Here is a 71610-nt window from a genome sequence, read left to right as displayed (position 1 = left end):
TGTCATGCACCAAAAAAATAAAACCCCACCTTGCAAAAGCTGACCTCGTTGCATGGAATTAAAAGAGAAGGAAAAACACAAGGATGAAGTCCTTCTGGATTCATTCTTGTGGGAACTGGCCTTCGGAGCCAGCCAGCACTTTGGGCAAATGCAAACAACAATGAGTGCTTGAGATAAAAGAAAGTGTGACGTCATGGTCACTGGTACTCAGGCACTTCACAGTTTACTTGAAAGAGGCTTTGGAAAATAGATAAAGTGAAAGAAGAATAAATACATATTTTTAATAATGTAATTTTAAAAATCCTTTATAATCAGGACTCAGTCTTGGTTTGCAGAAGCTGTCATTTACCCTGAAACACAGTATCAAAAGGGAAACTTAAAACATACTGTTTGATTTTTTTAGTCCCTCTTACAGTCCATGTTTTCAGATAGAATTATGACTTTCCCCCCACTGTTACACATTTCTTTACAAAGGAGACCTGTAGCAATCGGACATGATCATGAGTTAGTCAAATTATGAGGCCATGCCTATTGTCCATTACACACCGAATGTTAATTTAAGAACCAGAGGCAGAAGTTCTGGCTTCCTGTTTGAAACCCAATTCCTATATGAAATTTTTTAAAAGCAGAAACCTAGCAGCCCAGCTGCTTTTTCTCTTTCGTCGGTGTATTTGGTACCCCTCCAATGCTGGTCTTTTTGTAGAAACTCAGTAGAGAAAGTCTAGCTAAGCAGTGTTGAAAAGCCTGCAAGATTTCAGTTTACATATCGACAGCATATTCACTGATTTCTAAATGGGCTGGTCCCATCATCTGAAGATTCTGTATAGAATTATTAAAAAAAAAAAATCCATCTTTCTTTATTTTCTTCACATGCGACAATTTCTTAAGCACTTTGACATTTTGGTAGTTCCACACTATTGAGAGAATAATATATTTATTTTGTGACATTGCAGATGCCAAATACTGTAACCTTCTCGTGATAACAATACTTAGGTTCAACATCACTGTTCAAACCCTGTCATGCTTTCAAACTGATGCGAGATGATTTTGTTTTTTGCATAATCAATACTTAAGGGTGCAATCAACTGTTAGTAATTGTGCAGTAAAGTAAAGCCCTGTGGTGTATCAACTACTAGTTAAGAGTCTCAGTTGATTTCTGTAATGTTTGACCTAATATTAACCCATTTTGTCTCTGACCTAACAGAGGAAACACAGATCAAATCACCTTGGAGTGGTCACCGGGGGGACAGGGAGCCCCGACCAATGTATCAATGGGTGATTTATGATGCCTTCTGCCCTTTGGCGAGTGAATGGGTTTCCCATAGGGGAAGGTGGCCCTCCTCCGTGAGCTTTGGAAGTGTTTTCTAATAGACACAGGGAGGCCGGCTTTGTTTCAGAGCAATTCTCTTCCCAAATTCTCTGTTCTGGTGTTGGGACTGTGTGCCCTGGTTTCTGTTTTCCTTTCTACTGCTGTAATTCTCTGTCTCATCATCCTCCTTTTTGTTTCCATAGCCTTTTATAATGCATATATGATGCTGTGAACAGAAATAAATTATTTATATGATCAAACGACTGGGGAGATTTTCTGTGGTGGTTTTTTTTTTTTTTTTTTTTTTTTTTTTTTTTTTTTTTTTGACGTTGCTGGTGTTCATTCTCTAGACCTCTGCTGAGTGAGGGGATGGATCACAAGATGGTGTCTGGAGTTCTAATCGGTTCTAGGGCTGTATCAGTCATCTCTGGATTTTTGGTATCAGGGTCTAGGTCTGCCGTGAATGGTGGATCTGGACGCTAAGATGCAGGAGTCTCTATGCATTTGAGACTCGTTCACTTGTGCCTGCCCTTCGGCTGGGTGCCTTCCACTGAGTCATCCCAAATCCTTTAGGAAAATGGCCTCAATGTCTAGCCCTTCCTCAGCACCCTCATTTACTAAAAAGGTCATTCATTAGTAATTACTTCAAAAATGTAATTTTATAAAATTGGAAATAGCTACGTGCTAATATAAGAACGCTGGAAGTTACAAAGCTACTCTATCTTGGCTGTGTCTCTCTGCTCAGTACCTGGGCTGAGTCCGTGATTTTTGAGTCCAAGGCTTGAGCTCTCTTAAATAGCAGGTGTAGTAAGACCCTCACACTCTGTAGACTCTGCAGAGAAAAGGTCCACTTTCTAGAGAAAAATGCGACTGGGCCAGAACCAGTAGAACCTTGAATGGGTGCAATGGGTAGCACATGGAGGCACCTGGCAGCTGTTAAGCGACAGGCTTAATTGTTACTAAGTGATGGTTAAGACCCCAGTGGGGTGTGGGGTCTCTTAAGCAGGGAGCCCAAAAGAGCCAGTTCCAAATTCTGGCTCAAGTGCCTAGAGCCCTGTGATTTTGCTCAAGTCATTTCCCTCTGAACCTCAGTTTCTCATGTGTAAAATGGGATCATAATTGTGCCTCAAAGCATTGTTGGGAGGATGCAGCAGGATAATACAGGTGAAGCGCTCGGCCCCATGCCTGGCACACAGCAAGTGCTCAATAGCTTTCGATTTGTTGTTATTGGCTGCCAACAACATGTGGAACGTGCAATAACCTAACCTTCCTGCAGGCCTTTAAATCAGGTCCTTGCACTCTCCCTTTCAGCCATACTTCTTGGTATCCTCATCCCACTAAAACCTAGACTGCTGACTCTGGGCTCGGGCCGGAATGGAGTGAAAAACAAGCAGCTGGAGACTCTCTGATCAACCCAGGTGGTCTTCTCCTCCAAAGGTGTGAGAGGCTGAATTAGGTGTCAAACTTAGGTTGCCAGATTCTTAAATTCATTACTTTTCATACATCCCATATCACTAGGCTGTGATCCCCTCAAAGCAGGGAGGAGATCTTTAATTGCTGGTGCCTAGCATAGTACTGAGGATATAGCAGTTGCTCAGTAAATATTGGCTGAATGACTTAATTCCTGTCAATTAGTTTTAGTCACAAACTTTAAGCATTAAATAAAATTACTATCTCCTATTAAATATTTAAATGAAAATAGACAAAATGTTATTCTTCCAGATCAGTATTGTGAGATGAATCATTGCTCCAACCAAGCGTGTTGAAACTTACACATTGGTGAACACATTTGTGGGTTTAGAGGTTTTTCTTTAAAAATGAGCATGGCTTGACTTTAGTCATTCACATTGCTGCAGGAACTAATTATTGGGACCTAGATTACATCAAAAGGGCATGGATGCTGTTTCTGAAACCTAAAAAACAGCTGAAAAACCAGTTAGGAACTATTGTGGCTCCCTAGGAGTAAAAATATTGAGAATCAAAAGAAGCAAAGAGCAAAACCCTTGCTTTATGGGGCGACCTTAATTTAACCTTGATTCAACAAATACATTCTTGGGGAGCTGAGTGACATCTGATACTTAGACAACATCAATCATTTTTTATTTTCTAGAAAATTAACTGCAAGTGACCCCATCCCTGACCACTAGTAACCAAGGAGGTTGATGTTAATCCAAAGCCACTGTCCTATTTCCCCCAGTCTGAACTTTTCCTTCACGGTTTTGATCCTTTATTTGTAAGGTTTTTTTGGTAGACCAGGGACGCCTGGCCTTACTGTTTTGTGTCTTTATGCTTGTCTCCAGAGCTTGGGTTCTTGGAACGATCCTGTTACCAGCGTTAACTGTTAGACTGTTTTGATGTCACAATCATGTGGTAGCAAGGAAGGACAAAATTATGTGCATACAACTGATGTGAAGATTAAAGGTTTGACATGAAAAAAGTAAGAAGAGAACAAATGCAGAACTTGACAGTCGTTGATTTAGCAGTTCTCTGGCTGCCCAGCTGAATAACCTCTCTTCTGCTTTGCGTCCTGATGTAGGTCTGATGCCCACAGCTTGGCATTTGCCTGCCAGGAAGGAATCCGCCATCTCAGTTGATACGCAGGCATTTCTCTTCTCTCCTCATTCGGCTGTCTCGTACATGTTCACTTATCCTTAAAACAGCCCTCTCCTTCTGGCTCTCCCTGGCTCAGCTGAAACTCGTTTAAAATAGACTTTGCACAAGACGTTGGAGGATTTTATACATTTGTTTTGCACCAGTTCTGAACTTAAGCGTGGGGCTGCGTCAGTTTCAGAGAGGAACTTGCAATGTGAGGGTTTCTGAGAAAGTAGCCTGTTGTTTCTTCCCCAGGATTAGAAGTGAGAATGAAAGATCTGTGTTACTTACTCCACCTAAGTTCTCAGAATATGCAGTGGCTTTCTTTGAATGGTACCACCTGACGTGCAACTCTGGGCGTGAACTGCTCCTAATGCAGAATGTAACTGTGACTGCATTCGGTACGGAGCATGGCAGCATGGCACGAAAGATGTAACCAAAACAAGTAATTTTTAAAGTTGTTTTTATAGCATGCCTTTTAGAAGGCAAGCATCTCATTTGCATTTGTTAATTAAAATTACTCTAGCGTAGTACCATTAAGCACAGCCCGGTTTATAGTCCCTGTTAGTCCTAGATGATCATAGTAATAGTCATGGCAGCCTTTACTGAGTGCTTAGTATATGCTAGGCACCATGCTAAGTGCTTCACATGCTTGATAACTTTTCCTCCCAAAGGCCCCAAGATACCAACTCATTTTATTTGCACTTACAGATGAGGAAACCGAGGTTAAGAGGAGATGAGCTAATGTTCTGCAAGGGTGGAACTAGTTTAAGCCCCAGGTCCCTTCAACCCAAGGGCTGGGCTCTTGGAGGCTCCACTAACCTGCTGCTCTTAGATCAGGAAGGTTCTGCAGTTTAAAAAATATGGAACTCTGGGCCAGCCGCGGTGGCTCACTCCTGTAATCCCAGCACTTTGGGAGGCCAAGGCAAGTGGATCACCTGAGGTCAGGAGTTTGAGACCAGCCTGGCCAACATGGTGAAACCCTGTCTCTACTAAAACTACAAAAAATTAGCGGGGCATTGTGGCAGGCACCTGTAATCCTAACTACTTGGGAGGCTGAAGCATGAGAATCTCTTGAACCTGGTAGACGGAGTTTACAGTGAGCCGAGATCATACCACTGAACTCCAGCCTGGGCGACAGAGCAGGATTCCGTCTAAAAAAATAATAATAAATAAATCTGGTGCTCTGGATCTAGGAAGACGAGGCTGGAGGGTTTGTGTTGCCAGCCTGTATCACCACCCTCATGCTGATAACAGAAAGGGTGACCTCCTTCCCCTCCCCCTTCCCCCACCGCCAGGTCTCTGCCGACGTCCTAGCACTGCACCTTGCCTTCTCTCCTTGGCACATCCCAGTGTCTAGAAGACAATCCGTCTTGTTTCAGATTCTGTCCCTGAATAATTTTGTTTTCAGTTTTCCTTTCAGGAGTGTTTGTCAGGGACAATGCCTACCCCACACAGGGTGGACAGGGAGGAGTGTCAGGTGTCACTGGGTCTGCATTTGGGGATGTGATCTTGAATGAATCACCTGTCTAACTCCTCTCAACCTCAGACCCCTCAACTACAGGACGAGGCTGAGAATCCCTGCCCTGCTTACCTCTCAGGATTGTTTTAAAGGTAAAATGAAACACTAGATGGAAAAGCACCATGCAAGCTGCAAGGCAAGTCATACACACGGCAGGGATCCATATGATGCTTCGGCTGTGACCCCTTCTCCCCGCTGATGGCAGGATGCCCACTCCTGCTTGTAGGGGAATTCTGCTGGTCTGTTTTTCACAGACAGGCCAAACAGCCCTAGTGCTTGCTCTGTCTTCATTTTCACTGATAAGACTTCCAGCTCATGGAGAGTAAACCAAAGGAGACTTCCTAAGGGAAAACATCTCTCCTTGCGAGATTCTGGGCTTAGAATCTTTAGTGGAAGTTTCCAGTAAGTGACTGTGGGGAAAACAAGCCTCCTCTATCTGTGGTTTGCAGAATTCTGATTCTTCTAATGGCTACTCCTGAATGTTTCCATTTCCTTAAACGCTAACTCACTGTGCAGTTAATTTCAACTGCGTATGCCTCATAACAACTAAAAAAAACTACACTTGTGACATTTAAAAGGCATCATGGTAAGTAATGATGATTGCAACAGTTTATTTCATAAATATGTGTTTGAATCCATTACATGAATGAAAATTTGCATTGCTATGTAATTTGAAGTGTGCTGGGATGCTGTGTTTATTGAATAAAAAAGGCTTCCAAAAACAGTATGGACAGCCAATTGTGACACCCACAATATTAGGGAGACTGTGATATAGGCGAAGTGCTTGTCCTCAGAGGGCTGATACTCTGGTAGGTGAGTCAGGCCTAAATGCTCAAGTGAGGTGCTTGACTCCAGTGCAAAGCATCCATCGTTTTACCAAAGAGAAAGTCACACATTTAACCAAACCCACCATTGCAAGCCACACCAGCCTTGGAGTAGAGCCGGAAGCAATGAATGTTCCCAAAGCGTATTACTCTGTGGTCCTGGTACCTGCAATGTGAAGAATTCTGCCCCCCTCAAAATCCTTCTCCAACTCTTTCGGAGATTTCCTGGGGCAGGGAGGGATGTTCACTGTACATGTGTCCTCAGCCTCCTCCACTTCCTTTCCTGCCCTGACTCCTGGTGGGAGCTTTACAGGTTTTTGAGAAGCTGATCATCATGGTCAGCATGATGGCCCAAACTGCTGGTCCCAAACACTGGTGACCCCACCTGGGTCCGCCCCATTCTCAATGTCCAGCAGGTATTTCTGGGGCCTGGCTCCTCAGTGTCTGCTCTTGCACATGAGGAACACAGGAATCAAAGAGCCCAGGGATGATCTGAGTGTCTAATGCTGTGCCATCCCAGAATCCCCCTTTTATCTGGCACTGGCTCTCTCTCCTGGAGCCCTTCTTGGGTGTATCAGCCCACTAGTCCCCTCCATGGAGTTCTTCCCAACAGATGCCTTAGCTGATTAGAAATCCTGGGATGGGTGGGAATCCTGGTGTGGGCCCAGCTCAGGGTTCTAAACCAGGGCTCCATCAACCTCAAGGGAGATGTGTGGTCTGCCTGCAATCTGGTTGCTGTCATAGAGTTAAGAATTTCCTGCGGAAGTATTGAGAATGACCACTTCCCCCTGAAATCCAGGCTGTGTCTTAATTCTGCTCTTCCTGCATTTGGTTGTATAGATAATTGGATGCTGGAATCAGAGATTAAAGGATCTGATGTGGGGTGAAGGCCTCAGAAGGAGATACTGCAGGTAATCTATACAGATCAATATCTTATCGTCTTGCTGGCAGGACCCTGATTTTGCTTGGATGGCACCTTCTGTCTCATGGTTATGTATTCAGAAAAGGCTACCCTATCTCCAGCTTTAAGAGAAATTAGTATCAACCATAAAATCAATCATTGCTGTTGCCTGCAATTTGCTTAGGATAGGCCATGTTGCCATTCTGACCAATGAGGATGAAAGGAAAGGCTTTCAAGAGAGAGTGGGTGGGCTTTGGAAAAAAAAATTTATTTTGGAAAATGAGACATAGAGACCATATGGCTCTCCTTTGCTGCCTCTGAATTTCAGTGAATGAAGATGTGATGCCTGGAGTGACTGCAGCCATCCTGATACCACGAGGAGAGCCAACCCAGACACTAAGGATGGCAGAAAGGAAATATGAAAGGAACGTGGGTCTTAGAAAATGTCATCGAACTGCTGAAATAACCAACCCAGGACTGCCTGAACTCAGGGCTTGGGATTTCAGCTATCCTTCAGACACCATCACCAACCCTGACGTTGCAAAAACAATGAGAGCTCCCCACAAGAGCTGCCACGTGAGAGAAGCCTCTCCACCCCCTCTGTGTGTGACAACAGGTCACAAGCAGACGGAAACCTGCCTTGCTTGGCCCAGTCTGGGGGAGTGGAAGGACTGACTGCTCCCATCCTGGTTTGACAATTACTGCCAAGGAGCCAAGGATGTTCTGGCCACAAGAGTGTAATTCAGAGTAAACAGCTGAGAACGTCATTCATTGTTAAGCCCTTTACCACCGCTCATTTTCTCAAAAGAAATTATTCTGATAATATTAATTACCGCCATTCATGGAGTGTTTGTTTTATACTAGACGCTGAATTGAGCACTTGACAGTCATCTCAGAGACATTTAATCCTCTCTGAAGCACTATGAGGTAGGCATATACTTCCTGTCTGCACCAGCTGCCTCCTTTGGATAGACAGACAGACAGACAGATAATCTTGAAAACAAAGGCCAACCACTTTTGGAGTGTCAAACACTGAACCAAACACATTAGATGGGCTGTTCTTCTTACCCCCGACAATAAACATCATGGAATCAGGACTAGTTTTATCATTAGCCTCACTACAGAGATACAGAAACAGGCTTTGAGGTGCTGGGTGCCTTGCCAGGGTCACAGTACTACTATGCAGAGAGGATTTGAACGCAGGCAGTTTGACCTCAGAACCTGTGCACCTGCTGTGAGGCAGCTCTACAAGGCCCTGAGCTGGAAACTGGCACATGGCAGGTACCCCAGGATATCTGTCTCATGAATGGACTCCTAATTGGTGCAGCGTCCGCCACCACTGCAGCTGAGAAGGGCCGCACAGGGATCTCTGAACCAGCACCTTTCAAATCTGATGGGCATACTTACTGCCTGCCTGGGGATTCTGTTGCATCCCGCATCCTGAGTTGGTGGGGCTGGGGTGTGTCATAAGATTCTGTTTTTCTAGTAAGTTCCCAGTGAGCCTGCTGCTGCTGTTCCCTGAATGCAAGCATCAGAGCATTCATTCATTCCTCGGGAGTTGCCAGACCTTGGCCTTGTATCATGCCAACACCTCAGATTTCGTGCCTCAGCCTTGTTTCTCTGGTTCCTTTAAAGTAGTGGCTGTCAACCATGGGTGACTTTTGTCCTCCAGGTGCAATGGCAGTATCCTGAGACATGCTTGGGTGTCACCACTAAGGGGAGAGGGCTACAGGCATTAGGTGGTAGAGGCCAGGATGCCACTGAACATCTTACAGTGCCTGGGACAGCCCCCCAATGATCTGGCCCAGAATGTCAATAGCACTAAGGTCGAGGAACCCTGCAGGAAGTCTTTGCACTGGCAGTTCCCTCTCCCTAGGACACTTGTCCCCCAAGAGGCTGCCTGACTCTATCCTTCCTTTCCTTTGGATCTTTTCTCCAACTTCCCCTTCCAGGCACGGCCTTCCCCAGCCTCATTTTAAATTGTAACTCCCATCTCTCACTGTATCTCCCCTCCCTGCATCATTTTTCTCCATGGAACATAATTCCACTGACATATAATGCATTTTCCTCAATTATTTGTTCATTGCCTGTCTCTCCTATGTGTTACTTTCCCACTGCTCCTGTAAAAAAATGGCCACAAACTTAGTGGCCCCAAATAACACAAATGCATTCTCGTACAGTTCTAGGAATCAGAAGGCCTCAAATCCAGGTGTCAGCAGAGGTTGTTCCTTCTGCAGCCCCAGGGGAGAGTGTTCCTCGCCTTCTCCAGCTTCTAAAGGCTGCCCACGTTCCTTGACTCATGGCCTCCCTTTTATTACTGGAGTTATTACATGGAGTTACTAATGGTAAAAAATGCAATTACTTTTGCACCAACCTAATATCTTCAAAGCCAGCCACAGATCTCTTCTGCACCTTCAAATCTCTCTCTGACTCTGGACTTTCTCTTATAAGAACGCTTATGAAGACATTGGGCCCACCCAAATAACCCAGGACAAACTCCCCACCTCAAGGTCCTCAGCTTAATCACATCCAGTGTTCTTTTCACCATGTGGGGTAACATATTCACAGGTTTCAGCAATTAGGACATGAGCATTTGGGGGACCATTATTCTGCCCACCACCCCCTCCTAGAATGAAAGCACCACGGAAGCAGAGAGTTTTATCTAACGTGTTGATTTCTAAATCCCCAGAGCCTAGCACGGGGCCTGGTACTTAGCAATACTCATGTATTGGATGATGAATAACCATTGGTTTTCAGAAGAAATAAATAGAACACTGAAAGCAACAGAAGACACACACACCCCCCCCCCCAATTGAAAATATGGCTCAGCTGTAAGAGTCAAACCGTAATGTCGATTTGTTGTGGATGAGTATCGGTATATAAGAAGGAAACTTCAAGAGACAGGCTACTGTCCTGGCCAGAGTTAGAGCTGGACAAAGCAGTCAGTGGATCCACATAAGGATGGTGTCCACCCACAAGGCCCAGGCCAGCCAAGAAAGCATGGAAAACAGGAGACCCCAAGAGACGCTGGCAGCAGAGACCTCACTCTTTCAACAGCCAGTGTGGCCACCGATGGCTGCCATGGCTTTCCTACGTGGGGTGGAAAGCCTGGACAGCAAACACAAATAAATGCCCCCTTGGCAGGTACAACTCTAACTGCAAATTAACCCGCGGACATTTTGGTTTGTGAGTTGGTGTGTTAGTTTCCCAGGGCTGCCATGGCAACGTGCCACAAACAGAAGCGCTTTGGCAACAGAACTGTGTTGTCTCCTAGTTGTGGAGGCTAAAAGCCTGAGACTGAGGTGTCAGCAGGGCTGGTTCCTTCTGAGGCCACCAGGGCGTGTGTTCCAGGCCTCTGCCCCAGCTTCTGGTGGTTTGCTGGTAATCTCTGGTTTTCCTGTTTGCGGCAGCATCACCCCAACCCTCACATGACATTCTCCCTGCGTGCACGTCTCTGTGTCCAAATTTCACTTTTTGTGAGGACATGATCATGTTGGAATAGGGCTCACCTAGTGACCCCATCTAAAGTTGATCATCCTCAAAGACCCTGTTTCCAAATAAGGTCTCATTCACAGTACGAGGGGTTAAGACGCCAATATCTTTTGCAGGGGATGCCATTCAACCGTAACTCATGATTTCTGTGAATTGAGACATCGTGAATCTGAATCTCCAAGTTTAATTAGCTTCGAGACACCAGGAAACCACGAACTATGGGGAAGTCCTCACAGAATGCACTGAGGACAGCTGCCTGTTCACTGATTACACCTGGCCCGGTACCCACTTCCCATTCAGCCTCCTACATTCGCAGGGAGCTTTCATCTTGTTGATGTTACATAATGTTTTATAGCTGAGTTTCAGGGTAAACATCTGTGCTAAAATGCTACATTGGCTGGGAGTGGTGGCTCACGCCTATAATCCCAGCACTTTGGGAGGCCGAGGCGGGTGGATCAACCTGAGGTGAAGAGTTTGAGACCAGCCTGACCAACATGGCAAAATCCTGTCTCTAATAAAAATACAAAAATTAGCCGGACATGGTGGTGCATGCCTGTAATCCCAGCTACCTAGAAGGCTGAGGCAGGAGAATCATTTGAACCTGGGAGGCAGAGGTTGCAGTGAGCCGAGATCACACCATTGCACTCCAGCCTGGGTGACAGAGCGAGAGACTGTCTGAAAAAAAAAAAAAAAAAAAAAAAAAAAAAAAGCTATCTTGAGATGTAACATATTGGCATAAATATTTGAATGCAGAAAAATAAGCCTGCTATCCCAGGAGTGAGGTAAGTCAAATCCCACAGTGAGGAGATAACTCGGAGATATGCATGTCACCATGCTTAGATGGATTTTTACTTAAAATGAGAAATATGGTATGAATTAACAAAAATGCCAGGAGAGACAGTGTAACCTCAGAGCAGGTGGCAGTTTTGGAATCAGGCCTGTGTACACTCGAACTGTAGCTCAGGTTCATAACTGCTGTGTGACCCAGGGTAATTTTCTTAACTTTTCAGAGTCCACATCCGTAGAAGATGCTAAATAAATGAACAATATTTTCATTCCATTCCTGTCACTTATTAGCTGTGTGACCCTGAGCAAATTGTCAGACACTCACTCAGCCTGTTTCCCTGTATTTAAATTGGTGCACAGGACCTACCTCACAGAGCCACAGGTACTAAGAATAACCTATCACGAGACACAGATGCTCCTGAAGGAACCGTGTATGTGACATTTGTGACAGCCCCTAAGCCTTGGTGGGATGTTAATTCTTCAACAAGATTAGAGGATCGGCTCCAAAAATAAATGCAAATAAGATTCTACTATTTTATATGGAAATGTTAAAACTAAGACATGGAGCTCACTCCTCTTGTTAGTAATGTTAGCGAATATAACATCTTTTTTTTTTTTTGAGTTGGAGTTTCTTGTTGCCCAGGCTGGAATGCACTGGCGCAATCTCGGCTCACTGCAACCTCCGCCTCCGGGGTTCAAGCGATTCTCCTGCCTCAGCCCTCCCAAGTAACTGGGATCACAGGTATGTGCCACCTCACCTGGCTAATTTTGTATTCTTAGTAGAGACAGGGTAAAAGTAGAGACAGGTTTCTCCATGTTGTCAGGCTGGTCTCAAACTCCCTACCTCAGGTAATCCGCCCGCCTTGGCCTCCCAAGGTGCTGGGATTACAGGCATGAGCCACCTTGCCCGGCCTATAAAATCATTTTGTGAGAAAATCAAGTTAACCCTCATCATGAATTTCTCCCTGTTCAACTCAGTAAGATACTCTTCATCTCAAGAGAAACTTTTATAGATGTGGCAATAGAAACCCAGGGTATAAGACAGTCATTCGGTTGTCTCTTACACACTGTGCCGGGTGAAAATGTCTCTGCTAAAGGTAGTGATATAAGCAAAAATCATTTACCTTTAGCTAATTTCACCAATTAAGACACAAAAAATACTATCTTCAACAACAAAGACAACCTAATTTAAAAATGGGCAAAGAATTTGAATAGACATGTCTCCAAAGAAGATATACAAATGGCCAATAAACACATGAAAAGATGCCCAACATCATTAGTCATTTCTGGATTGCAGATAAAACCACAATGAGACACCATTGCACGCCCCTGAGGATGGCCATAATTTTAAAATAAAAAACAAAAACCAGGAAAACACACGTTGGTAACCCTCATACAGTACTGATGAGATGTGAGATGGTGCAGCATCTGTGGAAACAATTTGGCCATTCCTCAAAAAAATAAACAGAATCACCAACGGACTCATCAATCCCTTGCCTAGGTCTCCACCCAAGAGAGTTGAAAGCATGTGTTTACAGAAAAACTCGTGCATGTGTGTTCATGAAGCATTACTCTTAATAGCCCCAAAGTGGAAACACCCAAATGTCCATCGACTAATGAATGGATAAACAAAATATGGTATATCTGTACAGCAGAATGTTCTTCACCCATGAAAAGGAATGAGGCACTGACACACACTACAACACGGATAAACCTAGCAAACATTATGCTAAGTGAAAGAAGCCAGACACAAAAGAACACATAGTGTACGATGCCATTTATAGGAAATGTCCACAATAGGGAGATCAGAGAGACAGAAAGTAGATGAGCGGTGGGCAGGGGCTTGGAGGGGTTGTTGGTGGGAGAGATTGACAGCAGTGGGTACAGGGTTTCTTTTCTGGGTGATGAAAATGTTCTAGAAGTAGACAGTGATGATGACTACACAGCATTATGAATGCACTCAAAATCGCAACATCGTCTTTTAAAAACATGAATCTCATATTATGTGAATTATATCTCAAGTTTTAAAACTGAAAAAGAGGCCATGTGCGGTGGCTCATGCTTGTAATCCCAGTACTCTGGGAGGCCGAGGCTAGTGGATCACCTGAGGTCAGGAGTTCCAGACAAGCCTGGCCAACATGGTGAAACTCTGTCTCTACTACAAATACAAAAATTAGCTGGGCATGGTGCCACATGCCTGCAATCCCAGCTACTCAGAAGACTGAGGCAGGGGAATCACTTGAACCCAGGAGGCAGAGGTTGCGGTGAGCTGAGATCACGCCACTGCACTCCAGCCTGGGCAACAGAACGAGACCGTCTCAAAAACTAAAAATAAAAAAAATTGAAAAAGAAAAAACCCACCAAACATAGTACCTTATCTGACGAGACTTGTCATCTTGAAAGATCCTTAGGAAAGGATTCCTTTCTAGTCAGCCTGATGAGAATGATAAGTGATATCTCTGTTTACTCTTTTGTACCCAGTAGAGAGTGCCATTCTTATACGACTAACTTTGAACAGCCAAGGAAAATGATATCCCGGGCAGATTTAATTAAGGTATTAATGAGGGCTTGTTTGAGTTTCTGTTATCCACTGTAATTGCTACAGTTGGGCTCTTGAGTACTAAATCACATTAGAGGGTTCCTCTGGTAAGACTCAAGGGTTGAACAGGCCTGGGAGAAACAAAAAAAGAAAAAGAAAAAGAAAAACAGCCTGGGTCCACTGACCAATGATTTCTAACATTTCTCCTTTCATCTTTCAGATCTTGGGTTTTCACATTCCCAGAAATATGCACTGATTCCAGAACAGTACCCCATGGTACAGGCTGTGACTTTGCAGTTTGTCTTACAGTAAAGTCAGGATGCTGATTCCGATTGCAGGTGCTTTGCCAAATGAAAGCATTTGAATGTCTACCTGTGTGCCCATTTACACTCTCAGACTCCTGTAAGGAACTCATTCATCATTGTAAATCAGCCAAGGACTCAACAGTCTATAAAAAGGGTTCTTGAGTTTCCAAGTTGTTCTTCCTTGCTGTGCACATCGCTGTTTGTGTCTGGATCTTCTTAAACTCAGATTAACTCTTGTCTGTCTGGTTCCCTTTCAGGATTATGATCAACACCATTCAAGTTAGACATTAATCTACCGCTCCTACTGACTTGCTCCGGAATGAACACATTCTACAGATCTTTGCTTCTCAAACTGTAATATGCAAAGGACTCACCTGGGGCACTTGCTAAAAAACACCAAGTCTTGTTTATTAGGCCCAGGTGAGGCCCAAACTTCTGTACTTTTAACAAGCTGCCTGGTGATGCTGACGCTGCTGGTCTGAGTAGCAAGGAACAAAGCCATGGTTTCTGTATTGCAGAAGACAGATGCTATGTGTGATAGGCTGCCCTCGCAGGTACCCTTCCCGAGCCCAGTGTAAAGGGTGAATGCTACAGAAGGGAAATGCATGCCCATACCAGGACAGCACCTGGAAAATGTGCAGCTCTGCCTTCACGAAGTGAATATTGCAATGGCCTCTGCCAGCACATAGGGCTGGAAGGGAAATAGCAATACCAGTTGCTTGCTAGTGTGGCCTCACATATTCATGAGACTTGTATTGTCAGATTTCAAGGACGTCTCTCAGTATCCATGACTTTCCTAACCGTTGGTTTTTGTTTTTGTTTTTTTAGAATGTTAAGACACTTGGACCTTGGAATAGCTGCATGCATGACCCGAGGCAATGTGCAGTTTCAAGAGATACTGGCAGTCAGTACCTACACCCGACATCACGGCCCCTCCTGGTCCCTTCCACGCCCACTGAGGCAGAATCTCCCTGTGCCCCTGCACACTCGCGTGTCTCCCCTTTCTCAGCCCCATGGATTGAGATTGGATCATACCACTGGCTCTTACCGATGTAACTAGAGGAGAAAAGGACAGTTCCGAGAGAATGTCCATTCTCCTTTCTTCCATTACCCTCTGGAGAGGGGATTGGAGAGCAATGGATTCTAAGATAACTGAAGGAGGCCGGGTGCAGTGGCTCATGCCTGTAATCCCAGCACTTTGGGAGATCGAGGTGGATGTATCACTTGAGGTCAGTAGTTTGAGACCAGCCTGACCAACATGGCAAAAACCCGTCTCTACCAAAAATACAAAAATCAGCTGGGCGTGGTGGCGTGCACCTGTAGTCCCAGCTACTTGGGAGGCTGAAGCAGGAGAATTGCTTAAACCCAAGACGCAGAAGTTGCAGTGAGCTGAGGTCATGCCACTGCACTCTAGCCTAGGTGACAGAGTGAGACTCTGTCTCAAAAACAATAAAACAAAATAAAAAATAAGATAACTGAGAGGCAAGATGAGAATTGCCTGGAAGCCTGAGTCACTTCTTCCTAGAGTCACTCTGCTCGGTCTGCAGCCAACTGTGATGTGAGCTAGACAGAAACCTCTGTTGTGTTGTGCCACTGAGACTTTAGAGTTGATCTGTGGACATAGCAAAGCTTAGCATGATTAGCATTGAACACCTACCCACTCCACCGACCACCACAAGAACCCACAATGCCAGGCCAGCTGTTGGTTATTAGATGGTTGGTGACAAAGAGTATGTGTGTGCAAAATTTTCTCTAATTTCTGGGCATATGTTCTCAGGGGTCTTGTTCAACCACCTTCTATTTCTTACTTTAAAAACATTTTTTTCTTCTTTAGAGTGCGGGGTAGGGTGTGTCTCTTTGTGGCCCAGGTGGAATGAAGTGGCGTGATCATAGCTCACAGCCACCTCGACTTCTTGGGCTCAAGACATCCTCCTACCTCAGCCTCCTGGGTAGCTGGGACTACAAGCATGTGCCACCATACCCAGCTAATTTTTTAATTTTTTGCAGAGACAGAATTTTGTCATCTTTCCCAGGCTAGTCTTGAACTCCCGGGCTCAAGTTGTCCTCCCCTTTGGCCTCCCGAAGTGCTGGGATTACAGGCCTAAGTCCTCACGTCTGGCCTATTTCTTACTTTTTGTGACACAGTGCACTGCCCACTGGCACTTCCAGGTCCTCTTAATCTTTTGGCATCGAGGGCAATGCCTCTCAAAGGTCAGCATCAGGCAAGCATCAAGCTTATTTCAATCTTTTGTTTCGCTGGCCGGCATGTATGATTATACTCCACCACAAATGAGACAAATATCAAAGCTGCTGCTGGGGGTCAGTGGGCAGTGAAAGCTTATCTTGGGAGGTGCATTCACTATCTGTGGCTGCCGTAGCAATGACCACACACTGGGCACAACAACAGAGCAACAGAATCACAACAAGAGGTGTATCCACTCACAGTTCCGGAGACTGGAAGTCTGAAATCAAGGTGTGGTCATGGCTGGCTCCTTCTGGAAGTTCTGGGGGAGACACTTTTCCAGGCCTCTCTCCAGCTTCTGGGGGCTTCCAGCAGCCCTCAGCATTCCTTGGCTTAAAGAGGCATCACCCCAATCTCTGACCTTCTCCCTGTCTCTCTCACCCCTTCTCTTCTCTTTTTTTTTTTTTTTTTTGAGACGGAGTCTCGCTCTGTCGCCCAGGCTGGAGTGCAGTGGCCGGATCTCAGCTCACTGCAAGCTCCGCCTCCCGGGTTAACGCCATTCTCCTGCCTCAGCCTCCCGAGTAGCTGGGACTACAGGCGCCCGCCACCTCGCCCGGCTAGTTTTTTTTTTATTTTTTTTATTTTTTAGTAGAGACGGGGTTTCACCATGTTAGCCAGGATGGTCTCGATCTCCTGACCTCGTGATCCGCCTGTCTCGGCCTCCCAAAGTGCTGGGATTACAGGCTTGAGCCACCACGCCCGGCCACCCCTTCTCTTCTCTTACTAGGACACGGGTCAATGCATTCAGGGCTGGTTCTAAATCCAAGATGACCTCACGTCAAGATCCTCAACTTCATTACACCTTCAAAGACATTTTTTCCAAAGAAGGTCTCATCCACAGGTTCTGGGTGGACATACCTTTTAGGAGGTCACCACTCTACCTGCTACAGAAGCCAATGAGAAGAGGCAAAACCCAAACAACTTATTGAAATATTCACAGAGCTTTGTAAGCTGGGAGGACACCATCTGGCTCAAGCCCATTCTATGTATCTCTCATTGTAAATTACAGTCATCCCTCAGTATCTGCAGGGAGCTGGTCCCAGGACAACCCCTCAGATACCAAAATCTGCACAGCCTTGCGGCTTATATAAAATGTAGTATTTGCAGATAACCTACGCACATCCTCCTGCATTATAAGGAATCATCTCTAGATGCCTTGTAATGTTGAGTACAATTGTTATACTGTATTTTTAATTTGCATTACTTTAATTATTATATTGTTATTTTTATTGCTTCTTATTCCCAAATATTTTTGATATGCAGTTGGTTGAATCCTCAGATGTGGAGCAGGAGGATATGGAAGGCCGACTGTATCCAGACGTGGTATGGACAAGGTGTCATCCTGTGAGCCTTTGGGAGAGGACCCTGTCTTAACATGCACTCTGCCTGAGGAGCAGCACACTGCTGTGGTGGCTGTCTCTCTCTCCCTCTTTTTTTTTTTTTTTTCTTGAAACAGAGTCTGGCTTTTTTGCCCAGGCTGGAGTGCAATGGCACAATCTCAGCTCACTGTAACCTTCACCTCCCAGGTTCAAGGATTCTCCTGCCTCAACCTCCCAAGTAGCTGGGATTACAGGCACGCACCGCCACCCCACTTACCTAAGTTTTTGCATTTTTAGTAGAGACAGGGTTTCACCATGTTGGCCTGGCTGATTTTGAACTCCTGACCTCAAGTGATCCACCCGCCTCGGCCTTCCAAAGTGCTGGGATTACAGGCGTGAGCCACCGCGCCCAGCCTCTTTTTGTTTTTGTTAGTCTGTGTTGTGGTTTTGGGAATCCAATTCAAAGCACCAACATCTGATGGGAAGCCAGAGAACTTATTCTCCAAGTGGAGGGACACAGGGCAGGCTGCCCTGAACCCCTGGATGTGTTAAATGCGCGGCCAACCTGACACCCTTGTCAAGGAGCATTTTGCTCAAAGTAACTGAACTTCCAGGAACAGAAGGTGTGTGGGTCCCACACTTGATCTTCCTGGGGGTGCTGACTACAGTCATGTCACAGTTTACTCATTGAGATTAGAACAGAATAGACTTCATTATATCATTGTGAGTTTTTATAATTTAATTTCACTTGTTGTAACACAATTATGAAAGATGATTGACGAAAGGAAAATGTGTGTGAAGATGGATGTCATATGCACTTGACACTTGACCCAATTTGATTCTCTCCCAATAGTTGAACATTGAGCATGGACCCTCGTCATTCGCCTTCCTAATCAACAAATATCTTTGTGTCCTTCCTGTGCTGCTGTGGATTTCTGATCACATAAGCCTGCTAGAAACCCGGACGCCTCTGTTCTAGCAGGATGCTAACAATGGTCTTTCTTATTCAGTCCTGAAGATAGTGGGTATTCCTGAGAGGGGAAGCTGTGGGAGGTTACTTGTAGCTTCTTTGTGGAGCACAGCATCTGGCCTGGGGTCATCTTGGTGGGCCACATGTCTGTGATCAAGGTCACTAGCATGAACGCAGAGGCCGGTGGGAGCAGGAGAGAATGGTAGTATGGGCAGGAAGGTTCCGGGATCTCTTGGAGTTGGCAGTAGGACTGGGCTATGGGGCCAGTACTGAAGCCAGCAGGCTTGGAGGCCTGGCCTTAAGGAGGCCGAGAAGAGAGGATTAGATGCTAAGGAGCCTTTGAAATCTGCTGACGTCAGACCTCCCTGAGGTGCAAGGGTGTCAGGGAATCCCCTGGAAGTTTAGTGTAATAATAATAAGAGCCATCATTTATTGAGGCCATATTATGTTCAAGAACTTGCTAAACACTTTGTATTTTTATTTCATTTCATCTTTACGTCAGCCCCGGGAGGCAGTATATGAGTCAGGTCTCTCAGTTACAAAAAGCAAACCAGTCAAATTCAAAATAGGGAAGGATTGGAAGTACGGTGGGGTTACTCAGAGAATTGGAGGAGAATTACAGAAACTGAGGCATCCCGAGGGGCCTGGTGACTAGGAAGAAGGAGTAGGTCACCATCAGCACACACTCCACCTCTGCTCCCTTCCAGATGTTGCCTTTTTTCCTCATTTTGCAGTGGAAAGGTCTTCATATAGTGAAAAAGCACGCAGCTTCCCCTCCTATCATGAGAGCTCTTCAAGTGTCCACTTCGAAAAATTCTAGAGAAAGATTCTTATGTCCTGCTTGCATGCAGGGGCCAGTCCTGGGCTGATCCCTGTGGCCACAGAGTGGCCCATCTAGGGTATGTGCCCACCCTATGGAAGTTGGGCCTCTTAGAACAAGAAGAAGGGTGGGTACTAGAAAATATGTAGTGCAGGTAGGAATTATTATCTGCTTTGACAGATGAGTGCTGAGGCTTGGAGAGGGTCTGTGGCTTCCCCTGGGATTTGATCCCAAGTCTATTTGACACTGCATCTTGGCTCTTAATTTGCCCTAGTGCTGCTTTGGCCAATGCCAGATAATCTTCCAGGCACAGGCTCAGGGTGCCCATGGGAGGGCCTGTTGGGAATGAATGGATGAGAACGGGGGTGATATTCAAAATGTTTAACAACGGGTATGGCATGGGCTTTGTATTCATTCCCTATTGCTGTTGTAACAAACTGCCACAAGCGATTGGCTTGAGACAGCACAAACTTATTATCTCACGATGCTGAAGGTCAGATGTTCCCAAGTCAGTCTCACTGGGCTAAAACCAAGATGGCAACAGGGCTGGTTCTTTCTGGAGGTTCCAGGGGAGCATTCATTCTACATCCTTTCCAGCCCTAGGGGTCACCTGCATCCTTGACTCCTGGTTCCTTCCTCAAATTCAACTTCTGCTTCCATTGTCACATCTGCTTCTCTGACTCTGACCCTCTTGCCTCTCTCATAAGGACCTTGGTGATTACATTGCTCCCTACTCCCAGATAGTCCAGGATCACCTCCAGAGTAAGATACTGCCATGTAAGCCCACATCTTCACAGGTTCTGGGGATTAGGATGTTGATATAGTTGGATGTTTGTCTCCACCCAAATCTCATATTGAAATGTGATTCCCAGTGTTGTACGTGGAGCCTGGCGGGAGGTGTTTGGATCAGGGGGAGAGTCCGTTATGAGGGGCCTGGGCCATCCCCTTGGTCATGAGTGAGTTCACAGGAGATCTGGTTGTTCAAAGCGTGTTGCGCCTCCCCCACTCTCTCTGTCTCTCACTCCCATTCCTGCCATGTGAGACACCTGCTCCTCCTTCACCTTCCGTCATGATTGGAAGCTTCCTGGGCCTCCCCAGAAACCAAGCAGATGCTGGCACTGTTCTTCCTGTATGGTCTACAGAACTATGAGCCAATTAAAATTCTTTTCTTTATAAATTATTCAGCCTCAAGAATTCCTTTACAGCAGTGCAAAGATGGCCTAACACACATATAGACATCCTCAGGGGGCGTTTCTCTGCCCACCGCAGGCATCAGCCAATCCAAGCAGAGGTCACCTGTGCCACTGGGGCAGGGTCTGGAGGCCTCCGTATGGCCAGGTGTCACCTCTGCAGTTGCTAAGTCCTACCAAGGTCGCTGAGTAAGAGCGGGGGCATCAGGCAGGGGCTATTGGCCAACTTGGCATGGACGGATTTCACAGTAACAAGCAGAATGGTGGTCCTGGTGAGTCCCAGCTGGGGATCAGCTGGATGACGGCCGGTGGCCAGGGCATGTGTGGAATGCAGCCATGCATGGAGGCTGGCAGACAGGCAGGGTGCTGCCGGAGGGTGAGCTGGAACCTGTGGGAAGGAGTGTGGTGCACTATGAGTGGAGCAAGCTTCATGCTGCTTCCCCTGGCATGGGTGCATCAGGCAGGCATGCCCAGAGCTTGGGGGTGAGGGGCTCTGGGGGTTCCATTATGGCTTTAGGTTAGGTCTAGGTGACCAGATACGGAGGCAGAGGAAGCCCAGAGCAAAGATGCTGTGGATGGGAGCAGCACTATCCCAGAAGGGCCTTGCTCCAGACTCTTGGGGTAATTTCAAGCCTAGAGTTTCCTAGGCCAGGGTGGCTTAGTAACGTAATCGATGGAAGGGCATGTGCCATAATGAAGAAGCCAGCAATGCACCCTCTGTCCTACGAGAAGAGCAGCCTCCAGAGAGAGGTGGGGTCTTCCCTTTGGAGTATGAGCTTGTGTCATCCTGGCTTGTCAGGCCCACTGGGATCCAGGCAACCACAGACCTTCCCCGATGGCTGCTAGACCCATGTTGCCCGAAAAGACCACAGGCTGGGGCTGTAGAGAAGAAATTGATTCTGCAAGAGGTCACTGGCTGGAAATAAGGGACTCCTGGCGTGGCCTCTGCTCTAATCCTCTGCGTGGAGCTGAGATTTCCAGGGAGTTAGGCGGTGCCCATTTCATGAGCATCCAACCTGTGCAGGTGCCCAGATCGTTGTGCCCAGAAGGACTATGTAATGGATTGAATGGTGGCCCCAAAAAGATATATCTCTGTCCCGACTCCCAGTACCTTCGGATGTGACCTTATTTGGAAACAGGATTTTTGCAGACATAATTAAGTTAAGGACCTTGAGATGAGATCATCCTGGAGTTAGACTGGGCTCTAAAGTCAATGACTGAGATCTCATAAAACACAGGAGAGAAATATTTGAGACATAAAACTACACACAGAGAAAAGCAATATAAAAATGGAGGCAGAGGCCAGGCACAGTGGCTCATGCCTGTAATCCCAGCACCTTGGTAGGCCAACGCGGGCAGATCACCTGAGGTCAGGAGTTTGAGACCAGCCTGGCCAACTTGGTGAAGCCCCCCATCTCTACTAAAAATACAAAAATTAGCCAGGCGTGGTGGTGGGCACCTGTAATCTCAGCTACTCGGGAGGCTGAGGCAGGAGAATTGCTTGAACCCGGGAGGCAGAAGTTGCAGTGAGTCAAGATTGCACCACTATACTCCAGCCTGGGCAACAGAAAAAAAAAAAAAAAGGAGGTAGATATCAGAGTGATGCAGCCACCAGCCAAGGAAACCCAAGGATGCCAGCAGCCACAAGACACTAGGAGAGAAGTATGGAACAAATTCTCCCACAGAGCCTGCAGAAGAGGCCAACACTGCCAACTATCTTGGTTTTGGATCTCTGGGATCCAGAGCCATGAGACTATATGTTTCTGTTGTCTGAAGCAGTCCCGTTTGTGGTAATTGGTTACAGCAGCCCTAGGAAACAAATGCAAGCCTAAATGCTGAGTTTAGTGTTTCGCTCTCTTGCTCTCTCAAAATTCTTAATAACTTTCAAACAAGGGCCTCATGTTTTTACTTTGCCCCTGGCCCCACAAATTACATAGCTGGCCCTAGGCTTATGTTTCCATGGCAGGTAATGACACTGCCTTTGCCCGCAGATCTGCTCCTCAGTGTCTCTCGAGAGCAGTGAGGTGGACTCTAGACAACAGCGCAGGTGCTGTGATGTTCTCCCTGGAATGGCCCCTTTGCATTCTTCCAAGTGACTTGAAGGCTCATCCACAGGAGAATTTGTTTTTTATTTCCTCAAAGCAGGCTGAGCGACTGCCCAGTGTTTGTCTGGAGGTGGCCAAGGCCCTCCTGGCTTCTGATGATTCTACAACCTTAAATGCAGGCTCAGACCACCCTGGGAAACTGAGCCTCTCTTTTCTGCCCTACACTCAGGACTCTGTGCCCAGCCTGGCAGAGGAACAGGAGCTTCCCCTGCCCATTCCTGTGTCCTGAGTTACCTGGGCTTTCACAGGCACGTGGTGTTCTTTCTAAGTCCAAGGAGCACTTTCTTCTAGTGTTTGTTGTTAGTTTTTACCTAAAAGGTACAAATTATCCCTGTTTGTTCTGTGAGAGCACTAGTCTGGAATCAGGACACATAAGTGATGGATTGATGATTTGAGAACTCACACCCTGCAAATGAAGACAGAATCACTTGTGTAACATTGAAGGATGCACTTGTTTTGTACCAAAACTCCAGGGGAAGCAGAGGCAACTCTGCCTCTATGAGTCAGAGGCAAAGGTCGCATTGGAGAATCTGGCAAAATGGGTCTCTGCAACTGCACAGAACATAGAATTCTAGAGCTGGGTGTTTCCCTGGGACCTGGAACTTGATCCCTGAGTAGGGTGGCTGTCCAGAGTTCTGTCCTGGAAATCATCACGACCAGTGGCCTCTGTTACTACACAGTTGGCATCTCTATCTTTTCCCAATTCAGCTACATGTGGTTACTGAAGTAGAGTTGGGCTGTAGAGTTTAACACAGCCTTAAGAGAAGGACCCCTCATCACTCCTGATGCTGCTGATATAAACAGAACAAGGCCAGGCGCGGTGGCTCATGCCTGTAATCCCAGCACTTTGGGAGGCCGAGCTAGGCAGATCACCTGAGGTCGAGAGTTCAAGACCAGCCTGGCCAACATGATGAAACCCCGTCTCTACTAAAAATACAAAAAATTAGCTGAGTGTGGTGGCGGGCATCTGTAATCCCGGCTACTCAGGAGGCTGAGGCAGGAGAATTACTTGAACCTGGGAGGCGGAGGTGGGGGCGAGCCAAGCTCGTGCCATTGCACTCCAGCCTGGGCAACAAGAGTGAAACTCTGTCAGAAAAAAAAAAAAAAGAGAGAGAGAGAAAACAAAAATATTATTAGTGTGTGGCTGAGACACAGGCCCCAGATTACCTAGGAGGCCACAGGCAGGCGGTACCTGACCAAACTCAGAGAGACCTTGCTTGGTCACCTAATTCCCTGTGGGTGTCAACACACTAACACCAGGCTAGTTTCCCTCCTGACCCGCAAGTCTTGCTCAAGTTCATACCATCCCAGTCCTCCCCAAAACTATATTCTTGTGAAACCCAAAAAGGAGAACTGAAAGACAGAACATGTTTCACTGGACCTACGACTTCATTATTAGCCTTGAAATATCCTGAATTTGTATCCTATTGGGCGCCAACAGAAAAATCCTTTCAGCTAAGTCACTATGGAGTGCTGGCAATAGACTTTCTTTGTGCGACGGTTAGTTGATGAGTGAAGGGACGTGTGAAGATGTAGACTAAAAAGTCTAAGTTTGGTTATGTGCTTGTTCAGGGTTTGCCTTCTGCTGTCCCAACCAGAAATAAAAATCTGAAGAACAGAAGTGTTCACAAATGGACAGTCATCTGTTGGGTATTAGAGAAGGATGCATGTCTTAGCATGACGCTAGACTGGATGAGCCCAAGGAAACTTCCAGCTCTAGAAGTCTATGCTTCTCGGGAAGAATTCTATGCTTCTGTGCCGTTGTGAAGACCCACTCTGCCAGACTCTCCAATGTGACCTTCGTGTCTAACTGACTCATACGACAACCCTGCTCCCCCTTGAGTTTTGGTATAAAATAAGTACCTCCTTCAATGTGACTCAAGTAATGTCTGTTTTCATTTGCAAAGTGTGATTTCTCAAATCATCAAACCATCAATTATGCGTCCTGATTCCAGACCAGAATTTAATCGATACTTACTTATGAGGGCGAGTGTCTGCCCGCAGCTTGCTGAGCCTAGCAAGTAAAATATTTATGACCAGACAAACCTGTTTTAACTATTCTCTGTCATTACTCTGTCAGCAGCTCACATCTAAAGCTAATTCATTTTGAGTACAACTTGTAGAATCTATGTTTTAATAATTCTGAGGATACTTAGAAGCTAGGAATCAAAAATGTACATCAAAAGATACCCATTCCTTCCCAAATGTTCATTTATAAATCTTTCAGGTGAGCGCCATATTTAATATGAGTTTCTTCCGCCTTTCCTTTGGGCATAGTAATTGTCTCGGGATACTGAGAGGGAAGCAAGACAATGCATGATGAATTTCCTTCCCTGAAAGAATGAACGTCCTCTCAGAGAGGAGTCAATGCAGACCTCAGCACAGACCCTCAGGTGTCCAGGGACCTGCTCACACGCCCATCAGGGCCCTGACCACATCTCACAGAGATGCTCTCTGTCTGAGTCTCTCTCCCTCGCTAGCCTGTAAGTCCCTCCAGGATAGTATAACGTTTGTCTCTGTCTCCTTGTCTCATGGCTTGGCACTTACTGCATTTGATTGCAATCAAATAAAGTTTACTCATTGAACATTACTAGTAACTATGTCCCCCAAACAAATTCAGTGTCAGGCCTCTGGATCTTCCCCATCCCTTTCCTTCCCAAATAGGATGAGTAGTTATCACATGCCCCTGGGCCTGCCTGGTCTGTCCTGCGGAGTCCTGGCCTGTTGCTATGTGCCTGTCTTCCCTGGAGCAGCAGGAGTTCCGCTGTTGGCATGCATCCTCTTGGTATGCCCAGTGCGTACCAAGAACATGCACTTATTTTCAGCGTAGGCCACCTCATAGCTGAGTCAGTGGTGGAGCAAAGCTACAGGGAGAAAGTGAGTGGTGGGTAGGGTACAGGGGAGTGGGGAAGGGTGGTGGTGAGTAGAAGCAAAACCCTCTACCATAGGGCAGGATGGGGACCTGAGGGGCCACGGGCAGAGTCGGGGTCCCCTAAACTCCTGGGAGCACAGACATCAGGGAATGATTTCCTCCAGGAGGACACACCAATATCCCCTTCAGTAAGGCCTAGAGAGGCTTGTGTGGGTGACAGCTGGAAAATCCAGGCCTGACTTCAGGCCTGTGGAGCTCTGGGCTGCTTTGGATAGAAATAAAGGAGTTTTATAAAAGATGTGTAGCTGCAAATGTGGAAAGGTTGGTATGAAGGGATGCCCAGTCAGTGTTTCCAAAACACCCCTGCTTCTACGTGTCTCCTGGTTGCTTGTTAAACATGCACACTATCAGGTTTTACAGTTGGTCTGGATTGGGGCCTGGGGACAGGAAACATTTTGACTTAGAGAGATTTCCCAGTGAGCCTCATCCTCTGGAATCTCTGGAAGATGCTGCTCCGGTTCAGAAAGCGATGGCCCTGTCACGCTCAGTCCCTTTCATGGCTGCAGTGGCCGTCACTCCACGTGTGAACACCTCAGGACCACGGGAGGTCACCAGCAATAGTGGAGAATAGAAAGGGTGTCCTAAGAAACTCCCACAATACCCAAGGAAGTCCACTGTCCCCTGCACGGCACATGCCACTCACTGGTAACTTCAGCCCTTGCTCCTTTTCAGAGAGGCATCCTGGAAGACAGCAGTGGAAGGCCGAGGTCAGCATCCATAACCCTGGCAGGGCAGACTGGTTGTGGTCGTATCCCAAACTGTATTCCCTTGAAGGCATTGATGGAGAGGCAGCCCTAATGTTGGAGAACTGAGAACACTGACTGCCCTAACAAGCCTGATTCTGCGTTTGTCTCACAGACCCTGTTACCTCCAGCACCACAGGGATAATAGGCAGCCACAGAAGAAAGTTCACGAAGTTGAGCCATAGCAGAATCAGCCTCTCTAATAAAATGTAATCCCATCTATCAGAAGAATCCCAGCAGATGTATGTATCCATATGTATGAGTCAGCTCAGACTGCTATAACAAAATGCCATCGACTGGGTGACTTCACAGCAGACCTTTATTGCTCCCAGTCCTAGAGGCTGGAAGTCCAGGATCAAGGCACCGGTCGATTGGGTTCCTGGCGAGGGCTCGCTTCCTGGCTTCTGGCTGTGTCCTCACACAGAGGAGAGAGCAGGACAGTTCTGGGCCCTGTTCCTCTTCTTATAAGGATACTAATATCATCTTAGGGACCCCACTCTCATGACCTCATCTAAACCCAAGAACCTCCCAAAGTCCCCATCTCTATGTAGCATGACACTGGAGAATCATGAGAGCTTTAACATACGAATGTGGTGCTGGGGCACACATCTTAACCCAAGAACCTCCCAAAGTCCCCATCTCTATGTAGCATGACACTGGAGATTCATGAGAGCTTAAACATGCGACTGTGGTTTGGTCTGAGTTCCCAGGCCCTGTGGAAAGGCACTGTGACCCTACAATGGTAGGCTGCTCAGTTAAAGGTTATGGACTTGATTGGAGTTGAATTGAACTGGGACAAAGATAATGGACCTGCCTGACCAAACACAACACACAGGCACCCCGGTTGTAGCACAGGGTCAGAAATAAGATGGCACGAAGACAGTCCGTGCCCGTGGGGCCGCCTTCCCCCATCAGCAGAGCCTCCCCAACCCATGGTGAAGTTATGAACGTCCACACATGAGTTGCTCCCCACCAAATGCTGAGCTCAACGTTGAATAGGAGACTCTGCTGTCTGCTTTATATTCTTTTAAAGAAAATGATTGATTGACTGATTGATTTCAGATCATTCTAGGGCTTTGAGCTGGCAAGAAATGATTAGAATAGCTGGCAAAATAATCTAAGCTTAATCACAAAATGAAGCAAAGCATCTTTTCCTTCTGTCTTGCTTTACAGGCAAGTGTTTAGATGTTATGTTACCCACTACAGTTTGGAGCTGGAAGGAACCTTCCGGAACATAAGTCCAACTTCAGTGACTTCTCATGGTTCCTTGGATAAGACTGAACTTGACCTGAGATGCCAGGCCCTTGACTACTCCTCGGCCCACCCTGTGCCCACCACTCCCTGCCCTTCTTGCTCAAACCACACCACCCCTTCCTTGGTGTGGTTTCTTGAATTCACCCGGCTCCTTCCTGCCCCAAGTCCTCTGCATGTGTTGCTGCTGCCCAAAGAGCTCTCCTTCCTCTTTTGTCCTCAGGGATTCCTCTCCCAGGCTCTCAAGCAGCCTCAGCTTGCTAACAGAAGCCCCCCAACCCTCCCCACTGTTCCCACCCTGGCATGTCCCCCGACATCGTGTATCCCTCTCTCAGCGCCTTCCCAGCTGCATCTTCTTGTTACTTGTAGGATTGTTTGGCGGTCATCTGTCTCTCAGAGCAGGCTTGGAAGGGCCTCGTGAGCGGGGATGGTGTCTGCTGTGTCACTCAGGGTCCTAGCATCTCACACTGTGCCTGACTCCCCAGGGGTGGGAGGCATGAATGGATGAACTCCGTCAGGTCACAGGTGAGGAAACAGAGCAGGAGAGGTCGAGGTGACTCATCGTGGGCCGTGCAGCCAGGGAGTCGATAGAATAATAACCATGGCATGCCTTCTTGGGTGCCGAGTGTGTGCCAGGTACTGTGCTAATTAATGAGCTTGTATTGTCCCAGTTGATCCTCACAATGACCCCAGTGTAGGTACATAGTATCATTATCCTCCTACGTTTACAGCTGAGGAAACTGAGGCTCAGAGAATGTGGTGGTTGCTAGCCGTGCCCCACCCATGTAAACTCGGCTTGCTCAGAGCCACCTGCCAACTGGGGACAGTTTCCTGTGTCATTTTTTTTTTTTTTTTTTGCCTCAGGATGTCCTCTGGCCCTGGGAGCAGGCTCGGCCCACACCAAGGCAGGACAGGGGTTCCAGGAGCAGCCCTCAGTCATTGAGCGGGGTGGGCAGAGTGGGGGGGCAGGCTGAGGAATACAGGGCATCTGTGGCCTGCAGCAGGACAATTCTGAGGGTCCCTAGCAGGCCTGAGCCCCACTGCCCACAGTGGCCACCTACTCATAGCTTATTCCTTTTTAGCTTCCTGCCCTGATGATTGTCGCCACACCCTCACAGTGCTTCCTGGAATCACTTCCAAAACAAACACCTTGCGCCCCAAATCCTAGGAATCCAAACTGGCACACGCGGAAGGGCAGTGACTTTCCCAAGGGTACACACTGGCAAGTGCCGAGGCCAGGTCCAGATGCAAACACCTTCTTCACCTTCCAGGCAAACTGGCACCTGCCACCTGGCTCCAGCACTGCTGGGCAGTGAGTGAGATACATCCCTGGATAAGTAGGACACCACTGGTCCGAAGAAAAATAGCCCCCAGAGGGGTCGCTGTCACAGGCCCTAAAATCTGTGAGTGTGTTACATTACATGGAAAGGGAAATTAATGCTGTGGATAAAATTAAAGCTACTAATTGACTTTAAAATGGAGAGATTATTCTGAATTGTCCAAATGGGCCCAAAGTTTAAGGATCCTGCAAGGATTAGAGGGCAGTAGAACTGGAGAGGGAGAGGGGGCTCTGGAAGGAATGCAGGAGAAGGCACCATCTCTGGCTTTGAAGGTGGAAGAGGGGCCCCAAGCCAAACTATCTGGGTGCCCCCTAGAAACTGGGAAAGATAAGGAAACAGCTTCTCCCCTGCATTCTCCAGAAGGAACGCAGGCCTGCTGACACCTCAATTCTAGCTCACTGACACCTGTGTTGGACTTTCAATAATTTGGGTTGTTTAAGCCACTAATGTGATGATTTGTTACAGCAGCCAAAGAAAACTCATGCAACCACTTCAAGAAGTTAGCACCTCATCTCCGACTGTGCTTCAGGAACATGGCTGATTTACTTTTATGATTATGACTTATATGTCAATTATATCGCAGAAGATCTTGGAGATGTTTGTGTAGACTGGGTGGATTAATTTTGTTCTGAAAACATATACCCTGTGCTTTTAAGCGTTTTCAAGCCGGGGTCTTAGAATGCTTTGCCGACACCAGCAGAAGAGAGAGAAGAGAGCTGCCCATGATGACCTGAGGGCCGCATCTGCCTGGGTCTGGTTCCATGAGCTTGGTGTATCGCTTCCATCCGTTCTGTACCTGCTCACAGAAACCACAGAGATAGCACGGCTGTGATAGCAACAGTTCTTAACCGCACAGTGGAAACACATGTGAAAAACAAGCCTCCCAGGCTGGAGAACGGCTCCCACCTGTGCCTTTGGAAACATTCGGAGCGCAGTAAACAATTACGAGAAGGGGAAAGAGAAAGCAAGCGATCACTCATCCAGGAGCAGATTTTTAATGATACTTTAGGAGAAGTTTTCCTAGAAGACAGTGGCTAACGTGAACATGCATTTGCCTAGACCATTTGGGGACCTGGTAAGTGATACTTTTGAGTAGTAAACTTTAGAAATTCAACCCAAATGGAGAACGCCTTACCCAACACAAGGAAGCTTAAGGGAGTTAGAAATGAGCGCAGACGGGTTGAGAAGGCGTATCTTCTCAGGGAAACGCCAAGGTGGTTCCACGAGGCTGAGAAAAGTCAGTGTCATAATGAATTGATGTCCCTCCCCGCGCTCCTCCCAGGAGCGAGGGGAAGTCAGACATTGTCAGAGGGAAGCCTTGGATGTGGAATGGGCCGGGTGCGGTGGCTCAAGCCTGTAATCCCAGCACTTTGGGAGGCTGAGGCGGGCGGATCACGAGGTCAGGAGATGGAGACCATCCTGGCTAACACGGTGAAACCCCGTCTCTACTTAAAAAATACAAAAAAACTAGCCGGGCGAGGTGGCGGGCGCCTGTAGTCCCAGCTACTCGGGAGGCTGAGGCAGGAGAATGGCGTGAACCCAGGAGGCGGAGCTTGCAGTGAGCTGAGATCCGGCCACTGCACTCCAGCCTGGGCGACAGAGCGAGACTCCGTCTCAAAAAAAAAAAAAAAAAAAATGTATGTGGAATGGGGTCTGGGGGAGTCTGAAAGAAGGACTGCCCGGCCGATCTCACTGGAAAGTGATTCCTTAGGCACAGATTTCACTCAATGAAATACAATTTTAGGCCAGGTGCGGTGGCTCACACCTGTAATCCCAGCACTTGGGGAGGCCAAGTCAGGCGGATCACAAGATCAGGAGTTTGAGAAACTCCTGGAGCGCCAGGGGAAGTTGAGGAATATAGGGCATCTGTGCCCTGCAGCAGGACAATTCTGAGGGTCCCTAGCAGGCCTGAAACCCCGTCACTACTAATAATAAAAAATTAGCTGGGCTTGGTGACATGCGCGGGTAGTCCCAGTTACTCAGGAGGCTGAGGCAGGAGAATCGCTTGAACTTGGGAGGCGGAGGTTGCAGTAAGCCGAGATCATGCCACTGCACTCCAGCCTGGGTGACAGAGTGAGATTCCATCTCAAAAACAAACAAACAAACAAACAAAAACAGAAAAAAAAAAAGAAAAAAAATACAATTTTGAAGATCTGCCACCATGTTCCAAGCACTGTACTTGGTATTTGGAGTAGAAGGATGTACCAGGAAGAGGCCCCAATACCCTGAGAGCCTGGAGGCAGCTGTGGGCAGAAAAACAAATCAATTCCAAAACCACGTACTGTGTGCAGTCTCTGAATATGGACAGAGGTATGAGAGGAGCTCAGAGGATGGCATTGTTCGATCTGAGCACCCTGGAAAGCCCTTAGGAGGAGGTGTCACTGGAACTGCTGGCTAGAGGACACACCAACTCATGGCCACATCTGACTGGCATCGCCATCTCTCCTTTTCCCATGCATCCATTCCTTTGATGGTGTTATTCACTGTGTGTCTTTCTGCTAGCTTGTGTCTCTTTTTCACCTTGAGCAATGCAGCTGCCTTTCATCTTCTCCGGGTCATTGGGCTAGAGTTCAAGGTTATCAGATGACCTGTAAATAAAAGTTTACTGCCCCACCTTGAGCAACCAGAGTGATGCCTGCAGAGCATTCTTAACTTGGAAGATTGGGTAGGCCCAGGGAATGCTCTCCAGGTCACACCAGAAGGACCATTTGGAAATGGCAACTATTAAACCCTGGGCAGTGGGGTAGGGGAGCAGTAGTGGAAGCCTGGAAGGCTGTCCAGGGGAAAGCTGCTGACTGAAGCAGGAGAAACACACTCCTATGGTGTGTGGAAAGAGCTCAGTCGTAAGGACGGATGCAGCTACAGGGACTGTAGCCAAGTCTTGCTGTGAGGCCACACTCATCTGGCTAAGATTTGCACCCACTGTGGCCCTAAGAGGATCACAGCCCAAAGTGGTAAGGTTGAGTGAAAGTGCAAATGTTGCAATCATCAGAACTTTGGAGACGAGGTGGGAACGTGGGTTTGTCGGCCAGCAATGTACCCATGAAGGTGACTGTGGAGTCTGGAGGCCGTCTTGCTCCAGAGTGTGCAATGTGCTGCCTGGAGAAGCTGGCTGGTAGCCAGGCTGGGACCTACCTGGGGAAGCAACTGGAGTGAAGAATGTGACCCTTTTCCCTGAAGGCTCAGGAACTTTGTCGTTTTAGGGACCAAGAACTGTTCAAGACTATAATGCCAATGGGCTGGTTTTTGGAAGAGCCATACCAGTCAAGTGGATTGGAAACTTGTACGACGGACCAATGCATGTCCTCCTGTGTTGTTTCAGGGGTGAGCAATTCAAGGGGTGCTCTCCCAGATGCAGTACTGGGCTGTACTCAGCCCTTAGAAGTTACAATGACTGCTCACTGATTCATCCATCGTGGTGGTTATGTTTCTGCTCTGCATCAGGTTGATTTTTTTTTTTTTTTTTTTTTTTTTTTTTTGAGACAGAGTCTCGCTCTGTCACCCAGGCTGGAGTGCAGTGGTACGATCTTGGCTCACTGCAAGCTCCGCCTCCCAGGTTCACGCCATTCTCCTGCCTCAGCCTCCCCAGCAGCTGGGACTACAGGCACCCGCCACCACCCCCGGCTAATTTTTGTATTTTTTTTCTTTTTTTTTTTTTTTTTTTTTTTAGTAGAGACGGAGTTTCACTATGTTAGCCAGGATGGTCTCCATCTCCTGACCCTGTGATCTGCCCGCCTCAGCCTCCCAAAGTACTGGGATTACAGGCATGAGCCACCGCACCTGGCCCATCAGGTTGATTTTAAGGGTTAACTCTACAACAGGGAAATTAGATTTTTAAGTTCTAGAGAAATCCTACTGTAAAGAAACTCAACCTTTGGCTATTAACTCCTACACGTATACTCATCTCTGAACTAGGTGAGTCCTATATATCTCCTATTTCTGTTATTACAAATTTAAAATCACCACTAAATTTATACCCCATAACAAGCTGGTTTACATCTATTTATTTTAAAGAAACAAAAAGCTTAAGCCTTACATTCTCTAAAAGATATAGAATTTCCTTAAAAATCGAATAGGAATTTGGTGTTTATAAACAAGTTGCAAATTTGATTAGAAACAAAGAAAAACAAAATTCGTGTGGGTGTGTGTTTTATACAGTGAGTCCAGGAAATATTTGCAAGCAGCAAGTTGATAATAACAAAAGCTTATATTTGTGTGCTAACAATGAACCAGGTACTGTCTGATGCATTTTGCATATACAACCTCATTTATAATCTTCAGAGGAACTTAACCCTCTTATAAGAGTGAACTTTTTTGAAGTTGAAATTTCTAAGTATTTTTTCATATTTTATAACGAAAGAGTTTCTGGACCATTCATTTCTTATATGAGTTTTGGTGGTAGTTCCAGCCATTTTTGCCCATTAAAAAATTTTGAATCAAGGTGTTAGGATGTGAACTTTGGGAACATCAACCCTAACTGAACATCTGGATTCTCTGAGCTTCCCCCGCCCCCTTCAGTTCCTCCCAGGAGGCCCATCCAGTCACAGAAAGGGTTCCACCGCACAGGCAGGCACTGGCCAACTATACTCACTGACACAATTCAGAAGGCAGGTTTGATTTATGTATGGGACCTGGGGTGTTGAGGCAGAGGTACTGGCTGCTTTGGGCTGTGCGTGGAGACAAGCTGCCAAACAAGTCCATCTTGATAAACTCTCAGGAGAATTTAGCCAATTAATGAGAAGAAGAGAGCCTAAGAAAATGTAGGATGTACTGAGGCTGGCACTTGTGGATAAACAAGCAAATCAAGTTTCCAGTGTCTTTGATGATCTTTTATACAGCCTGGAACATGTAGACGTGGGAGGAGGAACTCTAAGGTTTGTGAGGGAGGAAATCCCCACAGCCCCCACCCTGGCCGTCCTCAGAGTCAGGAGGGGTCTGGCGGAAGCGGTGTGCATGGGCAGGGAGCTGGCCCCTTCTCACACTTACCTCCTCATCCCTTGCCCATGGATTTAGCATGCTCTGCAGATAGGTTATTAAATGATGAATGAATGACCCAAGAATTCGGAAACTACAGTCTTGTACTGCAAATTCCTGGGAATCTGAGATACAAAGAGAGAAAAATGACATTTGATTTAAAACTGGGTCCAAGGTAGCCTGCTATAGCCAGGATGGTATTTCACTGCAAGTAAAACTGAAGCTGAAAAATATCATGGATTACTCTTCAGCTCCTAGCAATAAACGCTAGACTGTATTATAGATAACTTAAATCTTTTAATGAAACTTTTCTTGTTTTCTTCTTCTTTTTATTTATTTATTTATTTTACTTAATTCTTTTTTTAGACAGGGTCTCACTCTGTTGCCCAGGCTGGAGTGGAGTGCAGTGGCACAATCATAGCTCACTGCAGACTGTAACTCCTGGGCTCAAGCAATCCTCCCACCACCGCCTCCCAAGTAGCTGCGACCAGAGGTGTGCACCACCATGCCCAGTAGAAATGGGGTCTGACTATGTTGCCTAGGCTGATCTTGAACTCCTAGGCTCAAGCAATCCTCTTGCCTCAGCCTCCCAAATTGCTGGGATTACAGGAGTGAGCCACCACGCCTGGCCTGTATGGAACTTTACTATGTGCCTTGTTTTAGTGTATTTTTGTATTGCTATAGAGGAATACCTGAGGCTGGGTAATTATAAAGAAAGTAGGTTTATTTGGCTCATGGTTCTGCAGGCTCTACAGGAAACATGGAACCAGCATCTTCTTTGTTGAGGGTTTCAGGCTGCTTCCTATCACGGTGGAAGCTGAAGGGGAGCTGGTGTGCAGAGGTCACACGGGGAGAGCGAAAGCAAGAGAGAGGAAGGGAAGGTGCCAGGCTGTTTTTAACAACCAGCTCTCGGGAGAACTCTTATGAGAACTGATTGAGCAGGGCCTCCCTCATTACCTACAAGAGGTCACCAAGCCATTGTGAGGGATCCGTCTCACAACCCTAGCACCTCCCATTAGACCCCACCACCTCCCATTAGACCCCACCTTCCTCCAGTGAGGTGCCATCAGGGATCAGATTTCAGCATAACACTTGGTGGGGCCAAACAAATTATATCCAAACTATAGTCTACTTTTCCATATTTGTTCTTTTATGAGTGTCACAAATATCCAGCAAAGAGGTCAAGGCAAGTATTACCCTCCGTTTTACAAATGAGAAACTAAGATGCTTACCCAAGGTCACAAAGCTAGAGAGTATTGCAGCCAATTCTTGACTTTATCCACAATTCATTCTCCCCTACTCCAAGCTTCAAATTGGCCATAGCAAATTTAATTACGTCATCAGTTCTGACTGTTGTCAGCATGCTCTTTCCTCAAAAGAACACAATTTATGAGCAGATTGTATTTTAGAAGTTTCTCTGAGTGGTGCAAAGGAGAAACTGACAAGTTCTAGAATGTATGGAATATGAGATATGTCTTTTAATTTTTAACAGCTTATTTGCCCTTTTCACTACGCTTTTTCTATGCTTCTATTTTTCTCCCTTTTTTGCCTTATCTTGAATTGCTGGTTTTCCTTATCTCTTTTTTCCTCCTCTCCACTGGTTTGGAAGTAATGTTTTTATTCCTTCACTGGTTATTCTTAAAGCTTATATATACCTCTTGACTTAACAAATTTTAAAATAAATTGATATCTCTACCTTCATCAATAATACAAGGAATTCAGAACACACTGACTCTAGTCACTTGCAGTATTGCTCATGTTATATGATCCAGTGTTAGTCATTGCTATTGTTATTGTTTACAAATATTTGTATTAGTTAGTTATGGCTGCATAATGATTACCCCAAAACTTAACAGCTTATAACAACAAACATTTATTATGTCAGTTTCTGTGGAGCAGAAACCTGGGAGCTGCTTGTCTGGGTGTTTCTGGCTTAGAGCCTCATATGAGACTTGTGGTCAAGCTGTCGGCCAGGGTTGCAGCCATCTCAAGGCCCAAGTGGAGCTGAAGCATCTGATTTCCAAGCTCATTCGTGTGGTTTGGCAAAATCCAGTTCCTCGTGAGCAGCTGGACTGAGGGCACAGCTCCTCCTCATGTCACGTGGACCTCTCCACAGGGCTGATCACAACAGGGCAGCTTGCTTTCCCCAGCATGAGTGATCTGAGTGGTGGGGACCAGGGGGAAGGACAGAGAAGGGAGAGGGAGAAGAAAGAGAGCAAGCAGCCAAGATGGAAGCCATAGCCTTTTTATAACCTAACCTTAGAAGTGACCTCCCATTGCTTCTGCCGCATTATATATGTTAGAAGCAAGTCCACATTCAAGGAGAAGTTGTACACAGGCATGAATATCAAGGAGTGGACCCCACTGGGGAGCCCATTATAAGACCATCTGCAATGATATTTAAACTTGACCACATGCTCAGCAATTTCTCTCCTTGCATTACTTCCTAGTATAACAATGAATAATCCTTCCAGGCCTGTGAATGGAAAATATTCTGCCTCTGTCATAATTATTTTTTTTTCTTTGAGATGGAGTCTTTCTCTGTCACCCAGGCTGAAGTGCAATGGCATGATCTTGGTTCATTGCAACCTCTGCCTCCCAGGTTCAAGCGATTCTCCTGCCTCAGCCTCCCGAGTAGCTGGGACTACAGGCGCCCGCCACCTTGCCTGGCTAGTTTTTTTGTATTTTTTAGTAGAGACGGGGTTTCACTGTGTTAGCCAGGATGGTCTTGATCTCCTGACCTCGCGATCCGCCCGTCTCGGCCTCCCAAAGTGCTGGGATTACAGGCTTGAGCCACCGCGCCTGGCCAGGTTGTCCTTACTCTTGAATGACCATGTATCTGAATGCATTTGACAGCTCTTCCTTGGCCCTTCGAGTTTCTAATTCCACTTCTCCTTGGTTTCTATTATCATTAAAGATAAATCTCTGTCATCCAATGTTTTGGCTTCTGTGGCGGTTTTTAAAGGTTTTTCTCTTTGTTATCATTGCTCAGCAGTTTCGTGGTGATTCATTTAGGCATATGTTTATTTTACATGTGTCCTGTTCAGGACTCTCTGTCCAATTTGAGTAGGGTTTCCAGACAAATTACAGGCAGCCCAGTTAAATTTGAATTAGGTAAGTATGACTCAAATATTGCATAGAACATACCTGTATTAAAAAATTATTTTTTGCTTAACTAAAATTCAAATTTGACTGGAAATTTTATATTTTTATTTGCTGAATTTGACAACTTGAAATTTGATGAGTCTTGTCTTTTGTCTACCTTGGAAAATTCTCACTTCTATGTTCTTCAAATATTGCCTTGCTTGAAACCTCTCTGTTTCCTCCGTCTGAATTTTTATTGAATATATGTTTGTATTAGTTTTCTAGAACTGCCGTAACAGATTACCACAAACTGAGTTGAGTAAAGCAACAGAAAGTTACTTCTCTCAGTTTTGAAGGCTGAACATCTAAAATCAAGGTGTCTGCAGGATCATGCCGCCTCTGAATCTCTAAGGAAGAATCCGAGCTTTTGGCGGTTGCCAGTGTGGGAGACCAAAATATGCCACCCCAAAATATACTTTTTTGGCATATATCGAGATAGCTATTCAGAGAAGCTGCAGACACAGAAATAGCTCTAAAAAGCTGTCCTTTTGTAAAAGAAATTTACATCTATCTACATCAGTAAACCAGCAGGCAGATGCAAGCAGAAGCTTTCTCTGAGGTCTTCTTATCAGCCTAAAGACAGGTCTAGGAAAGACTATATTAGCAGCCCAGACAGAGTCCAGAGATTGGAACAGAGTGTTCCCTTTTTTTCTCAGGGCTGCCACCTGAGAGACAACCGCCTAACAAGACAACCTTTAATTTACAATATATTAAATATTTCCTCTCCTTGCCTTCCATAACCTGGAAGGAGAGTTGCCAACTCCCCCCACCAGAAGCCCCAAGCCCCCGTTTCTTTCCGTAGCTTAAAATGCTACCTAAGCTTCAACCACCTGGCCCTTCTTTGAGTCTCATATTTTGTGGGACTCCCTTGCCTTATGCATGTAATAAATTTGTGTGCCTTTTCTCCTGTTAATCTGTCTACTGTGACATTTATTTCAGAGACTCAAATCATCGCATCTTCAGAGGGTGGAAGGAAAGTTCCCTTGACCCCTACACCAGCAGTTCTTCGCACTTCTTGGCTTGCAACTGTATTGCTCCCCTCTCCGCCTCTGTCATCATGTGGATTTGTGTTCCATATTTCTGTCTTTCTGCATTTCTGTGTCTTCACACGGTCTCCTTATAAGGATACCAGTCATTAGATGGGGACCACCCTAATCCAATATGACCTCATCTTTGCTTGATTACATCTGCAAAGATCCTGTGTGCAGAGGCCAATTTCGAAGTCCCAGGTAGACATAAATTTTAAAGGAACATTATTCAACCTTGTAAAACGTTCAACACTCTCATAAGGGGGAGTTGAACAATGAGAACACATGAACACAGAGAGGAGAACATCACACACCAGGGCCTGTCGGGGGGTGGGGGGTAAAGGGTGGGAGAGCATTAGGACAAATACCTAATGTATGTGGGGCTTAAAACCTAGATGACAGGTTGATAGGCTCAGCACACCACAATGGCACATGTATACCTATGTAACAAACCTGCACGTTCTGCACAGGTATCCCAGAACTTAAAGTAAATTTTTTTAAAAAAAGTTCAACATTTCACTGTTTTTTTGTAGTTGTTTTGTTTTTAATGAGACCTTTTATGGAACCAAAAAAGCCAAGGAGGATGTAATTATACATTAAAAATAGAGGGATCTCGCCTTGTGGTGCTGCATAAGAGTGGAGTATGAGTCTGTGGCAGAGGGAGTCATGGCAGGACAAGCGTTTAGAAAGTTTCTTCTACTCTTTGATGGAGCATTTGTTGAAAGGAGTGCCACCATAACTGTAACCAAAGGGGACATTATACTTCCAGAAAAATCTCAAGGAAAAGTATTGCAAGCAATAGTCGTAGCTGCTGAATCAGATTCTAAAGGAAAGAAAGGGTGGAGAGATTCAACCAATTAGCATGAGAGTTGGAGATAAAGATCTTCTTCCAGAATATGGAGGCACCAAAGTACTTCCAGATGACAAAGATTATTTCTTATTTAGAGATGGTGACATTCTGGCTGGGCACAGTGGCTCAAGCCTGTAATCCCAGCACTTTGGGAGGCCAAGGTAGGAGGATCACCTGAGGTCAGGAGTTCGAGACCAGCCTGGCCAACATGGTGAAACCCTGTCTCTACTAAAAATACAAAAATTAGCCAAATATGGTGGTGCACGCCTGTAACCCCAGCTACCCAGGAGGCTGAGACAGGAGAATGACTTGAACCCAGGAGGCAGAGGTTGCAGTGAGCCAAGATCATGCCATTGCACTCCATCCTGGGTGACAGAGTGAGAAACTCTTTCTCAAAAAAATAAATACATAAAAAAGAGATGGTGCATTCTTGAAAAATATATAGACTGAAATAAGTCACTATTAAATGACATCAACGTGAAGCTGCCCATTCCACTGAAGTTCTAAAATCTTTCGTCATGTAAATAATTTCCATATCTGTATTTTATAATAAACTAATGATAACTAATGACAAAAAGTAGAGAGCATAGCTAAATCTATTCAGTCTATTCTCAATTCAAACTATCCATCATGCTTCTAGGTGTTCCTTTTGTCAATCTGTCCTGTTTTCATTACGTGTTGTTCTTCCTTACATTTTCTATTTCTTCTTTGAAATCACTTTCATAACTTCAAACATACTTATTTTTTAATCTTTTAAGATAATTTTATTACCTCAATATCTTGAATTGTTACAGGGGTATTATCAACCCAGGGTCAATTTATATGTTACAAGCTTAACCTAGAGTTTCCTACCCCATACAAGTAATTTAAATTCAGACTTTTTTTTTTGTCTGGGTGACACTCCTTTCAACAAATGCTCCATCAAAGAGTAGAAGAAACTTTCTAAACGCTTGTCCTGCCATGACTGCCTCTGCCGCAGACTCATACTCTGCTCTTGTGCAGCACCACAAGGTGAGATCCCTCTATTTTTAATTTATAATGACATCCTCCTTTGTGTGTGTGTGTGTTTTTTTTTTTTTTTTTTTTTTTGGTTCCATAAAGGGTCTCATTAAAAACAAAACAACAACAAAAAAACAGTTAAATGTTGAACTTTTTAAAAACTTTTTTTTTTTTCCTTTTCTGAGCCCTGGGTAGCAGCACATCGATGGGTTGGTTTTGTTTCCTCTTCATTGAAGGTGGTGAGTTTTAAAGATCTCAGCTTTATGTAAAGGTCTCCATTTTGACCCTATGCCAAACCTCCTTTCCTGTCTTCATCTGGGTGCTAACTTAGAACTCTATTTCTGGGTCAAATAACTCCCTGCTCTAAGCCCTGATGACTATACCTTTGACACACACTATATTGGTATGGCTTTTAATTGTCTCTTTGTTTCTAGCATCTGAGGATCTATGTCTTTGTTAATTCAACTATGTATTTTAAATAAACGTCCTATTTTATCTAACATTTGTAGATATCTGTAGCTGGGGAAAACTAACTTTAATTGATTCTACTGAGTAGACAGGACTGGAAGTCCGGTCTCTGGGGTTTATTAAAACCAAGGTAACTAGCTCTCCTGGATGCTAGCTCACTGTCCAAGTTGAATTCAGTGTCAGTCATCCAGAAAACGTCCCATTTTTCATGTGTGAAGTCTGCTTATAGTGAATAGACCAGCTTAGGTCCTTCATTTAGTTCAGTGAACTCCTCAAAATGTGGTTTCAGTATTGAAATAATTGGTCATCATTCTGATTTGACTATTTTCTCTCTCTGCTAGGAAACCAGAGAGGAGTGAATCCTACAGACAATAGACAGATGTTTGAAATACTTAGAACATGGTTTGTTTTTGTTTTTGTTTTGAAGTGGAGTCTTGCTCTGTTGCCAGGCTGGAGTGCAGTGGCACGATCTTGGCTCACCGCAACCTCCGCCTCCCAGGTTTCAGTGATTCTCCTGCCCCAGCCTCCCGAGTAGCTGGGATTACAGGCATGCGCCACCATGCCCAGCTAATTTTTTGTATTTTTAGGAGAGACAGGGTTTCATCGTGTTGGCCAGGATGGCTTCGATCTTTTGACCTCGCAATCTGCCCACCTTGGCCTCCCAAAGTGCTGGGATTACAGGCATGAGCCACCGTGCCCAGTCAGTTGTTTTAATTCAAAGTTCTAGACACATAGGAAGTGGAGGAAATGCTGGACGAGAAGGCACAGTTAGACGGTAGACCCACCTCTGTCAATAACCAGGTCCAATTCTAACTCATTGTTTTTCATTTGCAAAATAAGAGTGTTGGACAAAATACCCTATAGGCTCCTTCTAGCTCTTAGGTGATTTGTAAAGGTTTGGGGTGAGGGTAAACTGCTGGGTTAAAGTCTGCGTAGTCTGAAAGCCATGCAGGGGCTCTGACGGGCTTACCCTTGTCCCCGAAGCTGAGGCCTGATGTGCTACTTTCCCAGGGCTTGGTTCTTGCCTGTTTTTCTTGAGGTTGTCTTGGCATTTGCCCACACCCTTGGTTGTTAGTTTTTACTCTCTGCCCCTGTGAAAATGCACCTGCTCTCGTGGCTTCACTGGCCACTTTCTCAATCCTGGCTATCTTCTCTATGTTCTTGTTTCCCGTCTCCTATGGGTCTGTTTCTTTCTGGCTACTCACCATGAGGGCAGAGATGCCAAATATCTACAAAATTCCTCATATTCCTGAAGAAATTCTCCCAGTCTTTCCCTAGCGTCCTGTCTCTGAGGGTACCACTGTGATTGGTGAGAACTTTCATAGATCTAGCCTCTTCATTTACCAAATCCTACCAAGCCACTTTTCTTGTGAAATGTCTCATATGTACATTTTGTGCATTCAATAAATAGCTTTTGAGTTAGGCCAGGCACTGTATTGGACATGGATTAAACATAAAATAAAGAAAGCAGATCTCGGCCAGGCACAGTGGCTCACGCCTGTAATCCTAGCACTTTGGGAGGCCAAAGCAGGTGGATCACCTAAGGTCAGGAGTTCCAGATCAGCCTGGTCAACATGGTGAAACCTGGTCTCTACTAAAAATACAAAAAAACAATTAGCCAGGCATGGTGGCAGGTGTCTATAGTCTCAGCTACTCAGGAGGCTGAGGCAGGAAAATTGCTTGAAACCCAGGAGGCAGAGGTTGCAGTGAACCGAGATGGTGCCACTGCACTCTAGCCTGGGCGATAGAGCAAGACTCTGTCTCAAAAAAGAAAAAAAAAAAGAGAGCAGATCTCTGTCTTCAAGAAGGTTAAGGTAGAAAAGGAGCAGGCAAACAAGTTCATCATGGCTCATGATGAGAAAAAAAAAAAAAACAGGCATGGTAGTGAGTTACAGGGCTGGTTATTTTTGGCCAGTTACTTAAGGGGTCTCTCTGCAGAGAGCTGAGGTCTAAGAGGTGAGAAGAGAGTTCCAGTTACAAGTGCATCAATAAAGCCTATAGTCTGTCTCTCTCTCTCACACACACACACACGCACACACTCAGACACACACACACAAAGATATTTGCTGATTCATGAAATGAAATAAGCAGCAGCTGACATTGAGTCTACAGCAAAAAAAAAAAAAAAAAAAAAGTAACAATAAGACTTTGCAACTAGTTTTGCCAAAGGTAGAGAACATTCTGATTCTAGGTGATGGATCAGACCTGGTTCTAGGAGTAGAAAAATTATTCAAGAAGAATAGGAGCGATTGATCCATTAAGGGGGATTAAATGCCCTCTTGGGAACATTAAGCACTATATATCGTGATTTTATAATCATCCCCCAAGCTTCCATCTGTAGTTCAACCTTTGAGTGAGCTCCAGCTGAAGGCTGGTTCAGTTCTCAGGCAAATACTATGAATCACAAGAGATAAGTTCACCCTCATCCTGGTGCACATAGTTTTCTTATGAGTTAGGATTTGAGGAGCTAGCTTTCTTAGTGCCTGAATATCCTTGTATTTTGAGTTTGATTTGTAAACGCTGAGATTAAATTTTTCAATTGATCCCTTTGGAATGAACACTTGGGTCCCCAGGTAGTTGAAAAGCACAGAGCAAAAGTCAACATCACTTAACAGGCTGTTTGGTTCTCCATCCCCACCTTCATTCTGCTCCCAGCTGTGTTTACCTGAAGAACAGCAGAGCCCAGGAAGAGGTAACAGCCAAAGACCTTTCTTCCAGGATTTTGAGTCAGGTCCCAGCAATGATCTAGATACCAAGGACACCCAAATCCATTTAAGGAGCCCAATTAGGCTCAAGGAAAACCAGAACAAGACAGGGACCCTGCTCTACAGGCTGTTAGCAGGTCACAGCAAATGTCAAGACAGTAGCATGAAGTGATTCAAGAATTTCAACTGGTCTTCCCTGCAAGCTCTTAACAGGGGAACCCAACATAGGGACCACCAGGGCTCTGCCCTCTTGCTGTTGACTGCACCACATAACAGCTAATTAGATTTTGCTTCCTCTGTGGTTGGTGTTATCTGTAAAGAATGAGCAGAACATCGGCGCTAGTGCCATTCAATCCGTTATGAGTTCCACAGTTTGGCCATGAACAATGGTGGCTGAAATGGCATTCAGATGCAAAAAGCTAGGACCTGGAGACTGAGGCAGCCCTGTGAGACTGGGTGCTGTTGGGCCACCCCTAAGAATGGCCATGTGGAGAACCTTTCTGAGGAAAGAAAAGCTAGAACTCTGAAGGCCATTGAGTGCCCAAGTCTTAGATAATGTGAAGGCATGAACATGGGGTTGCAGATGATGGCACCATTAAAATAAACTAGTCAGTTTATTTGGGGTTTATCTGGGTGGGGTGGTGAGCTTTAACACATCATGCAGCCAATAGCAGGTGCCTGAGCGCAGTGTTTACAGGAGGAAAATTCATTCACCTATTTTATTCAGACTCCAAAGACGAGTCTATGTAATTAAGAGACTGAGAATTACACTAGGGACCTCCTAAAGACATGTTTGTGAGAGTCTGCCCGAAGCCAATTAGCATAATGAATGAGACATGCAGGAGCAGTGAACTCACGTGTGTGCATGTTTGTCAAAGAGGATCATGGTGGTCTTTCGTCTTTCAATCCTGTTCAGATCTTGGGCAAGTAAAAAGTCAACTAGAGGAATTTTTTTCTTAAATATACGTGTACATATGCATTAGAAAGGTAAAAATGAATCCTATAAAATGTACTTTTTATTCTCTCTCTTTCAAGAATTAACCACATATAAAAACCAGTTTTGGGCAAAGGGGGTGTGGGTTGTGTCTTTTTGGTTTCTGTTCTCAAAACCCAAGCAAACATCAGGCTATGAAAAAGGAATTCAAACAGAATAAATTTCCATTCCTTCACCCAAAGTGCATCAACTTCCTCCCCCAAGACTCACCTCCCTCTTAGCCAGGCACTGAAAAGACAAGAACTCCACCTTCAGGTCTTCTCTGGGGATGTGGGAAACGCCAGCAGAGCATCCTGGGCTCAGAAATCAGTCGTGGCACCTGGCACCTGCTTGCCCTCACCAAATTCAGCCTGTCCTCCTCAGCTGCATTGTCAGCCACCTTCCCTCCCACTGCCCTGAAGATGGAAGTGTACCCAACCTTCAAACCCCTGTCGCTCCAGACCGTGAAGTTTTGGGCTGAAGATTCATTACGAGGCGAATGAGATGTTCATCACTTACATAGCCTACGGCTTGTGTGTTGAGAAAGATATTGAACCAACAAAATGATCTTCAACACAAAACTCTATTCTCCACTTCACTCTTTTTTTTTTTTTTTTTTTTTTTTTTTCCCCAGACAGAGTCTTGGCTGTGTCGACCAGCCTGGAGTGCAGTGGCGCGATCTTGGCTCACTGCAAGCTCCACCTGGGTTCATGCCATTCTCCTGCCTCAGCCTCCCGAATAGCTAGGACTACAGGCACCCACCACAACGCCCAGCTAATTTTTTGTATTTTTTTCTTAGTACAGATGGAGTTTCACTGTATTAGCCAGGATGGTCTGGATCTCATGACCTCGTGACCCGCTCCTCTTCGCTCTTTATTGTTAAAGCACTTATTTCATTGGTTTCAAGCTGCTTTAAAAGGAGTGAATGTGCAGGCAAGGAGATTGGACCGCGTTGAAGTGTGTGTCCCTGCAACTGGGTCCTCCAGGCACGGACACATGTTCATAAGATTAAAAAGGACATTGCAAGCCCAGGCATGGTGGCTCATGCCTGTAATCCCAGTACTTTGGGAGGCCGAGGCAAGTGAATCGCTTGAGGTCAGGAGTTCAAGACCAACCTGGCCAACGTGGTGAAACCCCATCTCTACTAAAATACAAAAATTAGCTGGACATGGTGGCAGGTGCCCGTAATTCCAGCTACTTGGGAGGTTGAGGCAGGAGAATCACTTGAACCAGGAGATGAAGGTTGCAGTGAGCCGGGATCACGCCACTACACTCAGCCTGGGCCACAGAGCAAGACTCTGTCTCAAAAAAACAAAACAAAACAAAACAAAACACCTGCTGTTGCAGTTCCCAGATATGAGTCCTCAACATGCTCTTGCTATAACCCATTGGATTAAAAGCAGTCCTTCCCTTTGGACTGTGGGTCCAAAGCTCTGCCCCATTTTTCTCTTTCCATTGAGCTATTCAAGTCCTGATGGCAGTTTCTTGAGAGGTTAATTGGTAGTAGGCCAGCATTAAAAAAGTCAGAGGGGGCAGGAGTCCTGTGGTCATGGATTTCTGAAATGCCATATTAACATATTAACAAAGTTAGATGCCTGTCTTTATTGCAGGTCTCGGGAGCCTTTTATACGCTCAGGTCTTTTCAAATCCCCAGTGGAACTCTGCTGCAGTTTTTCTCAGTTTGACCCCAGCGCCTTTTGTTTTCTGTGGAATGTCATGGGATTAGCATTCCTGGCGGTACTTAGGGAGACATGTTTTCTAGCAGTCTGGGTCCCAGAAGGGCAAGTCAGGCAATCAATCAACAAGCAAATACACAGATAAGTTGCATGGCAAGTTATCATCAATTTTAAAATGTTACTGATGATATTTTTAATCAGTTTATTTATTTGTACTAAACCTATTTCTACTTACAGAACTCCTCAATTCCCACTAGCCCCATTTCAAGTGCTCAAGAGCTACATGGAGCGCCCTCACGGCCCGATTAGACGTGCAGAGCTTGATGAAGCAGATAAAAGACATTCAGGTTTAGACCCTTGGAGGGAGAGAACACAGAGGGCTTTGTGACCTTTTAATGAGGCCCAAAGACACCCCTGAGACTTTCCTTTTCCCACCCCTTCTCTATTAATCCACTTCAACAACATGAATTTCCTCAGCGAGTTGAGGGTTTACCCCTACCTGCCTCAAAGGAATTTTGAAAAGATTAAAAAAAAAAAAAGAAAAGAAAGGAAAACAGAGCTTTGGCTTAGCACTCAGGACCCATCCGAGGTGGTCGCAATTAAAAACATTAGCAGCCACTGTGATTTGGCCTCGCTTGTACGTTAGTAACATGTGATCTATTTCACCAGCAGCCATAGCGTTTGTTTTGGAGACTTCAGTCAGAAAGTAAACGTAACACATGTGTGAAAAGAAAGAAGTGTGTGGAACTTGGGGAAAGTCTTATCTTCTGAACACAATTGCCCGAGAAGAGAAGCCCCCATCTTTTAACAAAGAAAAATCCATTGTTCATCATTTTGTGCAGTGTGAAAACCAACATGATAAACAATGATTCATTTTAATGGACCGAAAAATAACTTGCATAGACACTGGAGGCCAAGAAAAGAAAAGAAAAAAAAAAAAAAAAGAAAGGAAAGAAAAAGCATTATCCTTTTATCCATTTAAAGAAAAGAAAGCAAAATACATCTCCTTATCAGCTCTCAATAGAGGATTAATAGGCTCTAAGCAGAAGCTTCGGGAAGGCTGCTGTTTCAGAAAAGCTTATCAGGTTTTTGAAAAGAAGAATTTCAACCCCCCTGAACTCCCACCCTCTTGTGTACACAACTGGAAGAATGGCACACCCAGATCTGATGGTGATAGCTTTTATTTGCAGAGATGGGTTAGATTGGAGATGAGAGGGGAGCTCATCAAAGGGCTTCAGTTAGTTGTATGTAAACCGGCCTTGTCTTCTGACACTGTTCTTTTCCTTGCAGCCCATCGAAAGATATATCTGAATGGTGACTGGACCCAGGGGTGCTGGGGCCGGGGTGTCAGGAAGCTGCTCTTGGGAATCAGCCATCCTGCTGCTGTTCCTGTAAGGATTTCTGTTACTCTTTAAATCAGTAAGTGGAGACCAGGGCATTCTAATGTTGCAAACATTAGACATTCAAGCTACCACTTAAAATTTCTGCTGCAAAAGAAATTTCAACCACTGACTAGTTAAGGGGAAGGATCTCCCCTACCCTGTAATTCCCATGGCTAAAACGCGTGCCATTTCTTATTTCAGACTGGAAGATTCTGTAGGCTGTCTGATTTAGGTAAACGGTGCTGTCTTTGGCTTTCGTTAGGATGCTCAGAAGTGAGAGCCGTTGCAGTTTGACCCTCTCTTCCTGGCTGTGGGCTTTGCTGTGATACAAGGTAAAGTGAGGAGGGAGTCAGCACTGCCCTGGAACCTAGCCCAAGCCTGTGGCTACGCTGTGGCTTCATGTCCTGGGACTGCTTTAACAAATGACCGCAAACTGGGTATCTGCAAGCAGCAGAAGCTCTTCTCCCAGAGTTCTGAAGGCCAGAAGTCCAAAATCAAGGTGTGGACAGGCTAGGTTCCTTCGGGAAGCTCTGGGAGAATGTTCCGGCTCTCTCCTGGCTTCCGGTGGTGCCAGGATTCCTTGGCTCTCTTTGGGTCCTAGACGCTGCACTCCAGTCTCTGTCTCCATGGTCACATGGTGTCCTCTCTGTGCCTCCCTGTGGCTTCACGTGGTCTTCTTATACGGACGCCAGTCACTGGATTTAGGACCCACCCTAGATCCGGGAGGACTTCACCTGTGAGAATAACATATGCAAAGAGCCTATTTCCATATAAGGTCACTTTCTGAGGTTCTGGGTGGACAGGTATTTGTCAGCACACTATTTGGCCTAGTCCATCCCCATCCTTCGACTGGCTCCAAGATGACATTTTCCTAAACTTCTAGTAGCTATTTTTATCACTGCAGATTTTATCACCTCGACAAAAAAAAAACAAAACACACACAAAACTCTGCTAAACTTTTCACTGCTTTTAAAAGCATTGCCTGTGGCTCAGGGAGAAAGCTAGAAGAACATGAAGCAAGCAGCTGCATGACACGTCCATGGGACAGGCCTGGGCGTGGAGCGAGGGCTCCAGAGACAGGAGGGAAGGGAGAACTGACCTCGCCTGCTTTCTGTGGAAGGAGGAGGTGGGAGCCACGCAGGGAGTGCCGGGGAGCCAGGTAGGCCTGGACTCGGATCCTGGGGGTGTGAGGAGACGGAGGCAACCAGAAGACCTCTCAGAGACAGGACCAAGGGCAAACCACCTGGAAGCCCCCGAAGGCCATGTGCCACCAGGAGCGTCATCTTCCCAGGAGCATCACCTTCCCAGGAGCGTTACCTTCCTGGGAGCCTAGACTCTGTTCTGCAGAGCTTTGGTTTAGTGCAAGGGGCAAAGGGCTGGATGGAGAGACGAAGCTTCAGGGCAACTCCACACCCACAAGGCCAGCCTGGCTTCCTCACTCCTGACCCGTAGCCTGAGGCTGCTGGTTCATTAGCCATTCTGGGCCAGCAGCCTGTCTTGCTCTGCCTTTGCAGCCGCATAAAGCACATGAGAAGCTGTAGTAACTTAAACAGAAAGAGGAAGTCCCAGAAGATGGGCATGCTCTTTAAAGGAATATGAAGGAAAAGTCCACATAACCCCTGACAAAAACTCTCTCCTTGACCAAACCTGAGTCAGGCTCCTCCAAGCCCTCGACCTTGGTCCTTGTCCTTGCTAGGCCTGCAAAGCTCAGTTTCAACAGGGATCCTGCTGCCAGTTTATTGAGAACCCTTGATCCTCCATATCGGATCACCCTGGCCTGCCTTCAACAAGAATCCCCTTGATCAGTTTAGCAAGAATCCCGACCCGGAAATCATCTTCATCTGCTGAACTCCCTCAACCTGCTGTAAATATCCCCTTGTTCTTTTTTGTTTTTCTTTTTAATTTTATAATTTTTTTTTGATAAGGAGTCTCACTCTGGTGCCTAGGCTGGAGTGCAGTGGCCCAATCTCAGCTCACTGCAACCTCTGCTTCTTGGATTCAAGTGGTTCTTCTGCCTCAGCCTCCCTAGTAGCTGGGACTGCTACAGGCACCTGTCACCACCCCTGGCTAATTTGGTATTTTTGGTAGAGATGGGGTTTCACCATGTTGGCCAGGCTGGTCTTGAACTCCTGACCTCAAGTGATCTGTCTGCCTCGACCTCCCAAAGTGCTAGGATTACAGGTTTGAGCCACCACGTCTGGCTCCTTGTTCATGTATTGGGAGTTGCGCCTGATCTCTGTCACCTGTTGTGACAGTGTGGACACCAATTGCAATTGTCCTGAATAAAGTCTTACATACCATTTTAAAAAGTGTCGGAATAATTTTTTGTTTTACACCCTCCCCAACCCCACCCCCTGCCACGGAACATTTAAGTACAGAACTTAGAGCTCCATACTAGACAAGGTCTCTCTTCAGTACAGAGAACGTCTGTCCTTGGCCACACTCCGGTGAGGTCGGTAAGTCCTGCCCCGGTTCCTGGACCCGCAGCTTTCTGTGGAAAGCCCCCACTCGCAGGCAGCCACAGCAGAAGCAATGGAGGAAGGAAGCCCGGCAGGCTGGCTCAGCACATGGTCGACTGAGGTTCATTTCCTTTTTATTTTCTTTCTAGTGCTCCTTTCAAAACTGTATCTCTCTCCTTTAGAACACAACTTCTTTTTTTAACCCTAAGTCTCACGTGGAAAGAATTTGTTTAGTTTGCAGTGGTGCTGTGGCATGAACCTTCTGTGGGGTGAGTCATATACCCTGGGCTGCTGACTTGCATGAGGCAGGGACAGGGAATGTTAGCTCGGGGAGCTTGCTTATGTGTTTTCATTGTAAAGAGATGTAATAAAAAGGCACTATATCAGAATGTAAACTCTCAATATCAGTCTTTAATTCAGCAGTGTTTTTCTATAATAAAGTATATTTGTGTTCGTTAACAGAAGGAGGAGGTGGAAAAAACATAAAGCACGTGCAAGTAAAGGTTTAAAATACAGGTGAAACTCTACCTACAGAGGCACGACTCTAACATGCTTAAGGATGCTTGAGAAAGCCCTGACCCTACAAAAAGGCCTAAGAACCGTGGCAAGAATGAAGGAGTCACACAATGCAAAAAGCGCATGAAGCCCAAGGTTCTCTTCCCCAGTGTTAAATCATCTTAATACAGAGGACTGGGCTTTAGGACATTCCGTGAAATCTTGACTCACCGTGTTCTGTGTCTGGAAGCTCAATGTGAAGCAGATCTTACTTGCACTTCTAAAAGGAGGCATGTTGATGCAATGGAAAAAGATCTGATGCAGTAAGACTCAGAGTCCTAAGATTCTCTCTGTCTCTAACTGCCATTACAAGCTTTTGTGAGGATGGAAAGGTCTTTGCAGGGTGCCTGCACACAGAAAGTGTCTCTAATAGGAAAGAACATGTTGTTGGAGCTTACCATTCTAGTGCAGCTTCCCTCACAACAGCACCAGTGGGGCCATCTGTCCAGATGCCCGGCCCTGTCCTTTTGAACATCCTAGATGCTTTGCACCCTCCAATCAATGTCCTGTGAGTTGCTTTCCTGCTAAAGTTAGCCCAAGATGATTTCTCTTGCTTGCAACAGAAGAGTCTTGCCTTGATCAGTTGCTGTATTTGTTCCCTGTGGCTGCTGTAACAAGTTGCCATCAACTTGGTGGCTAAAAAGCAACAAACATTTCTTCTTTCACAGTGTGGAGACCAAATATCCAAAATCAGTTTCACTGGGCCAGAATCAAGGTGTGGATTGGGCAGCTCTCCCTCCTGAAGATCTAGGGGAGAATCCATTCCTTGCTTCCTTTAGGTCCCTGGGGCTGCTGCATCCCTTGGCTTGTGACCATATCACTCCAATCTCTGCCTATGTGATCACATTACCGTCTCCTCTCCTGTGTGTGTTGACTCTCTTTCTGTCCCTCTTTTATAAGGACCCTTGTGATTACATTTAGGGAGTACCAGGTTAACTCAGGATAATCTCCCCATCTCAAAATTCTTAACCTAGTCACACCTGCAAAGACCCATTTTCCATATAAGGTAACATTTATGGGACACAGGAGTTATTACCTGGTATCTCTGGGGGTCATTATTCAGCCTACTGTAGTTGTCAGTTATGGAGTTTGCTTTTATAGCCTATATTTGCTGTACTTTTTGATGATGATGCTTACAAGTCTCATTGTCTCAATCTGGTGGGACCTGCAGGTACTAATGGCTATGACATCTGGACAGGAGACAAGCAGCAACAGGAATAGGTTTGCAGGAACCTGGAGCCATTGGCATCTGCTTGGCTCTGCCTCGTCTTTTGCTGTTTATGGGTTGTTGCCTTGGCAGAGCCGTGGCTAGAGGTATAGAGTAACTCATACGCTTTTGACAAGAAAAGGTTTTGACCCCATAGGGGAAACACCACAGCTCGTGTGTGGTTATTTCCATAGCTAATTTGAGTACAATATGTCAAGAAACATGGCCCAAACCTTTCCTATCAAAAGCATTTAGGTTATTATTCTTAAATGGTTTTGATGGTAGTATATTTTACCGTGGAGACATAACCATGCATTATTTAGATACATATTTCTGCTGAATTCCATTCCCTCTCTCCCTCAAAACTGTGAATGCATTTGGTGTTTAAGAACACATGCGTGCTCCTTAACCACAGGGGCATACGCTCAAGCCGCCCCAACAAATGCTGCTATTATTGAAATGGGTGCTCCAGAGTTAGAAAGTAGTTTTTATTTCTTCTAGATGTTATGCAGATTTATGGTAATAATACTTTGTATTGTTAACCTTTGCATGTAATAGTAGCATTTGTTCCTATCTATTGAAACACGACCATGTCTGTGTAACATGCATTAAATAAAAATGAAATGTTGGCAATTTTCAACTCCTTTACTTCCTGCCAGCTCTCCCTTTAGAAAGCTAACTGGAAGAGAAATATATTTTTTCCAGTGAAATACAGAATTTGTTTTTTAAAGAATGAAACAAAAGTAGGAGTTTGTCGTTTCGTTTGAATTCAAATAATCCCTTAAAGCTATGGGACTAAACAGCAAATTTGAGGGGAGAGGGAGGGGGAGGATACCATACAAATAGCTAAATTTATACCGAAAGTTCAGTGGAAACAAAAACAGTGTAGACACATGACAGGGGATGTCATCAGTGGATGCAAAATTGGAGCTTTAGATAAGGGGTATTTTTATTACATGTACATTAGGCAGCCTTCTCCATCACAACAGAGACTGCAGGCCCAGGAGACCTGATGGATTCATTCATGGGTTCACTCATTTGGTCATTTAGCTGATACTTAAGAAGCACTGGCACAGAGCAGATGCTAAAAGTAACATGGTGAGCAAATAGTCAGGGTCTCTGTCTTCACTGGGAAGCATCCTTGTGAAGGAAACAGACATTAAGACCTTTCAGGTTCTTCTAATTGTATCCTAAGAGCAAAGAGGTGTCTCGGAGGGTATTGAAAGTGCTGAAGTAGAAACTGTCATGATCAGATTTCCATCTGAAATGATCACTTGGTTGGAAACCGGTACAAACATAGGTGTACATCAGTCCAGGGAAGAAATGATGGTTATTGGGATGGAGGTGGTGGGAGTGGAGAAATAGGGATAGATTTGAGAGATTTTTCTAAGGTGAAGTTCACAGATCCATGTAATGGTTTGGCTCTGGTTTGGGCAACCTTACACCTTGATTTGCTGAAACAGTCTACAGTGACCTGCCGCTACAATGTAACGATTTATTGGCTGGACACGGTGGCTTATGCCTGTAATCCCAGCACTTTGGGAGGCCAGGGCGGGCAGATCACTTGAGGTCAGGAGTTTAAGACCAGCCTGGCCAACATGGTGAAACTCCCTCTCTACTAAAAATACAAAAAATTAGCCCGGCATGGTGGCGGATACCTGTAATCCCAGCTACTCAGGAGGCTGAGGCAGAAGAATCGCTTGAACCTGGGAGGCGGAGGTTGCAGTGAGCCAAGACGGTGCCACTGCACTCCAGCCTGGGTGACACAGTGAGACTCTGTCTCACAAAAAAAAAAAAAGTCACCATTTATTATTACTCTGCTATGGTCCAAATGTTTGTGTCTCCACAAACTTCATATGTTGAAACCTAATCAACAACGAACTGTGTTTGGAGGTAGAGCCTTTGGAAGCTGATTAGATCATGAGTGCAGGGCCCCCATGAATAGAATTAGTGCCTTTAGAAAACAGGCCAGAGAGAGACCTCTTGTTCCTTCTGCCATGTGAAGTTACTGTGAAAAGAAGATTGTCTATGAACCAGGAGTGGCCCTCACCAGAAACAAAATCAGCCAACACCTTGATCCAGGACTTCCCAGAGCCCAGAACTGGGAGAAATAAATGTCAGCTGGGCAAGGTGGCTTACTCCTGTAATCCCAGCACTTTGGGAATCTGAGGTGAGAGGATCACTTGAAACCAAGAGTTTGACACCAGCCTGGGCAACATAGTGAGACTCCCGTGTCTACCAACAATTTAAAAATTAGCTGGGCATGGTGGCACACACTTGCAGTTCCAGATACTCAGGAGGCAGAGGTGGAAGGATCACTTGATTCTAGGAGGTTGAGGCTGCAGTGAGCCATAATCATGCCACTGCATGCCAGCCTGGGCAACAGAGCAAGACGCTGAAAAAAGAAAAGAAAAGAAGAGAAGAGAAGAGAAGAGAAGAGAAGAGAAGAGAAAAGAAAGGAAAAGAAAGGAAAGGAAAGGAAAAGAAAGAGGAAAGAAGGAAGGAAGGAAGGAAGGAAGGAAGGAAGGAAGGAAGGAAGGAAGGAAGGAAGGAAAAAGAATAGGAGGAGGAGGAGGAAGGAAGGAAGATAGGAAGGAGGAAGGAAGGAAGATAGGAAGGAGGAAGGAAGGAAGATAGGAAGGAGGAAGGAAGGAAGATAGGAAGGAGGAAGGAAGGAAGATAGGAAGGAGGAAGGAAAAAGAAAGAAAGAGAGAAATGCATGTTGTTCATGAGCCACCCAGTTAATGGCATTTATTACAGTAGCCTCCATGGACTAAGTCATCCTCCTTTTACTCCTCCAAGTGTCCAGTTTGGACAATAGACTCTGTGGTCACTCTGCCTCTGAGGCATAGGGAGAGGGTGGTGTTGAGGATGAATGTGGGCCTCCGACTCACACTCTGGAAAGACAGCAGTGCCATTGCTGAGATAGTAAACATGGGTGAATGCCATGATTCTACAGGTTATCACATCACAACCACTTCCACTGAGAAATAAGCCGGGCAGTGCTGCAGGCTTAAGGGTGTTAGAATTTGTCTGGTCGGTCAACTAAGCAACAGGCTGCCCACCAGCATCGGTAAAAACAAGCACCATCTATAACCTTGGGCGGTCCTACCGGCCCTACTGTGTCGCGTGGTCACCCAGGCTCCCTGCTGACTGTGACCACAGTTCCCTGGCCGCCTCCTTACATAGGAAACACACGTTGGTCTCATGAGAATTTTGTTCCCAAGCACTGTTTCCTCTTGGGCTCATGTGGGCCTGCACATGTGTCCCTCCTGTCCATGCTGATGGTGGGAAGATGCTTGTAAGAATAATCCCATAGCAAGAGTCTGAGAGAGCCCAGGTGGGCACAGAGGGACAATGACAGAGTCTCTGAAAAGGAGGAGAACAGGGGAAAGGGAATTATTTTTGCAGGCAAGGAAACAAGAGCACAGATTTTGACCTCCTTAATTACACTCCAGAGTGTGCACTTGCTTCCTGCTCAGCCACATTCTCCTGGTAGACACCTGATCCCCCTGTGACTTCGTTGCTGAAACTTGTCTTTCAGATCCCCTTTGCCCATCGTCTGTGTGCTCCCAAGAGTCTTCTCTTCAATCCCACTGGGGGTCCCCAGCACCCTGGGCCAGGCCTCTCCCTATGTTACCAACAAGGGTTCCAAGTGTTCCTGTGAAGCCAGCTCTTCATACGGATGGGATGGGATCCCTTGGTATTGAACAATCACCAAGTCAAGTGAAGCATGAGCTCTTTGTTCCCCTTGACCTTGTCTTCTAATTGCTCACTGGTTTTTCTTATCAGCTTGTGAGATCTCCTTGTACAGGCTTGTGAATATTTTTGTGTGACATATGTGCCGAAAATATTTTTCCAATTTATCACTTTTCATTTGATTAGGTGTATGGTATCTTTCCCCAGGTGATACACACACACACACACACACACACACACACACACACACACACGTGTATATATATATGATAGATACAAATGACAAATACATGAATATAATTGAACATACACAGTGATTTCCTGTCAAGAGTAATATGGTCTCCCCATGTATAGTTTTCCTTGTCTCTAATTTTATTAAATTGTGTTTGCATTTAGATCTTGGATTATTCAAAACATTGCACTATTTGTACAATCACTCACAAAGACAATACATAAAAACTTGACAGAATCTGATATTTCTAAAATAAATCACTCCAGACCAGTATCTTTTCTCCCTACGCGCCCCCCACCCCACCCCACTGCCCCCTCCAGCTGAGACAGAGTTTCACTCTTGTTGCCCAGGCTGGAGTACAATGGCACGATCTTGGCTCACTGCAACCTCTGCCTCCCGGGTTCAGGTAGTTCTCCTGCTTCAGCCTCCTGAGTAGCTGGGACTACAGGCATGCGCCACCACACCCGGCTAATTTTTGCATTTTTAGTAGAGGTGGGGTTTCACCATGTTGGTCAAGCTGGTCTGGAACTCCTGACCTCAGGTGATCCACCAGCCCTGACCTCCCAAAGTGCTGGAATTACAGGCATGAGCCACCATGCCTGCCCTCCAGACCAGTATCTTACGTAAAAATATTTTATTGTATTCTAAGAAAAGATTCAGAGCAGAACTGAAATTTTACCCCGCCCTCCCCCACCCCCCCAGCAGGTGCTGACTTCTCCAGCACAGCCCCCTCACCTCCATTTCCTCTCCTACCAAAAGCATCAGTCTTTCTTCTATCCCTAGACCTGCCCTAGGTGGAAGGACTTGGTCCAATCTAAATTTTGAGCTTCCTGTTTCTTGTGGAGTTGATTTACGTTTCACTTTTCTGTTCTAAAAGCACTATCTATTCATCGTAGAAAACAAAAGTGTTATAAATAGTAAAGCCTCCACAAATGGACATTATTGGAGGTCTCAGCATCTGACTCCCGTCTCCAACTCCAGAGCCATGTCTTTCCCCACAGCTGCTATCCAGGGATGGGCCCCCGGCCCACCGAGAGCCAGGAGACCAACAGTAGCCTTACCTGCGGGGAGAGGCGTCCCATTTTCCTTCCAGCCCCTGAAAGCTACTGAAGGGAACTCTGCTGCTCTGGTGGTGGTGGGGGGCGGTAGGCAGCCATCAGCAGAGGAGGCAGGGCAGCACCCAAGGCCCTGGAGGGGGAACCCAGAGATGCCTTTCAGGACATGTTGTCCCACACCTGAGTGTCTGATCTGCTAATGCTGCTATGCAGAAGGTTGGGGTGAAACGCCACAATTGCTCCACTCACTAGAGCCACGTAAACCACCTGAGCTGGAGCGGGTGTCTTAGTTGGGGCTGCCAGGCGGCTGGAGGATGTGGGAGAGGAGGCCTGCTTCTCATCCAATTCTCCTTTTCTTTGTCCAGAAATAGGCACACAATGAGGAAGGCGTCTGATTCCAGATGGCAATTGTCCCAGAAAAGCAGGTGCCCTAGAGCAGTGTGGACATGCATGCGCATTAATCCAGCCATTTCCATTCGGGGTGCCCATGCCTTACTTCAGAAGGGGGCTCAGTTCATGAAAGGTGAAGGAGCCCAGGAGCTGGAGAAAAGAGTGCTAATGAAAATTGTCTTTGTTCTAAAGAAAATCCCCAAGGGAGCATCATTTGGACGCTTGGTTTTGAATGGATGGAGCACAAAGTGAGGCCAGTATATGGTCAGTTGGGAAGGGAAGCACTTGAGCTGAGAAAAGCCACAGCAGGAAAGCAAGTGGAGGGGACAGGTTTTCTTCTGCCCTCTCTTCCCACGAAGAGCCAGCACACATTCACTGAGTACCACCCTGTGCAGGGAGCAAGGGCTGGGTGACGGGAGCCTGCAGCCGAAGGACACGGGCATCCTAGGGACAGAGAAAACAGTGCCTACCAGGGATCCCTGTCCACAGCGTGGGAGACGAGGAGCAGAGTTGCTTATGGTCCTGAAAGAGATGGGTCTGAAACAGAAGGAGAAGAACCCTTCTTACGGTGGCCACTGCAGCCCGTTTGGGGGTCTTTCCCAGCCTGTGAATGCAGACAGATCAGGAGAATTGATAGGAACCAAATACAGGGGACGCGGCTCTCCCCTGCTCTCTCTTCCACCAGGAGAAGCAGTGCCATGATGCCTGTGGTTATGCATACTGGAAATTCCTCACTTGGTCTGCCTCTTGCACTCTCTGCTGGTGGTGTTCCCTCGAGTACCGCGAGCAGGGGCACCCCCAGGGAGCAGAGGCCAGGGCGAGGCTCAGAGCCAAGGCTGATGCCTATAAAGGGAGGCAGCTGAGTTGGAGGCCACAGCGTGGATGGTCCCCGTCACCGTGGAGGGACAGCATGTGAGGCTTTCAGCCCCTCCCAGGGTGGGTGGTATCACTCAAGGAGGAACCAACAAATCCCACCCTTTCCCCTTCCCTCTCTCTTGACTTGCCTCCATCTTTCTTGCCTTTCTTCCCCCCACAAACCTTTCTTGATCTCCTACTACATACCAGGGGTGATTGTAGGAGCTGGAGATAAAGCAGTAAACAAAACAAATGCTTGTCTTTGTGGTACTTACTTTCGGATGGAGGACAGGTCAAAGAAACACTTTGATGTTGGAGTTCAAGACAGTGCATTGCTTAACAAAGAAAGAAGCAAGTCAAGGAGAGAGAGGGCAGGTGGGATCCATCACAGAGTGGCCTCTCTGCGGAGGGATGTCAAGCGACTGGACCACCCCACTCGGTGTCCCTGTGGGGTCTGGGGCTCAGGACAGTCAGCACAAGGACTCCAGGGCTCCCCCGTACACTGCGGCGCCTGAGGGTTCCTGGGGGGCAGCCGAAGTGTGTGCACCGACCTGGGCCAACATCCAGGGCCCTGTTATGCAAGAGAGAAGGAGCAGAGACTTGGGGGTGGGAGGGGGTGGGGAGCAGAGCCACAGGCATTCTGCTGTGGGGGAGGAGCCTGATTCTGCAGCTCACCGCGCCTCAGCACTCCCGCAGGCCCCGCAGCCACTTCCAGGTCTCTGGTCTGCAGCAGTGGGACCTCCTCTCAGCCTCTCTCCCCACCAGCCTCCTGGAAGCTTCTCAGGCTTCTCCACCTTTGCTCCTCCATAGAAAAAAAGCCCTACACCAAGCTCACTGGGGCCATGCTGGGCTCCACCGGGCACCATGAACTGACCCAAAACCGGAACACCAAGTCCTTCAGCGTTGGCATTGGGCAGGAAAACAGGAGCCAGGCAGGTCACCAAACCACCAGAATGCAGAGTTTAAAAATAGCCTCTCGGCACTGCCCTACTTCTCCTGAAACGATTCCACTGGATCTGGTCACATTTTTATATTCTGGGAGTACTCGAGATGGATTTTCACGATGCACATTAAAACCGTCTACGTGATATTTAACCAAAGACAGGCAGACTGATAAGGAATCAGAAAGGATTTTAAGACCGAGGAGTGAAGCGTGGGGAGACCTGGAAAGCCGTGGTTGGGCAAAGGAAATGGATTTTTGTCCTCTGGGTGTGTGTCAGAGGGAGGGGTGGGGAGGCACTGTGTCAGGAAGTGGAAATGGCCTGCTGGGGATAGAGATAACAGAGCTCTGAAATCTGGGAGGAGAAGCCTCCAAAGGCTGCAGCCATTGATCTGCAGAGACCCTGCAAGGAATAGCAGGCCTCCTCCAGTCCATTCCAGAAAAACACCAACTCCACCTAAAACCAATGTAGGAAATCCACAGGGTTCAGCCTTCTGCCTGGCCAGCAGTGGCCCCTCACCCCACTACCACCATCGGTTTCTCCTAGTCTTTGCCAGCAATCCTCTGGTTTGAATCCAATAGGGGAAGGAAAAGGAAAGAAAACACAAGCTTTTTTTTTTTTTTTTTTTTTTTTTTTGAGACGGAGTCTCGCTCTGTCGCCCAGGCTGGAGTGCAGTGGCACAATCTAGGCTCACTGCAAGCTCTGCCTCCCGGGTTCACGCCATTCTCCTGCCTCAGCCTCCTGAGTAGCTGGGACTACAGGCACCTGCCACCGCGCCCGGCTAATTTTTTGTATTTTTTCAGTAGAGACGGGGTTTCACCATGTTAGCCAGGATGGTCTCGATCTCCTGACCTCGTGATCCACCCACCTTGGCCTCCCAAAGTGCTGGGATTACAGGCATGAGCCACCGTGCCCAGCCCACAAGCATTTTTATTCAACAAATACTTACAGAGTGCTCCTGCGTCCCAGCGCTGTGGTGGACATGACATCAGGGGATAGAGGGACAATGCTGTCCTCTCTTGGATTTTGTACTCTGGGGCTGGCCGCCAGGGCAGAGCGAAACAGAGAAAAAGTCAGGTGGGGATGAGTGCTATGAAGGGCAATGGGCCAGAGTGAAGGATAGGACAGACGGGAGCCCTCATGGAGGGTGCTCTTGGAAATCACAGACAGGAGGGCCTGTGAAAATTGGCGTCTCTTTTTCTTTAGTCTCTGGTGGGGCCGGGTGGGGGGGGCGCGGGAAGCACTCTTTCTCCTGCACGGGTCATGGCTGATACTTTTACTGGAAAGAGGTCCGGATCTGGTCTTGGATCTCAAGAAAGAAATCATTCAGGGGGAGTCCGCAGAGTAAAGTGAAAGCAAGTTTATTAGGAAAGTAGTGGAATAAAAGAATGGCCACTCCATAGACAGAGCAGCACCGAGGGCTGCTGGTTGTCCATTTTTATGACTATTTCTTGATTATATGCTAAACACGGGGTGGTTCATTCATATCTCCCCTTTTTAGACCATTTAGGGTCACTTTCTGATGTTGCCATGGCATTCGTAAACTGTCATGGTGCTGGTAGCAGTGAGGACAACCAGAGGTCACTCTCACCACAATCTTGGCTTCGGTGGGTTTTGGCCAGCTTCTTTACTGCAAACTGTTTTATCCACAAGGTATTTATGACCTGTATCTTGTGCCGACCTCTTATCTCATCCTGTGACTTAGAATGATTTAACCCTCTGGGAATGCAGCCTCCTTTTACCCAGCCCTATTCAAATGGAGTTGCTCTGGTTCCAATGACTCTGACAATACCTCCACAGGAAACCTTGATTCCATGTCTCATGTCCTATAGGGTGTGCCTTCCTCATCTTTCTCCCTTTAGCACACTTTTTTTTTTTTTTAAGATGGAATTTCACTCTTGTCACTCTTGTTGCCTAGGCTGGAGTGCCATGGCATGATCTCAGCTCACCGCAACCTCCGCCTCCCAGGTGCCACCGATTCTCCTGCCTTAGCTTCTCGAGTAGCCGGGATTACAGGCAGGCGCCACCACGCCCGGCTAATTTTATCCTTTTAGTAGAGACAGGGTTTCTCCATATTGGTCAGGCTGGTCTTGAACTCCCAACCTCAAGTGATCTGCACGCCTCGGCCTCCCAAAGTGCTGGGATTACAGGTGTGAACCACTCTTTTTCAACTTCTCCCTACCCAGTGGAATCTTGCTCACTCCCACTGAGCGTGCTCAAATTTCTATCATCTTAAAATCTTGAGTGCTCTGATGCACACGTGCACACACATGCCCCACAATCGACTCCAGCTGTGACTTCATTCTTTGCTCAAGCAATTGCTTTGAGTGCTTGTCGCCATAATCTTTCAAACTTGATTACTTTTTTATTCTTTATTGATTATGATAAAAGCAGTATATACTTATTTTTGAAAAAAAATGTGAAATTAGCAGTATACAGGAAGAGAAAAAGATGCATGCATTTCCCCCATTGTCTCTGGGCCCAGCATACTCAGGCAGGAACCATTCATATACATCACCTACCTCCACATCCTCCTATGCCTTTGTTCATATGTGAAATCCCATCGTTACACAGTGTTGTCTTCTGTTCTACTTAAAATTGTATCATAAACATTGTCACATTTTAGCAACAATTTTTTATATGAAAATGTAAGTGGCTTTAAAAAACTATTCCCTCTAGTGGATGTCTCATACCTGACTTAAACATTCTCTTGAAGGTCAGTTAGTGTGGCTGCCATGTGTTCCACATAAAAATAACACAGCCATCAACGGGTGAGTGCGTAACCCCCGTCCTCATTTCAGCTTTCCTTAGGGTATGCTTCCAGAACAGGATTACTGAGTCAAAAGCTATGAGCTTGACGAATGCTGTTGATACCAATTGCTGGATTTTTTTCCAGCAAAGTTGGCTGGTTCACATCCACATCAGTAGTTGCTGGCTCTCAGAAGGCTCCCTTTCCCATTGAGTTCATATTACTGCCCTTTCCTTATCCAGCCTATATCGGTTCTTTATTACGGAAACTAACCCTTTGTCTTTCACATTTGTTACCAATATGCCCTCACTTTTGTTTTCTAATGAATTATATTTACCATAGATACATAATCAAGTATACTGTTTTTAAATATAAGCTATAAATATTTTTTCCTAATTTTCTGTGGTTTTCTTATTTTAAAATGCTTTTGGGATTTAATTTTCCTATGTCATGGGAGAAGAGCTAATTTTATCCCTCAAACAGTCAATTATCACACCCCACTTATAGAATAATCTGTTCTTTATTCATTGGTTTGTGATGACTCTTTTTAAAAATGATACAAGTTCTTACACATGGTTGGCCTGTGTCTGGCTTATGTCTTCAGCCCTGTTGATTTGACTTTTCTTTTGTGAGAAATATGATGACTTTCTTTTCTTTTTATTAAGTTTTAAAATTTAGTAACATTTTTTACTTTGTTTTTAAAAACCTATTTGCCAGGCATGGTGGCTCATGCCTATAATCCCAGCACTTTGGGAGGCTGAGGTTGGGGGATCACTTGAGCCCAAGAGTTCAAGACCAGCCTGGGCAACATGGGAAGACCCTGTCTCTATGAAAAACTTTTTTAAAAGTTAGGTGGGAGTGGTGGTGTGCACCCGTGGTTCCAGCTACTTGGGAGGCTGAGGTAAGAGGATTATTTGAGCCTCGGAGGCTGAGGCTGCAGTGAGCCATGCTCAAGTCACTGCACTCCAGCATGGGTAAGAGTGATACCCTGTCTCAGAAACAAGCAAACAAAACCCACTTGCAGTCATTTATTTTCTTTTTCTTCTTTTTATTTTACTTTAAGTTTCAGGATACATGTGCAGAATGTACAGGTTTGTTACATAGGTTTACATGTGCCATAGTGGTTTGCTGCACCTATCAACCTGTCATCCAGGTTTGAAGCCCCACATGCATTAGGTATTTGTTCTAATATTCTTCCTCTCCTTGCCCCCACCCACTAACAGGCCCCGATTTGTTATGTTTCCCTCCCGGTGTCCATGCATTCTCATTGTTCAACTGCCACTTATGGGTAAGAACATGCAGTGTTTGGTTTTCTGTTCCTGTGTTAATTTGCTGAGGATGATGGCTTCCAGCTTCACCCATGTTCCTCCAAAGGACACTATCTCATTCTTTTTTATGGCTGCATAGTATTCCATGGTATATATGTACATTTTCTTCATCCAGTCTGTCATTGATGGGCATCTGGGTTGGTTCCATGTCTTTGCTATTGTCCTGCAATAAACATACATGTGCATGTGTCTTTATAGTAGAATGATTTATAATACTTTGAGTATGTACCCAATAATTGGATTGCTGGGTCAAATGGTATTTCTGGTTCTAGTTCTCTAAGGAATCGCCACACTGTCTTCCACCACGGTTGAACTGATTTATATTCCCACCAACAGTGTAAGAGCATTCCTATCTCTCCACAGCCTCACCAGAACCTGTTGTTTCTTGAGCAGTCATTTATTTTTCAAGGTAACAATAGAATGATTTTGTCAAGATGAAGTGTTGGTTTGAGATTTGATTTGGATTTTGTTACTTATAAAGTAACTTGAGAAAAATTTATTTTGTTGCATCATCAGGAATGTGATGCATTACTCCACTTATTCAAGTTTTATTCTTTATGTCTCATTACAATTTCTAGTTTTTCTTTTTTCCAATGTGCATCTTACTAATGTTAATCTAAGCTTCTGTACATTGGTGCTATTGAGAAGAGTATTCCTCTCCCACATCCATTCTGTGCTGATCTGATGCAAAGCTGTTCTGTTTCCCATGTTTGCATTGTATTGATTGCCTCTTATTAATTCTATCAGACTTTCAGTTGATTCGCTGAAGTTTTCTGGGTATATTATTACACATTAAAGGAAATCAGAATATTTTACCCCCAAATATATTTCTCTGACGTATTTCGAGATGGCTGCCACAGGGCTGGCGGACTAAAGTGGCCCTACAAAGCTGTCTTTTGTGGGGGAAATTTGCATCTGGAGATCTTTAGTGAATCTGCAGAAATGGGACCAGTCCTGCCCTAGTCCTCATCTAGGAAACATTAACTTAGGAGATTCTGACAGCTTGAAAGATCTGAAAGAAACATTCATCATCTATTATCTCCAAGAGCTGCTACCTGTGAGGTTTCATCTACATAACAAGACCACCTTTATTAGCCAGCCCTCCTCTTCTCCTCCTCCCATCATCCGTCTTGCCAATAGAATGTGATTGACTACTATAACTGTTTTTTGGCCATGCTCTGAGCCTCCATTCATTCTGTAACCTCAAGATGGTATATTTAAGCTTCTGTAGCTTGGTGGGGGTTAGGGGTCTTCATTCTGAGGGCCCCTGTGTATACACACGTTGAATAACTTTGTATGCCTTTTCTCCTATTAATCTGCCTTTTTTTTTTTTTTAAGACAGAGTCTTCCTCTGTCGCCCAGGCTGGAATGTGCTGGCCTGATCTCGGCTCACTGCAACCTGTGAATCTGTCTCCCTGGTTCAAGCGATTCTTGTGCCTCAGCCTCCTGAGATTACAGGCACGCACCACCACGTCCAGTTAATTTTTGTATTTTTAGTAGAGGCAGGGTTCCGCCATGTTGGCCAAGCTGATCTCGAATTCCTGAACTCAACTGACCTGCCCACCTCAGCCTCCCAAAGTGCTAGAATCACAGGTGTGAGCCACTGTGTCAGGCCTTAATCTGCCTTTTATGAGTTGATTTTTCAGTGAAACTTCAGAGGGCCAAAGGTTTTGCTTTGGTCCCTACAACATATATGCAAGCAATAATTATTTGTATCTTTAATCTAGATCATTAATAACTTTAATTTTTAAAGTCTGCTTATAGTGATGAAAACTTACAAGAAAATTTTGATGGTCAGAGTGAAAAAAATGAATGTAGGATTTTACTGGATATTTTTCTAACATTCATGCATGATTATGACCAAGATTATGGTTTTCATAATGTTACTATGCTACATGTATATACTTTTTTTTTTTTTTTTTTGAGACAGAGCCTTACTGTATTGCCCAGGCTGGCATCATGCAATGGCACGAACTCAGCTCACTGCAGCCTCCACCTCCCAGGTCCCAGTGATTCTCCTGCCTCAGCCTCCAGAGTAGCTGGGATTACAGGCATGTGCCACCACACCCAGCTAATTTTTGTATTTTTTGTAGAGATGGGGTTTCACCATGTTGACCAGGCTAGTCTTGAACTCCTGACCTCAGGTGATCCGCCCGCCCTGGCCTCCCAAAATGCTGGGATTACAGGTGTGAGCCACCATGCCCACCCCATATATATACTTTCTAATATTATCCTTCCTTCTCTGGTGTAAAACAAGTGGAACAGTGGGCACCGAAACACAGTGCACGGCCTATCCCTTTCATTGACGGAGGGGTGGAGAGCAAGTCACTTCTGTGCTGTAGCTGGGGAGATAAAACAGAGAAGACCAAGAGGACTCAGGGCAGGCAGGCCTGGAAGCCTATTGAGGAATAACAGTAATTATACTTATATCTTTAATATTATGTATTGAGTTCTTCCTACACATAATGCTAAGTGCTTTACACATCTGATTACTGAAACAGCCCTGTGAGGTGGGCGTCCTTATCTCTAGTGTACAGAGGAGAAGCTGAGGCTCAAAGAGGCTGAATCATGGCCCCACGTTGGAATGGTCCTGCCTGGATCTCCAGCCCAGCTGTCAGGCTACGCAAAAGGCCTCCAAAAGAGAGCAGAGGCTTTGTGTTTGCACGTGGACTCGCACAGCTCACCAGGATCAAAGGCCAAGGAGTCTCTGGCAGGAATTAGGCCATCCCCCACCTACCAGCAGGTATTCCCGGGAAACCATTGAGGAAGCAGGAGACAGCCAGGCCAGGCCGCCCCATCAAAGGGCAGACGTGCTAGGGTCTCTGTTCTTTGGAAGGCACAAGCAAAGCGAGCCTGACTTAGAGGAGAAACAGAGAGAGGAACCCAGATAGCGTGGAGGCTGCAGTGGATCCACTCAGTGGGGGATTCGTGTCTCTCCAAGGGGGCTGCAGCTGGAAGGGGTCACAGCACAGAGGGGAGAGTGCTGCATTTCTGTGTGATGAGCTTGAAGCAGGCATCCACATAGATTTGTACTAGAGGCACCTGAAGACGCAGACGGGGAACTGGGACGCAGGTTTCCATAATGATGAGGATGGATGAGGCTATTTCTTCCTGCCCAAGTCTAGTCCCCTTCACCTCCCACCATTTGGCCTCAGAGGACCAGCTTCCTGAAAATAATTTCTGAACAGACCCTGACCCACTCTTTCTTAGTCCTTGCCTTCAAGAATGTGGGGGCCATCTGTGTCAGGCCAGAGTCTACAGCGGCAGATGTTGTGTTTTGTTGCTCCAGGAACGGGGCTGCATGTGGAAGCCCTTGCTGGTTTCTGTGTTGAGTTTACCGCCAAGTTAGCTCTTACCTCCCGTGCTCAAAGACGATTGACCAGCTTGAGGTGGACTGAGGAACATTTAAACTCTTAATAGTCTTCAGACCACGGACTTTCCCTGAATACCTGGCACACGGGGAATGTGCTGTGAAATTTGCTGAGTGAGTGAGTGGACAAATGAAAACATGGTCTCCTTCTACTTCCAGCTTGAAAGGTAAGTTAATCTAACTCGGATCGTTCCCATGTGATGTGAGCATGCCTCTCTGTGCTTTCAAAAGTTCCACAAAACAGGTTGGGCACGGTGGCTCACGCCTGTAATCCCAGCACTTTAGTAGGCTGAGGCGGGTGGATCACCTGAGGTCGGGAGTTCAAGACCAGCCTGGCCAACATGGCAAAACCCTATTTCTGCTAAAATTACAAAAATTAGCTGGGCATGGTGGCGGGTGCCTGTAATCCCAGCTACTCGGGAGACTGAGGCAGGAGAATCAATTGAACACGGGAGGCAGAACACGGCCCCAGTGAGCCGAGATTGCGCCACTGCACTCCAGCTTGGGTGACGGAGCGAGACTCCGTCTCAAAAAACAACAAAGAAGCGTTCCACAAAACAAATCCTAAGTTGGATTCTATGTCTCCAACAATAGGGAAATGATTAAGTAAATGAACGGAAAGAGTTATATAACATTTTTTTCAGGAATTTTTAGTGACAGTTAAAAACTTATTAAGTAAAAATGTCAAGAAATAGATTTTAAATTACACTGATATCAAGTGTGTAAAATACTTATGCTGAGAGAAAGGACTGGACATAGCAGAAGGGTGGTCGCTGGTAAGGGGTGAGGCTTCCGGAGGATCATGCTAAGTTTTCTGGGTACTTCCTGGTGTGACGCTGCACAGTGACGTGGTGATAATGGCAGGTTCCTGGAGGGCTTGAGGTGGGTGGGAAGTTTGCATTCTCAGGGAAATGCCCGGAATAGTTGTTGATTGGATGATGCTCTACATTCCTCAGGTTCCTCTGCAGAGTGCATTTCTTTCTCCCTCTCTCCAAGTGTGGATTAAATTGTTTTGAGCTGGTTTTGTCTGCAGCAATTGGTTATCTTAACTAGAGCTCATTAAAAAAACAACAAGGTAACGTGAATGGAGGCAATGTCCTAAAGTTGTACAGGAAACAGACCAGGGAGCAGAGAAATGGGTGTGGGGCGGAGGGGAAAGGAAGGCAGGGGTGGAAGATGGGGCGGAGGAGTCCAGCCTTCCCTTCCAGCAAACAGTAAGCAGCTTTGAGAAACAGGGAGGGGCAAACTGATCTGAAATGAAGAGGATGGCCTCCAGGATGGCCCAGCTAGAGAGAGTCCCACCATAAGTAATGCTCTAAAACCTTGGCTACTCCTGGTGTGGCCTGGCCATGAGCCACGCCTGGGTGTGTTACAGACCCAGGCTCTCAAGCCCCAGCCCCAGGGCCCCGGAACCTGCTTGTCAATGGATTCTCCCTCGGGGAATTTGTGTGCATCAAATGAGTTTGAAGCAACCCTTTCTGAGAGAGGGGTTTTCAGACCCTGCCTGCCTGGAGGGTGAGAGGAAGTGGCAGCTCAGAAAAATCTAGAAGGGAGAGACGGGGGTAGGAGGATTTGCCGTACACCCTAGCACCCAGAAGCAGCAGTGGCTGGCTTATGGTGCAAGCCAGGGAGCCACGTGGACGATGGGGTCGATTGTTGACGTCTGCTCTGAGACGAATTCCCCCAAACATCATGTTAAACAATCAAATCTTAAATGATTGAGAGGTGCTTCACACTAATCTTGGCTCTTGAACAGTGGGAGCTGTTCCATAGGCTCAGTGTAATCAAGAACCATTCTCGCTCTGCTTCCGAGGGAGAAGGCGTTCACCTCTGCATTAATTTCAGCTGTCTGGGGAGAGGCGCTCCCTGAACTTGGTTCCACCCTGAGTGGGAGGGTTGCTAGTCTCAGAAGCCTCCTCTAAGTTTCTCTTTTGAAATCTGCTTTGGGCAACCGCATGGCCACTGCTTCCTGGAGAAATGGGAAGAGAAACCCTCACAGTTCAGAGGGTGAGAGTGGCTGATCCCTCCCCCATCTGTTGACACTCCTGGAAACTTTTGGGGACTGTGATGGGGCAGAGGGGCCTATTGCTGCGTGGGGAGCTTCTTCACACAGGTTAGATGCTGATGCTCCACCTGCCCCCGGCCACCAAGGTGATTTCCTGAGCCAAGGATCCCTTCTTGGATTCTGGGTCTCCCTCACTTAGGAAGTAGAAGAGAAACTTCCATTTCCAAAGTGCTACTCTGCCATGAAATCCGTCAATGCAGAGTGGCAGAACAGAGAGCGCAGCAGTTCCATTATCTGATGGAGCTCAGAGAGTGCAGAAAAACAAAGTCTTTCCCTTCTCAGTGTGTGTGTGTGACTTTTTTTTTTTTTTTTTTTTTTGTCATTGTTAAACTGACACAGGGCGACCTGATAGGGGAGGAAGATCTGTGATTAAGACTTTCTCACTTCGTCTTTGTAATCGTCATCATTTTCATTTCTTCCAGAAGTCTCAGGACCACCTTCAAAGACAGGTCCTGAGGGTTCACAAGAAACCTAGAGCTGGGCGAGCTTGCTTCCCACCTGCTGGGTTCAGCTCTAACTGCCCCTTCCCCAGCCCCGCCCCCCACACCTGCAGTTAGGGCACCAAGGCAGCCCTAACGCTTCTGAGGAAGTGGGTTTTGTGGGTAGGTGGAGTTCTATGTCCCAGAGGGTGAGGAACTGCGTGCCACACCCACCCCCATATGCAGTGGGTGGAGTGGCCCAGGGGGCAAAACCTGGGAGGAGGGTAGGGAGGACCCTGGGAGAGTGAGAGGGCCCTCTGTGGCCCATCCTCTGCTTCTTTCCGCATGCCCCTGAGTGCTGCCTTGATGTTTTCCTTTCCATATAACTCTGGTGACACAGAAGCTCCTTGTGAAGTGAGCTTTCCTGCCTAATTGAAAGACACCAGCAGAACGTGACTCAGGGTGGTAGTCGTCCTGCCCTGGCACTAGGCAGGTCATCCAAACCTCCTCGTTCCTCCAGATGAAGATGCTAAAGCATGGCCAGGTGAAAGGGGAAGGGCAGAGCCTGGGAAACTCAACCCCAAGCAGTCAGGTCCAAGGGGATGGGTCCCCAGGGACTAGCTGGGACAGGGGTCTGAAGAGACCATCAGCAGGTCAACCTGCCCACCAGCCTCACCTATGCTGTGTCCCCAGGCATGGAGCCAAGGGACTGAGTTCCCTAAACTCCCTTCCCACCTCTGCTACGACCAGCTGAGCCTTATAGTCACTCCCTGTCCAGCCTCATTCCCAATAAAACTCAACCACCAGGGTCCCGCCACCAGCTACCACTTAGCTCGCTCTCACCCCCCATCCCTGTGACCTCCCCCAGAATCTCCTATGGCTTTTCCCACCACCCTCCCACCATCACCAGTGAGGCTTGGGCCCAGGGTATGTCTGAGCCTCTTTTGCCACCCACCACCCTTCATCTTTGTAGCATGCTTTCCTGCAAGAGGGAATTCTCTCTTCCCATTACAACAGGGCCTGTGGCTTGAGCACCCAGGGTGCATGTGTACAGACCTGGGGAGCAGGGGCTCAGCTCCAGGCACTTCTAGGACCCTGGACCCTGGAATTTATATAGTGTTCCTTTGTTTGGTAGCTCATGTCACTCATTAAGAATTGTTCCATTTCTGGCTGGATGCGGTGGCTCAGGTCTGTCATCCCAGCACTTTGGGAGGCCGAGGCAGGTGGATCACCTGAGGTCAGAGTTCAAGACCAGCCTGGCCAACATGGTGAAACTCCATCTCTACAAAAATACAAAAATTAGCTGGGCATCATGGCAGGTGCCTGTAATCCCAGCTACTCAGGAAGCTGAGGCAGGAGAATCACTTGAACCCAGGAGGCAGAGGTTGCAGTGAGTCGAGATCATACCATTGCACTGAGCAACATGACTAAGTGAGAATGTCTTAAAAAAAAAAAAAAAAAAGTTGTTTCATTTCCTAATTTTGAAGGGTTTCATTTTAGAAAGATTTGGAATGTATATTTCTCCCAGAACAATAATTTCTTTTTATTTGTTGAAATGGTGTAAGCAGAAGTGTCATGCTAAATGTCTGTACATGGTTTCCATTCTCTTATGTAAACTCCATTTTTATAAATAGAGAATTCAATTGGATTCAACTTTAAACAGATGCTACAGTTAATTTTGAGCAATTGTTAATATGTGTGGGAACATGCTTTGAAAATAAGTCAGTGATCCCAATCTGTGCCCTGAGTGTTTTCATTGAATTGAGCACAGAAGTCCAATTCTGGAGAGATGAAACACAACAAAGCCAAGATGATTTGAAACTTGCTTTATCTAAACTTTTGTTCCTTTAAAAAATCAAAACATCATTTATTTTCCTTCCACCCAGCCCCCATCTTTGATCTTTCTACTTGTCAGAATATTGCATCAATGACACTGGAAATATTTATTCAACAAATACCTATTAAGCCCTCATTAAAGGCTGGATGTTGCATTTGGTTCTGAAAATTAGACGAATACGTTCCCTGTTCTCAAGGAGCTTATAGGCTTGGGTAAGGTAATTGCAGACACCTGAAGTGTGGCACACACTTGAAGACTCTAACACGGACACCTGTCTCCCCAAAGGACCGATGCATGGCCCTCTGATTAGGGAAGTACAGGGGATTTCCAGTCCTAGGAACAACCTTCACAGCCACCAAGAACTTTCATGTTTTAGTTTTCAATTAAGCCCTTTCCTTACGTAAATTTTCTTCTGGATTCAAAGTCATTCAAAATGATGATTCACTCTACCTGGCAAAATATGCCACCGTCAAACTTATTAATATAATTGTATCAGTTTTCTATTGCTGCTGTAGCAAGTTACCACAAATGTGGTGCTTAAAACAAACCAAATTTATTATCTTACAGTTCTGAAGGTCAGAAGTCTGGCATGAGCTAAAATCAAGGTGTTGGCAGGGCTGTGTGTCCTTTTTGTATTTTTTATTTTTGGTGGCCTTAACAGAGCATCGATATTTTGTCACGTGTCATCGTTCTGTCTCCCTATTATTATTAATTTTTTTTGGTGGGGGATGGGGACAGGGTCTTGCTCTGCACTCCAGGCTTCAGTACAGGCATAATTGTGGCATGGCTCACTGCAACCTCAACCCCCTGGGCCCAAGTGATCCTCCAACCTCAGCCTTCTGTGTAGCTGGGACCACAGACATGCACCACCATGCCTGGTTAATTTTTTATTTTTGTAGAGTCAAAGTCTCACTATGTTGCCTAGGCTGGTCTCCAACTGCTGGGCTCAAACAATCCTCCATCTCAGTGCTGGGATTACAGGTGTGAGTCACCGTGCCCGCCTCTCTTCTGCCTCCTTCCACATTTAAGGGCCCTAGTCATGGCACACCTGTATAACCCAGGTGATTT

At 46.2% G+C, this 71610-nt stretch overlaps 1 protein-coding gene, 2 long non-coding RNA genes and 1 pseudogene across 5 annotated transcripts in view; 3 read left to right on the top strand and 1 right to left on the bottom strand.

Annotated features, from left to right (window-relative positions):
- The window catches only part of ARL4C (ARF like GTPase 4C), a 3500-nt gene extending 1931 nt beyond the window's left edge, over positions 1-1569 (top strand). Inside the window, exon 1 of the mRNA XM_007966730.3 lies at positions 1-1569. This exon is cut by the window's left edge and continues 1931 nt beyond it. The gene's annotated coding sequence lies outside the window, so the exon portion shown is untranslated.
- A 28439-nt stretch (positions 1570-30008) lies between these two features.
- On the top strand, positions 30009-54060 carry LOC140712624 (uncharacterized). Of its 2 annotated transcripts, none has more exons than XR_012094335.1 (2): positions 30009-30257; positions 47290-54060. It is a non-coding gene; the product is annotated as an uncharacterized lncRNA (long non-coding RNA). The 2 variants fall into 2 exon arrangements; XR_012094334.1 differs by lacking the exon at positions 30009-30257 and adding an exon at positions 40129-40189.
- On the top strand, positions 38889-40111 carry LOC140712621 (10 kDa heat shock protein, mitochondrial pseudogene; annotated as a pseudogene).
- Positions 47163-58388, bottom strand: LOC140712622 (uncharacterized). 2 transcript variants are annotated; one of them, XR_012094333.1, is made up of 3 exons: positions 56838-58388; positions 56595-56721; positions 47163-48115 (listed from the first exon to the last, which is right to left on the bottom strand). It is a non-coding gene; the product is annotated as an uncharacterized lncRNA (long non-coding RNA). The 2 variants fall into 2 exon arrangements; XR_012094332.1 differs by having other exon boundaries at positions 56595-58388.
- Positions 58389-71610: the final 13222 nt, after the last annotated feature.

The sequence above is a fragment of the Chlorocebus sabaeus genome, chromosome 10 (assembly GCF_047675955.1).
Source record: "Chlorocebus sabaeus isolate Y175 chromosome 10, mChlSab1.0.hap1, whole genome shotgun sequence".
Lineage (NCBI taxonomy): Eukaryota > Metazoa > Chordata > Mammalia > Primates > Cercopithecidae > Chlorocebus > Chlorocebus sabaeus.
Note: the sequence above shows the minus strand (reverse complement) of the source record. Positions and strands in the feature narration are given on the sequence as shown.